The 72,089-nt window shown below is 42.6% G+C and overlaps 1 protein-coding gene across 1 annotated transcript; it reads right to left on the bottom strand.

The window, feature by feature from the left end:
* Window positions 1–44,315: 44,315 nt before the first annotated feature.
* On the bottom strand, window positions 44,316–48,624 carry LOC134285445 (uncharacterized). Its single transcript, XM_062846165.1, has 2 exons — window positions 45,249–48,624; window positions 44,316–45,174 (listed from the first exon to the last, which is right to left on the bottom strand). Exon 1 carries the CDS (start codon window positions 48,622–48,624, stop codon window positions 45,550–45,552), a length of 3,075 nt encoding a protein of 1,024 aa, XP_062702149.1. The 3' UTR covers window positions 44,316–45,174; window positions 45,249–45,549.
* Between the last annotated feature and the right edge of the window lie 23,465 nt (window positions 48,625–72,089).

Here is a 72,089-nt window from a genome sequence, read left to right as displayed (position 1 = left end):
ATAGCCGTAGGTGTTCGACATTAACTGCAATGTATATGAAAGTCCAGTGACAAATAAGGATAGGAATGAACCAAGGATTTAACACATTAGGGGCTGTTCATAAACCACGTAGACCAGAATTTGGCCATCTCAGACCCCCCCTCCCCCCTCGTAGACTTTTGTCCATACAAAAATTTTGAAAATTGTATGGAGCGTAGACTTTGGCCAGACCCCCCCCTCCCCCCAAAAAGTCTACGTGGTTTATGAACCGCCCCTTATATCAGTTTTAATATTTGAACAACACTGATGAACGGGTGATTGTTTGTGTATAGGGATTCATTTGAAAGGTTGATCAACAGTGCCTTGTTATGCGAGGTATTCAAACGGATTCGCTCAAATAATTTTCGTTGAGTGCATTATTTTTCCGTGACCGGAATGGTCAAGAAATTTAACACAGCAAGCCCCATTTGATTTGACATTTCGTTTCAGCTCCGTTCTAGGATCCGGAATAAAGCAACGCTTTATTAGTTCTTGAGCGATTCCTTGCCTGAATTTTCCACGCATCGAGATAGGCCAATAAATTTCTTGCCATATGCGTACTACCCATTAGATGGAATGGTTATCATTTGCTGATAACGAATAAGGGTTCTCAACCGTCAATGGCCTTCGTTGAAATGAGTTATTGGCGGGGGAGTATGTTGAGAATTGTCTGACGTCATGGTTGACGCTCACAGTAAAATGATATTTGCTGTACCTTGTTCATGGTTGCTGTACCATCAGTAAACATTGGAGCTATTGCAATCTAGTAGGCGATGTGGTAACGTCATTCATTCGTATACATTCCTTTCTCTCTTCCTTCGCAACCAGCAACTAAAGCAGACGTGTTAAGTGTATCAGAAACAAAATCTTACAACAGCCAATAGAGCCAAGCTCTCCCACTTCCAAAACTCTGGGAAAACTCCCTTGTCCAGGCATTTATGCATAGCAGACCCCAAGTAACAAAATTAATTTTATAATGCTTTTGAAGTATTCTTCAACACCTGTTCTTTAAAACCATGCATAAACCAAATTGCTCTACAACACGATATCAACTCAACCATAAACCCGCCATAAGATCAAAGAGGCCCATCCTAAGATGCTCTTGGAGAGTTATTTTTAAATTTCTCTTAAAACTTGTTGCACTTCCCAAGTTGTCCTCAAGGCGAATTGCTCTCTCCTTGTAGAATTCTTCAAGTGCACGATAAAACGATAATAAATTTGTCAATGTTGTTGCTGATGCAGCTTTTATGTCGACAGAAAAGTTTGATGAATTAAATTGAGATTAAAAACACAATGAAAATAACACATTATTGTAATCGGAATTAATTTATTACACAAATTGGAAATATTTCCGGGATGTAGCAAGGATGCCCAATGCCAAGCAAAATTCATTGTATATATGTTGCAAGATACTTCCAAAAATAGCAACGTGCTTCCATTATAACGCACTAATAAAATATTTAATAATATTATTCCTGGTCATGCGAACATTGCTCATGAGTTTTCTCAACATGGCTTCCATTGAAATCTAGGCCGGTGGTCGGTCCATCATCGATGGTTTTAATCAACATCACCATAAGATCGTCTTAAATTTCTTTCAACTTATGCCAGAGCTAAAAGTATAACTCAAGAATACTAGGATTCATAACGTTCTCAATGCAGCCTGGTTGGCCTCCATCAAGAACGTCTTAAATTTATTTCATCTTATGCAAGGGTAAGAAGTATTTCTCAAGAGTACTCAGGTTTATAACGTTCTTGATGTAGGTTTATGCAAACTCCGCCGAGATCGTCATAAATCATGTACGCCAAATTGTAAACAAACAATAAATTATCGCACCGCGGTGGATTTTGTGAAATTCGTGCGATAAATTTGATCATCAGCCCGGTACCGTTGCCAACCAGGCAGACCTTTTTCGGGAACCGGCCTAGATGTGGTGCAGCGCCTTATTCCTCCGGTCAACATTTCCAACAGGTAAGTGATTTTGCAGGTCGATTATTTGACTCCCGATTACAAGGGAATCGACGTCCTGGATGACCAAACCAACCTCATTTCGGATGCTGCAACCGGAGGAACTTGGCACTGCGGTTGGGTTGTGTTCTTGATTGGCAGCAATAATGGAACGATGAGAATCAAAATCTGATGCTTGAGTTTTTTCTTGTATTTTTCATGTACCAAACTGTTCTTATGCGAGAACAGTTGCTCTTGATCAAGAACGGATGATTGAAGATAACTACAAGAACCTTATAAAACTGAAAATAAGTTCAACAGTTCTTGTTGTGTTTATGGTTTTATGAACTGAACCTCAAGTATTCTTGGAGGTGTTTTTAAAACTACATATTGATGAAGAATAGTTGTGCTCAGCTGAAACTCCGATAAGATCAACTAGAATATGCAATGTTTCGATAAAACTATCATAAAAACAAATAAAACCAAATAGAATTAGGATTGTTACTTGGGACCAGACATGTCCAAACACTGCACTGCACGAGGAGTCGATGCTCAAACACACCACCGTGGGTGCCAAGCCACCACCTAGCTCTACGTGTTTCAGAACGAACACGCACCGTGTCTGGCTCAACACCGGTGTCGGTGGCGGTGCTCAGGCACTGGGCACGGTGTTTGACGCTTCGGGTAACACGGAGCCCGAGTGTTTCCGAATATGCATAACACTCGTGCGAGTTCAAGCGCTCGGTGCCGCATTCTCCAGCACCAGTTGCAAATGCTGTTGGTCGACGACGAGAGTGAAGTACTTGGCGGCTCCTTTTGTGTCTTTCTCGACCCTTCTGACTCAGTGGCTCTGATGCAGCCAAGCTACCACGCACTGTGGCCGAGCTCACTGCTTTGGTGTTTCATACAATCGGAAACACTCGGCCTCCGTGCCCAACCAAAACTGAAACACGGAGCCGAAACTGAGGCTCGAGTTATAACACCGACACGAGTGTTTCGCCAGTAGCACTGCGTGTTCATCAGTAGAAGCTGAACGAAGGTGGTGATATGAACACACACGGTGGTGTGTTTACGGCCAAACACGCCACCGGTGCGGCACGGTTTGGTGTTTTGCCCATGTCAGGTCCCAAGTGAACCGTGCTCATAGAACACTAAGCTGAGAAGCAGGCTTTGTCCCAATGAGGACGTTACGCCAAGAAGAGAGAGAGAGACCTGAACATCTCGGAAGCTTCTGCAATAGCTGACCTTTAAAGGTTTGGAGCTTCGTTCGGACCTGGGGCCTTACCTACGCTAAGGAGCTTTGGTATACTCGCAAGTTCCACACCGATGACTCTCTCCTCATCTCCAGCCCAAGTCTCCGGCTGTCCTACGAAAGAAGGTCAAGGACTAGGATCATGACGCGGAAAAAGCCCCCCGATGATTCTCTCTAACATTGCTGGAGATTGCTCTGTAGGAACCATTACACTTCTCGTCTTAGCCATCACGATCCTGTAGGCATTTATATTAGCCGTAACGCTTGGTCATTACTCCCTCACTATACAGCCTTACGGAATATGTGGACGGCGCCTTATTTTAAGTAAAGATCAGTGGGCTTTTGTTTCGAACCACTGTGCGATTCCTCGCCGTATCTCGGCCCAGCCATTTGTCTACCCGACTCCAACCGCGCCATATGAAACCACATGCACGGCTCTCCGTTGGACGGTTCAATCTATCCTGCCAGAAAGCGCGCGATTTTCTGTACGAGAAACTCAGGCCTCCCTCTGCCATTATTTACCACCACCCAACCACCCTCCTAACGCCACGCATTCAACCTCGTCCAAGCATCCGCCACTGTGGCTGGCTAGAAGCGAATTGTGAAGTCCACCGCCAAACTAGAAGACACACATCGCGAATAAAATAAAATACGACGACGACGATGCGAGGGGGCATTTCTCCGCCTTTGCCGCCTTTGGCGTGACGACCCACGATGACGACGACGACGACGACAACGGCATCGCTTAACGCGGTATGATGTAGGATATTGCGAACTGGCTTTCACACGTGCACTAGGCAAAGGGGGATGAACTGGACCGAAGACCAGAGGCTAACGGTATGTATTATATGAGTGCGACTGCTGCTCTGTTGCTGCAGGATACCCGAAGGAGTATAGAAATCGCCACTTCAACGACTATCGTCGTCCTTGTACATTGCAATCGCGTATCATCCTTCGCGTTTCGCCACATAACCATGCCATGAGGAGCGCGAACTGGCGATAGAACGGCTATAGAAAACTAGAAAATTCAAAATCCTACTTCAGATCACAAGACCAACATGCAAGAATAAACTCCCACAGTTTACTCCAACACTCCCGCCGTCGCGTCACACCGGTTGACCGCGAGGGGAGATTTAGTCGTTGGCGAACGAATGCACAGATTTTTGCTCAGTCGTTCGGATGGGCCAGAAATAACATGGCACAAATTTAAAATAGTTTTGTTCAATCCGGATTTGAAAGATTTTTTTTTATTTGCATCAGGTTTGACGTGCGACATATTTTAAAAAATGCATAGAAATCACACGAAAAAGCATGAATTATGTATCGCTGACATCTATTTTAAAAACCTGTGATTAATAAGTGTTCACTACTGATACACACCAGGTTTCACTGGTTTACAACTGCACGTATTGATGGAGATCAATACCTTCTCAACTTCATCGGCCAGCATTTGACTTCCTTCTCGAGAACGGAATAGCGCTGACAGGCTGCGCCTTTGGCTACTTGTACTTTCGCTCTCCAAATTGCGACTTAGGCGTACCTTCGCTCTTAATCTATCATCAATTGTATTCATATCCATGTTCAGTCGCTGAATGCCACTACGGACGCTGTTCAAACAACACTTCATTAGTGAATATGCGCTTGTAACGAACTTCCTCAAACTTGCTGATGTCAACTGACCAGATCAACGTTGGACGCTACCTCCAGGTTGTCGGTTAACCATTTTACACATTAAGCCAAGTCATATGATTCTTTCAAAGTAACATGAATACAAATCATTTACTTTTTCAAGTTTCCATATTCTCTCTCTTTTATTGGCGTAACGTCCTCATTGGGACAAAGCCTGCTTCTCAGCTTAGTGTTCTATGAGCACTTCCACAGTTATTAACTGAGAGCTTCCTCTGCCAATGACCATTTTGCATGCGTATATCGTGTGGCAGGCACCAAGATACTCTATGCCCAAGGAAATCAAGGAAATTTCCTTTACGAAAAGATCCTGGACCGACCGGGAATCGAACCCGTCACCCTCAGCATGGTCGTGCTGAATACCCGTGCGTTTACCGCCTCGGCTATATGGGCCCTAAGTTTCCATATTATCCTTCCGAAATCACGAAGTCACTTAAATGAATAATATCATTCCTTCTTATGTCATATTGTCAACCATACTGCAAAGAAAAATACCATTCCCGCAAGCTGTCATCTCAAAGTCAAACCAACACTCAACCCACCAGCCAGCGGAAAAATAATTTCCAGAGCACACCGTCAATAGCCTGGATTATTTGAGCAACCCTCACTCTCCCTCAACCTCCGGAGCCACGTTCCTCCACCCCCTAATACTCGCTTAGATACTCTCTCTCTCCGCTAAAAACTCCTAAAAAGCGGTCACCGGCCATCGTCGTCGTCGTCGTCGTCATCCAACCACTTGGAAGGTACCACCAAACCCAAGCTACTAAATGCGCCACCACGTGAGATCGCCACCGCACCGACGACGACGACGACGAAGACCGAAAGCCAAAGTCGAGAAAACCCTCTCCCAAAAGGACAGTTGTTTTAAGCAACTTTCGGGGCAGTAGTGGCCTTCTTCTTTTCACCGGGCGGCAGCGAAGGCAAAGCAGCATCATCATTTATAATAGTAGTGTAGCGCGCGGCACGGTGCGTCATGGGCAGTGGGAGCGCTAAAATAAGACGAAAAAATGATCCGTGCTCCCCGGTATTGTACCGCTGGGAAACTCGGAGAGTATAGTGGGCATAAGGAGAATATAAAATACTGCCTAAGCTAATGAGCATTAATGCGAGATATTACTATACCTCCAACACTATAACAAAACGTATTTTGTTCCATAAAAGTTACAAAACTAAATCAAATGTTAGAATATATTACGTATTCTGATTTTGACTGTTTATTTGACATACGCTAGAATGACTTAAACTCACTATTATATATAATACATTCTTTGTAATTGCAACTTGGGATTGGCTTTCTCAGTCATTAGGTCAAGATAAATGATTCATACTGTTCCGATATAGTACTGCTAAGAATAGGACTACTAACTCCAATTCAAGGTATCAAGCGACCACGGCATGAGCATGAGTGATCGAGGGGGTGAAAATATACACGATCGTTAACGGAGCCTGTGGGACCTGGACACCCCCCACAGTATTTCGTCTACTTACTTACTTACTTTCAATCCTGGGCACCCACGGTGGTGCAGAGAGCCGAATTGAAAGATTTCCATCCTGAGCAATTGCCAGCCATCGCCTTGACCTTTGGCCAGGTCAAATTTCTGTCGACTTGCTTGATTTCGTTGTTGAGGCTGCACCGCCATGAGCCTCTGGGTCTGCCTCTGCTGCAATGTCCTGCTGGGTTCCAATCTAACGCTTGCTTGCAGATTTCGTTTCTACCCCTGTGTAGAATGTGGCCGACCCACCTCCACTTCCGCTCCCGAATTTCTGTGGCTATCGGTTTTTGATGACATCGACGATGAAGCTCCATGTTGGAGTTCCAATTGTGAGGTCTCCATGCACGAATTATATACCTCAGGCATCTATTGGTGCAGACCTGCAGCCGTTGCGTATTCTCCACTGATACACACCAGGTTTCACTGGCGTACAACAGCACAGATTTCACGTTTGAGTTGAAAATTCGGATTCTGGTGCGTTGACTAATCTGGTTGTTTATCTATACATGTTTGTTCTTGTAGTAAAAAATTCTCTGCAGCATCGCCTTTCGTCAACGCAGCTGAAAATTTATTGGTCTCATTAATAATAGTTTTACCACATTATATAAGTAGCTAAAGGTCTTGCATTTGTTCTTCTCCCAATAACTTGTCGACACTTCTCAAATTCACAAGGGTTTATCGTGCCCCAGTTCCCCTATAAGTTCACAGAGAAGGGATCAAAAATGTAAATAATGATATTCGGGAACAAGTAATAAATACTATATAGATTATAATACCTCCTACTAATCAGCTTAGTACTCTTACGATCGCTACAAGAGCCCCTTCCGAATAAATTACCAATAGTAACCTATGGCCTACAAGAATGTAATATTAGCGCTAGTCATATTCGCTTAACCTTAAAAATAAACTTTGATGCCGAAAACTATCAAAGATTCGTACGGGCCGTTTCTTTTCACAGCGAGAATCGCACGCAGTCAATTGGCAAATGATTCAAATTAATTCAACATATTGGCTGCAGTTGGCCCGAATTCAATTAGAATTATAATAAATTTGGATTTCAATGTCCCACTACTCAAGTCTTTCGTCTTATTGCTAATTTTCCCTGCAGTTTCCAACTCATGACGTTTCTGACAGACCGCTTTGTCTGTCATTCTTCGGGTTGTCATTGTCCTGGCGAAGTTTAGCAGTGGTTCCAGAACAATGTCTTAAACTCGAAAAATCAGCCCTCGTCTTCTTGATCCGTGCACCTATGTCGATTTTGTTGTCGCCATCGGCCGTTATTTGGCTACCAAGATATTGGAAGCTTTCAACATTCTCCACTGATTGCCCAGCTACCGTAAAGGGTTGACCGTGTTTACATCCAACGATTTGTTCTTGTTGACATTGATGGTAAGACCTGCCGCTGAGGAGCGATTACCATGATCATCGAGCTTGCTCTGCTATCAGAGCGCCCCGTTGAGCTAGGAGAGCAAAGTCATCAGCCAGTTCGAAGTCATTTAGGTGCTCCATGGTAATGGGCTGCCACAGCAATCCACGATTTGGTTCACGGTCAATCGCACCTACCAGGATCTTGTTGATTACGATGAGGAACAGTAGCGGTGATAGGATACATCCTTTCCTCACTCCAGCAACGACCCGGATGGGATCGGACAAGACACCGTTGTTCAGTACTCTGCACGAAAATGCTCTGTACTGTGCTTCAATAAGGCCGATGATCTTCTCAGGGATACCCTTGCGCCTGCGGGCTTCCCACATGTTACCGTGATTGAGACGGTCGAAAGCTTTTTTGTAACCAATGAACACCAGGTGGAGATTCTCTTAGAATTTATGATTGGATTTATGAACATAGCAGAGGAGACAGCTGTCGCCGGTGTTTGCGGCTTTCTCTCCTATCTTCTGCTCACCCTCTTTTGTCCCGCCAACATGAGCGTTTCACTTCCTTCTCGAGAGCCGAATAGCGCTGACGGACTACGGCTTTGGCTCCTCATGTTTTCGCTCGCTCTATCGCGGCCTTGGCGTTCCTTCGTTCCACTATCTTCCTCCAGGTATCATCTGCGATCCACTGCTTTCTCTGGGTGCGTAGCTCACCCAAATTATTATCGCCGGGGTCGATGAAGGCGTTTTTGATGATCATCCATTGATCTTCTACGCTACCACCTTCTGGAATATCTGCAGCATCTCTAGCTCCTCGACGAAGGACCTTATCACCGCAGCGTCTTCCAGTCGGCGTGTGTTGGACCGGCACCCGAATTTATTCTCCTGCCGACGGATCCTAGCAATGCGCAGTCGGATGTCGCCGATTACGAGATGATGGTTGGACGCAATGTCGGCGTTACGTTTGTTCCGCACATCAAAAAGCGGCGTGAGCGCTGAGCAGGAAACCCACTTCACGGTGATCAGAGTGTAGCAGAATTTGACCCGACGCCAATCTGAGTTCTCCAAAGTTCGGCCAACGGACTTCGCTCAGTCCTTGGATCTCAAGCTTCATACGGCATACCGCATTGGCTAGTTGTGCCAGTTAACCCTGCTGGGCTAGGGTTAATACATTACAAGTTCCAACTTTTGTCCGTTGTTTCGCGCTAAAAGTCGTTGCCGTTAAATCATTTCGTAATCTTTCATTTTCGGTTTCTGTAACGGTTTTTCGGGTCTCGAAAACAGTAGTTTATTGGCCTAAGATCCCCTATCCACCGTGATGGGGCTGCCACCTTAGGTATAGCTTCCGGTGGAGGAGCATTTCATACTCAGCCGCTAGATGCCTGAACAGACGCTGTTTGAGCCGCTTTTCCTTGGTGAACAGACGCTCGAGACGTACCTCCTCAATCTAGCTGAAGGCAGAAGGATAACAGTGCCCAGGCTGCACTACCAGCTCAGCACACAACTCTTAAATAGCGGTCTTTGTCATCGCTTGACCCGTGGAAGCATGAGGCAGGAACTTGTGAGGACCACAGCTATGTTGGACGCTCTCCTTTTCAGCTCACACCGTTTTGCAGCCCTTGCAGCCACAATGCGTCTCTGAATTTCTCTGCTGGTGTCGTTTTCGGCGGTCACCAGTGAGCCCAAGTACACGAGTTCTTCAACCGCCTCGATTTCATCACCGTTGATAGACAATCAGGGTGGCGGGCATGGTGATTCCTCCCTAGAGCCCTTTACCATCACTTACTTTGTCTTCGACACTTTATAATGACTCCGATTCACCTGGCATCATTCTTTAGTCGGACATACGTTTCCGTCATCGTCTCAAATTTGCGAGCAATAATATCAATACCATCAGCAAAACCAATCAGCTGAACGGACTTCATGAAAATCGTTCCATTCGTGTTTATCCCCGCTCTCCTTATTACACCCTCTAAAGCAATGTTGAACAGCAAGCACGAATTCGTGTTCGTGCATAATCTGCCATAGCTGGTCTCGATCAATTGTATCATACGCCGATTTTAAATCGATGAACATGTGATGTGTGGGTACGTTGTATTCGCGGCATTTCTGCAATACACTAAATTCTTTTTTTACACGATCTTTTTTTACGCGGTTTTATTTTACACGATTTTTTTACACGATTTTCTCGAAATTACGCGATGTGCTTTTGGAAAGATTCTTCTCTCCTGGTCGCTATTTACTTCCGACGGGGCTCAAATTTCTACCGGAGATCTCTCTTATCATCCTTGATACCCTGTCAAAATTTTAGGATGATCCGATAAAAAAAGTTTTGAAAACTTTTTTTACACGATTTTTTTTACGCGGAACAAAAAATCGCGTAAAAACAGAATTTAGTGTAACCGGCGGATGTCGAACATCTAGTCCGTTGTAGTCTGATATTATCCCACGATCTCTCTTGAAATCGGTAACAGAAGACGGCATACAATTAGAGAGAATATTTTGTAGGCAGCGCTCAGTAGTGTAATCGCACGATAGTTCCAGCAATCCAACTTGTAGCCCTTTTTAGAGATGAGACACACGATACCTTACATCCATTCCTCCAGTAATATTTCTTCCACACAAATCTTAATCTAATGACCCAGTGTAGTGCTCTCACCAGTTCTTCTCCACCGTATTTTAGAAGTTCGTTTGGTAATTGATCTGCTCCTGCGGTTTTGCTGTTTTTCAACCGGATAAAAGCAAATAACAACAAAACATCAACCAGACCGATGACTCGATTCCAAAGCAACTGTCCAGCTGTATGCAGGAAACGTAACACGGACGACCATGAAACCTAACAACAGCAAACCAGTCATGTCGCGGGACCCAGGCCATTAGCAAACATGACCTCACGCAAATGGGCTACTCCTGCGAAGAATCTGAAACATTGAAGACAGCCCCACTTCAAAGTATGCTATACATAGATCAACCTCCTATCAGCAACATTTGGACAACAACGACGAACTAGGACTCTTATGGAGGGAGGGGAGTTATCGTAGAGCACTATCGACTGAAATTCTTTATAATCGTCAAAGTTTTTCAGCTTCACAGTTATCTAACGCAATCAAACAACTAAATATCGTTCTTTATCCGACGTTTCGGTGTTTATTACACCTTCTTCAGGGAATTCTACAATTCAAACGAGACATCATAAGCCAATTATAATAATCTTAATTGCATTAGACCTAACAGAACTCGTAATCGTTCTCGTTCTGCAGGCTCGGTCCTAGCATGATCCGTCTAAAATTTCCAAAAAAGTGTTGGTAAAAATCCTACAAAAATTATAAAATTACTTCTTGAGTTATTTATCGATGAATTGGAGCCTTGCATCGAAGCACTGCAAGAAACAAAGCAAGCCGAAACGTCAATCCATCCATCAGACTTCATCGGCAGGAACTACACGCTGCTGCTAGAAGACGGGCTTGGTGGTCTAGTGGCTTTACTTACCTTACCGGTCAGGCTAAGGCCGGGGTGGCCTCTGCTGTACATAGTAGCCGCCTCCATTCCACTCGGTCCATGGCTGTTTGTCTCCAGTTCCGCACTCTGCGTAGGGTCCGCAGATCGTCCTCCACTTGGTCGACCCACCTAGCTCGCTGCGCTCCACGTCGTCTTGTACCGGTCGGATGACTCTCGAGAACCATTTTAGTCGGGTTGCTATCCGACATCCTGATGACGTGACCCGCCCACCGTAGCCTCCCGATTTTCGCGGTATGGACGATGGTTGGTTCTCCCAGCAGCTGATGCAGCTCGTGGTTCATTCGCCTTCTCCAAGTCCCGTCTTCCATCTGCACTCCGCCGTAGATGGTACGCAACACCTTCCGTTCGAAAACTCCAAGGGCGCGTTGGTCCTCTGCACGTAGGGTCCATGTTTCGTGCCCATAGAGGACGACCGGTCTAATCAACGTTTTGTAGATGGTTAACTTCGTGTTACGGCGAACTTTATTCGATCGTAGAGTTCTGCGGAGTCCAAAGTAGGCACGATTTCCTGCCACAATGCGCCTCTGAATGTCTCTGCTGGTGTCGTTGTCGTCGGTCACCAGTGAGCCCAAGTACACGAATTCTTCAACCGCCTCGATTTCATCACCGTCGATATGAATTCGGGGTGGCGGGCGCGGTGATTCCTCCCTGGAGCCCTTTGCCATCATGTACTTTGTCTTCGACACATTAATGACTAATCCGATTCGCCTGGCTTCACTCTTTAGTCGGATGTACGTTTCCGCCATCGTCTCAAATTTACGAGCAATAATATCAATATCATCGGCGAAACCAAGCAGCTGAACGGGCCTCGTGAAAATCGTCCCACTCGTGTTTATCCCCGCTCTTCTTATTACACCCTCCAAAGCAATGTTGAACAGCAAGCACGAAAGACCATCACCTTGCCGTAACCCTCTGCGAGATTCGAAGGGAGTCGAGAGTGTCCCTGATACTCGAACTACGCACATCACTCGATCCATCGTCGCCTTGATCAACCGTATCAGTTTATCCGGGCCGTATTCGTGCATAATCTGCCATAGCTGTTCTCGATCGATTGTATCATACGCCGATTTGAAATCGATGAACAAGTGATGTGTGGGCACGTTGTATTCGCGGCATTTCTGCAACACCTGGCGGATGGCGAACATCTGGTCCGTTGTAGCGCGTTCACCCATAAATCCAGCCTGATATTGCCCCACGAACTCTCTTGCAATCGGTGATAGACGGCGGCATAAAATGTGAGAGAGTATCTTGTAGGCAGCGCTCAGTAGTGTGATCGCGCGGTAGTTCCCGCAATCCAACTTGTCGCCCTTTTTGTAGATGGGACACACGATACCTTCCATCCATTCCTCCGGTAATACTTCCTCCTCCCAAATCTTGGTAATGACCCAGTGTAGTGCTCTCACCAGTGCTTCTCCACCGTATTTTAGAAGCTCGCTTGGTAGTTGATCTGCTCCAGCGGCTTTGTTGTTTTTCAACCGGCCAACCTCCTCCTCAATCTCTTGAAGGTCAGGGGCCGGAAGTCTTTCGTCCTGTGCACATACTCCTAGATCTGTTACCACGCCACCTCCGGTACTTTCAATGTCGCCATTGAGGTGCTCATCGTAATGCTGCCGCCACCTCTCGACCACCTCACGCTCGCTCGTGAGAATATTCCCGTGATTATCTCGGCACATGTCGGCTTGTGGCACAAAGCCTCTGCGCGAACGGTTCAGCTTCTCGTAGAACTTTCGTGTGTCCTTAGCGCGGTACAGCTCTTCCATCGCTTCGCGATCTCGTTCTTCCTGCTGGCGCTTCTTCATCCGGAAGACTGAGTTCTGCCTGTTCCGCGCCTGTTTGTAACGTGCCTCATTCGCTCTCGTACGGTGTTGCAGCATTCTCGCCCATGCTGCATTCTTCTCGTTTTTCAACTGTTCACATTCGCCATCGTACCAGTCGTTTCTGTGATTCGGAGTCGCGAAGCCTAGTGCTGTAGCCGAGGTACTACCTATGGCGGATCGGATGTCCCTCCAGCCATCTTCAAGTGTAGCTGCGCCAAGCTGCTCTTCCGTTGGTAGGGCCACTGCTAACTGCTGCGCGTAGTCTTGAGCCACTTCTACGTTACGCAGCTGCTCGATGTTGAATCGCGGCGTTCGACTTCGACGCGTGGTGATAACTGTCGAAAGTTTTGAGCGCATGCATACAGCGACTAAGTAGTGATCCGAATCTATATTCGCACTGCGGTATGTGCGGACATTGGTTATATCCGAGAAGAATTTACCGTCGATTAGAACGTGGTCGATTTGGTTTTCTGTTTGTTGGTCGGGTGATCTCCAGGTGGCTTTGTGGATATCTTTGCGGGGGAAGAAAGTGCTTCGGACTACCATACCACGGGAGGCTGCAAAGTTTACGCATCGCTGGCCGTTATCATTCGATACGGCGTGCAGGCTGTTTCGCCCGATTACCGGTCTGTACATTTCCTCCCTTCCTACCTGCGCGTTCATGTCGCCGACAACGATTTTCACGTCACGCGGCGAGCAACCATCGTATGTTTGCTCTAACTGCGCGTAGAACGCTTCTTTCTCGTCATCGGGTCTCCCTTCGTGTGGGCAGTGGACGTTGATGATGCTGTAGTTGAAGAAACGGCCCTTAACTCTCAACATGCACATCCTTGCGTTGATCGGCTGCCACCCGATCACACGTTGTCGCATCTTGCCCAACACTATAAATCCTGTTCCCAGTTCATTGGTGGTGCCACAGCTTTGGTAGAAGGTAGCCGCTCGATGCCCGCTTTTCCACACTTTCTGTCCAGTCCAACAAAGTTCCTGCAACGCCACGATGTCGAAGTTGCGGGGATGTAGTTCGTCGTAGATTATCCTGTCACATCCTGCGAAACCTAATGACTTGCAATTCCATGTTCCAAGTTTCCAATCGTAGTCCTTATTTCGTCGCGTGGGTCTTTGCCGATTGTATCGAGTCGTATTTTCTCCTATGTTATTCGCAATGGGGATTTTTACGGGTGGCTTATTGGGCCTACGCCAACACTCCTGTCTCGCCGGAGGGCCATCGTGCCAGTTCTGTTTAACGTCCCAACCAACACTGGGACGACCACGCTGATGGGGCTACCACCTTGGATCTAGCTGGGCGTGGTGCAGCGTTTCTTACTCAGCCGCTGGATGCCAGAACAGACGCTGTTTGAGCCGCACCTCCTTGGTGAACAGACACTCGGATCGTACCTCCTCAATCTAGCTGAAGTCAGAAGGACAACAGTGCCCAGGCTGCACTACCAGCTAAGCACACAACTCTTAGCTGGCGGTCTTTGTCATCGCTTGACCCGTGGAAGCATGAGGTAGGAACTTGTGAGGACCAGAGCTATATTGGATGCTCTCCTTATCGACTCACCGTTTTTTTTTGGTCTAGTGGCTACCGCTTCTGATTCCTATGCAGAAGGTCCTTCGTTCAATCCCTCCCTCATCTCTACATATACAAATCATGTATATTAAAATGTTCATAGCCATCGCTAGAATAGAAACGGGTTGAAAAAGCCGTTTTCTATCCTTCCAACTTTCCTAGCACAGTGACAATCTATCATATAACGCCTACGAGTTATGCAATCAAGCGAACTGTGCCGCATTATCTTCGGAGTAATAAATACTTACACTAATCTATCACCTCACGCCTGGCATCCACGCACTAATGTGTGAACCCATTGCCAATCTATCCCACCAACGCGCCGACACAAGGATGGAAATCTAGTGATCATGATCAAATCTCGAATGTGTCGCGGTTGACAGGCATCGCGCGATCATAGCAACAACGATAACATTTTGTCGTCATGCATCATAACAAACAACGGTCCGAGAAGAATGATTCGCTCGGCATGTGCGGGCGCGATGCGATCGCTATCATGAAGTTAAAATGATAAATTCGCGATTCCATTCACTTTTTGAGCATTCTTACTTATTTAACTTCAATATATGCTTATGAATGTATTATTTCTGATAATGAATGCGGTTTACGGGTACATAAGTGGCCTAAATTGTGATGAATAAAATTTATCACGACTTGTAACACGATCCGATAACGGGTCATCACGCGATAAAGCGTGCAACAGATGCTTTGATTGCTCTGTGATACGAGTACGGTGTGCTGCGTCGGCATCATACTCCTGCAAGAACAAGGCTATCTTGGATTATTCGTATCCTGTATCATTTATCGCTTAAAGTAATTTTCTTCCATCCTTGCTCCGATATTCGCATGACTTTGTGCAGGCGCAGAGGTGGATTTGGTCTGCTGTGGATACAAACGATTGCAATCATCACTTCCTTCCCCTTCCCCACATTGACCTGCAAACTGACGTGGCAGGCGTCATTGTCGCTTAAAAATAAAAGATCACCAACACTAACACACTGAAGATGCCTGTATGCTTAGTCCCCGGCAGATATCTCATTGGTCCTGCATAGCCGATACATACCGAAACGGCTTTGGATTGGACCAACAATTGGTTAACCTAGTGTCGGACATACACAACACTGAGCAGACCACTTATCAATAACAGTGTCCATCCCAGGTAGACTTTTACGCCGAACTGTTCGTCGAAGTGTGGCTTCTCAAGCAATTTCTAGCAGAACGGGAATTCGAAGTGTCCATAGATGGCAAATGTTACATGTCAATTGCCCTGATCATTGCAAAGTTAACCTATAAGGAAAAAGACTTGTGAGCCAAGGTGGCCTGACATACAATAAGATGGTCGCCTTAGCATAAATTAAGATGGTCCGTTTCGCATCCGGTACTTTTGCAACTAGCCCAACGCACTTGGTCATGGCCGAAGCTGGCATTCAAAAAATGTTAAACTTTTCCAGCAGCATCACTATTCTAAGTCGCCAAATTTATGACCAATTAGTCTGAAAAAAAAAGAATAATACACGCATTTCCTGTTGAGATTTCCAACAGGTGCGCCAATTTCGTTGTATTTAGTTCAGAGAAGAGTAAAGTACCCATTGCATTGTTGACAAGCGTATATGCTCGAGGCATGACACGGAAGTATTACTTCAAACCCCAAATCGCATATTCGTTGACACAGTAAGCATATACTGTAAGTAATCAAAAAAATGAAATCCGTGCTGCTGAACGCTAGTCAAACCTGGTGTGCTGAAGGTTTTCATCGACAGACACGAATGGTGGCCTCACAGCTTAATCTACATCGTCGATGTGTTCAAAATCTGACAGCCACAGAAGTTCAGTATTTTTAGAAGTTTCATATGTAGGCAAATTGTATGGGAATTGTCCTACAAGTTCTAATATTCAGCCGCATTTTACCCCGACTTTCCATATCCATACCTTTATGCACACAAGCCGTATACCCATACAAATGTCCAAGGAAAAAGGACGAAATTCTTCTCCATTAGGCACGGGATTGATTTTACACCACCCGGGCGAATGAAAGGCTAGCCGGATGTACGAGCCCGTAGCGAAAGTTGAAGAAATGATGATAGTTTATTTTCACTAACTTGCTTGTCTCCTCCACATGGAAACGGTCGGCCACAGAACGCGTCCACTGGAGAGTGCCGCCCAGAGTTTTCTATTACCTGTCATGCTGCTGAATAACAACAGCGACAACAAAGAAACACATGAGGTGGATGGACAACTCTCATCTCATACACGGGGTGGAATGATGCCCGTCAGAGTTACCGTCGACGAACGGTTGAGATTCCGGTCAGCAGATAAAAGAACTCAATTTTGCGATGCTTGATTAAAAGCAGAGAGAGAGAGGGGAAAACCAAAATACGCTCGAGATATTCAGATTCAGATATCGTCGCTGATATCAGCACTTTTACCGGCACACGAGCTAAAGGTGTAGTAGGTCCGTCCATTCCGTTCGTCCACCTTTGCTTCGTGCTAATCGATAAGAATGGTTTTCCCGCGCCTTTGTTGCGACGAGTTTCTTCCAGTAGTATGAGAAAACTCGCCTCCTCTAGTCAGTCGGTGTATGCTTCCGGCCTTTCTCCTTTATTATTCCTCAGATTGTGTGGCTGGTCATCTTTCGAAGCTACCCCCCTTCCCTGCAACGGTCTCGTGCCACAGACGAACAAGACCAGCCAGCAGCGTACACAAATACGCGGGATATACGCAATGAATGGATAACGAACCGTGCGCGGGAGATGTGAAGGTTGGAGCAGAGTGGGTGGATAGAACTATTGCCGTGGCCACCACCTTATATATGCACTGCAAAAGTTTTCAATTTATCAAACTGCGAATCGCAATTAGGCTAGGTGAAATCAATTTTGTGATGAAAAGAGTATGATAGTAATTTGAATTTTACATTTCTGAAAATACAAAATTTAATTCCCATCTGGTCTATTTTATTATTTTTTAGCGTTCGCACTACTTGTTAGGCCAGATCTACAAAAACTAACGCCAATAATCGACTCCGAACCTTTCCGGTTAAAAGTGCTCTTGGTACCGACATGAGCAAGATCAACATCTAGCATGGCCAGTGCCTCTAGCACAGGGGTTCCCAACCTTTTTGAGGTGGCGGCCCCCTTTAGGAATTGTCAATACATCTGCGGCCCAATGAAAATTTTTAGAAAAAAATATGAATTAAATGAACGAAACCGAGTTTTTTTTGGATACAGTGCCGTAGTCTGAAATTTACTGTGGGAGGGATTTTCGACGATCAATAATGCGTTTTATTTTTTCATTGAACACTCACATTTCGTAAACAACAATGTCATGTACATTCAATTTGAGTAGTAGCTAAAAACAGCGGCGCAGCCGAAATTTTTTTTTCTTCTGAAGGCGTTTAATACTGAAAATTTGTTCCTCAAATTGTGGCCTTTGGGGTTGGCGGTATTCTAAATTAAAAATTGGTATAATATGCACAAAATAGAATAAAAATTTTACTATTGTGTTGGCAACATCGCGGCCCCCCGGGACTGGCTTCACGGCCCCCCAGGGGGCCGCGGACCACCAGTTGGGAACCCGTGCTCTAGCAGCTAACCGAATCTGACCCCACTGATTCGTGAAACGACTTCGTCATTCCATGGCCCAGGCATTGAAGTCATCCGCTATTACAACCGCTCTGTCAGCACGGTCGTCATACAGTCCAGCAAATGCGTGAACTGCTCGATTGACCATCATGGAGGCGCAGAACAGCTACAGAAGAACACCCCGTTTGCTTTGGCGACCACGAAGCTCTTATAGATAGTAAATATATTCTATACAACAATATATCTATAGATAGTAGACACCAACTCCTGGACGGGATATTTACCCGAGACCCAATTGCCGTTGCCGACGCTGTGATAGCGATATCCGTCCCCACTCAGAAACCGCCAGACATAGCAGTTGCTGAACAGCGTCGTAATGACTCAGGTTCAGTTGTGTTACTTGAACTGTGATTTGTTCACTACGGCTACATGACGGCTATCTTGAAGGTGGAGCACCTTGGACCACTCGTTGGGTGCCTGTTGTTCATGGATTTCCCGGAACAAATCAAACACGTGAATGGACTCGTGTAGCCTCGTGTCTTATAGCCCTGGTTCCTGGCACCTGAGGCAAACCTCCGGTGGCTCATGGAAGGGCAGATAGCATACTGACCAGCACACCTTGATCTCCCTACTTTATCGGACTTATTTACGTTCGCCACAGGTAGCTCTACCAAGGCTACCCAAGTGCCTTCCGTAGCCGAACGGCTGCGGTGGCCACCTTAACCTCGCACTGTTGCAGCGGTGCCGTGATGAACTCTTCCGCTTCAGTGAACTCGTCTATGTTTTTCACCTTCAGAGTCGCCGCTGCTGTAAGAGCCCTCACATCGATCCTGCGTCAAGGATCTGTTCCGCCAGACTTTAGTAGCCGATGCCCTTGCGTTCCTTGTCACGCTTGATCTCTAGGATCATTTCACCTGTACGAGAACGTCTAATATTGCGCACATCGAGTCCCAGATTCACGAGCTTGGCGTCACTTTGCATCGTCCTCAAGACGTCCAAGTACTTAGACTGTTCGCGTTCGGACTTAATGACGAGCTTCGCACATACTCTTTTATGTCTTCTTGGTATGACGTCCTTGACCTCCTCAACTGGTGCTTTTTTCTTTTTCCTCTTCTGCTCAACTTCCGTCCAAAGGGGGTCCTCCCCTTGATTCGCCCTACTCTGTGATTACTGAGAGGCTAACAACGGACGCAACTCCCTGTTCCTTTTCATCCCGGACGGGCCAACCTTTTCAGGCCCTTCCCAGCTTTCTGGGACGCCTTGCTGCGGTCCGACTTGCAGGCATTATTGCCGACCTTCGGGGTTAGTATCCGCCTAGCCTTGTGGGCACCCCAGCCAGCTCCTCACCAGACGGCTGCCTCACCGCTTCTGCGAGTGCTTATAAAAAGCAGTCGCATCAGCCACACCTGTTGGGCTTCCTGTGAAAGCAATGGCCTCCGTCTGAGTAGACTACGTAACCTTTGCTTTCGCCAGTTCTGCTGCTGCTGCAGTTTTCACGAGCCTTCCGTGATCTTGCTTGGCATTGTCCATCGACTTACGAAGTCGCAACAGGGCCGTATTAAGGTCCTTGCTTATGTTGAGCTTCGTGGACTCAAAGTAGCTGATCTTGCCAAACTGCTGCTCAGCCATCTCTATTGCAGACAGTCTATCTATTTTTGGTTGATGGCCTTCATCAACCACGCAATCGACTTCGCTTCGTTTCGACTAAAGGTACTTTTGGTACCGACATTAGCCAGATCGTAACCTTTGCTTTCGCCAGTTCTGCTGCTGCTGCAGTTTTCACGAGCCTTTCGTGATCTTGCTTGGCATTGTCTATCGACTAACGAAATCGCAACAGGGCCGTATCAAGGTCCTTGCTTATTGATTGATTGATTTGTCTTTATTAAAGAGACTTTCAGCCATTGGCTGGTTCGTCGCCCTCCTTCCTTGCTTATGTTGAAATTCGTGAACACAAAGTAGACGATCTTGCCAAGCTGCTGCTCAGTCACCTCTATTGCAGACAGTCCATCTCTTTTTGGTTGAAGGCCCTCATCAACCACGCAATCGACTTCGCTTCGTTTCGACTAAAGGTATTTTTGGTACCGACATTAGCCAGATTGAGTTCTAGCATAGCCAGTGCCCCCAGCAGAATCTGATCTTACTGATTCGTAAAACGGCTTCCCCTTTCCACGGCCCAGGCATTTAAGTCACCCGCTATTACCATCAGCATTCACCCGGTTCATCATACAGTCCAGCATCTGAATTAACTGCTCGATCGGCTACCGTGGAGGCACACTGCAGCTACAGAAGAAGACCCCGTTTACTTACTGCCAGCAGTTTGTGAGCTGCTTCACGCAGTGGCTCAAATGCAACTGCTATTTGCACTGCACTGTGATTTGTCAGCTACGGTTCTTCTTGGAACTCCCGTTGTGTGCCTGTTGCTCATGGATTTCCCGGAACAAATCATACAAGTGAATGGACTCGTGCAGCCTTGTGTCTTATGGTCTTCGCTGCCGCATCGCCTCCACAGCTTGCTCCAGTCCTTTGCAGTCCCATGACTTGTGTCCTGGTTCCAGACACCTGACGCAAACCTCCGGTGGCTCGTGCTAGGTCAGTTGACATACTAACCAGCCCACCTTGAGCTTCCTTAGTTTAACGGTCTTATTTACGTCAGCTGTACCAAACCGGCCCCTTCCGTAGCTGAACGGCTGCACCTGCACCTCGTACTGCAGTGCACTGTTGCCGCAGTGCCGTGACTAGCTCTTCTGCGTCAGTGATCTTATCTGGGTTGCCAACCTTCAGAGTTGTCTCCGCTGTAAGAGCCCTCACCTCACTCCATATTGCGCTTGAACTCGAGAATCATAGCACGTCGATTCCCAGATCTACGAGCTTGGCGTCGCTCCTCATCGCCTTCAAGACGTACGATTACCTAGACTGTTTGGTCTTGATGACGAGCGCGTCACCCTTCTCGCGCTTGGTACCTACCCTCCTACGCCTCCCAGGTTTGGTGTGCCTACGCTCTCGCTCATCCAGCGGTTTCTATTTCCTCCTCTTCCACTCAACTGCTGTTCAAGAGCCCACCTTTTCAGGCTCAACTTCTCGGCTTTCCGAGACGTCTGGCTGGGGTCCATCTTACCGGCATTAATGCCGACTTTCCGGGTTAACAACCGCCTAGAATTGCAGGCGCCGCCTGGTAGCTCCTCACCTGCCTCACACGCTTTTGCGAGTGCTTGTCAAAAACAGTCGCATCCGCCGCACTCTTTATTTATTTATTTATTTATTTATTTATTTACACATAAAGTCAAAAGATAAAATGTTTACCCCAATGACACAAAAAACGAAAGGTACATTATTACAACTAAAACTAACAGAAAATACGCTTAAAGCTGCGCTTATTTACTAAACGTGACACATTAAAATCAAATACAAAATAACAAGTATTGAACAAACGGGACATATCACGAACCGGCTCATGTAGGCTGTAATTGGTGTTTGCAGGTGGAAGATTGAGGAACGGGTGAGATCTTAGACTACGGTGGCGTGTGTTTATATGCGGCATTCCTAGAAGATCAGGGCAGTCTATGTTGCCTTGCAGAAGATCTCCCACAAAGCAGACTTTGGTCACATTGCGTCTAGCACTGAGAGGTTCCAAGTTAACAAGTTGACAGCGGCTTTCATAGCTAGGCAAAGTTAGCGGATTCCTCCACCTGAGATGGCGTAGCGCAAAACAAATGAATTTGCGCTGTACTCTTTCTGCCGAGTATTCCAGGATGGGGCGTACAATTGAACAGTATAGCGACTTCAAGCAGTAGATGTCCCTAAATTTTTTGACAAAGCGAAAGAGGAAGCCAAGCTGTGACGATGCCTTGGCGACGACATAAGCGACATGGTCTTTAAATGTCAGTTTAGAGTCAAGCAGTACTCCAAGATCCTTGACTGTCGATTCGCGTTTCAACCGAACCTCTTTCAAAGCGTAGTCGAAGTGGAGAATGGACTTCTTACGGCCGAGTGATATGACGGAGCATTTAGATACATTTAGTGACATTCGATTTGATGAGCACCAAACAGCAAAGGTTTCAAGCTGGTGCTTTAGAAACGCTGCATCGGGACGTTGCTTAATCAAGAAATACAGCTTCAGATCGTCAGCATATGAAAGTTTCATGCATTTAAGGATAATGTTGACGTCGTTCATATACAACAGGAAAAGAAATGGACCAAGATGATTGACTTGGGGAACGCCGGACCATACTGTGAACGGCGAAGAGATGTGGTCACCAATTTTACAGACATACTGCGTCCAGTTAGATAGGATCGAAGCCACATGAGGAGGTTGTTGTTCATACCCAGTTTATCGAAATTGGCCAGAGCGATTTGGTGATTCATTTTATCGAAGGCGGCAGAAAGGTCAGTATAGATGGCGTCTACTTGATGACCACTTTGAAACTGGCGTATCAGGTACGACGTGAAACATGTCAGGTTAGACGTCGTCGATCGTTTTGGAACAAATCCGTGTTGATCCTCAGAAATGTAATGTGTGTAACTTTGAACTAGTTTTTGTAGAACGATCAACTCCAGTAACTTTTGCCCCGTAACGTGGGTAGATCACCTTATAATGGTGCGTTACGGTGTAAGATCTACCATAACAAATTCTGATCTTGTAATTTTTTAGCTTTGTTAATTTAAATTCCAGGATCATAATTCCAAGATCATAATTAGTTCTACTGTTTTTGTATTATGTTTTTCATTGTTAATAAATAGTGGCGATTCCCAAACCTCAAATCTACCTGTTCAACAAACGTATTTTTTTTTTAATTTTCTGAACAAATTAAACTATACTTAGCAGATAATGGCAAGAAAAGCCCATTTTCCATTTGATTTTGATCGTACAATTTTTTAAATAGCAAAATTTAGGATCATTGAACAGGTAAAAAGTAAGGTTACGAGACGCCACTGTTAATAAACCATTTGTTTCAGGAGGATTCAGGTATTCTTTGTCTATGTGTAGAGAGATTTATTTCTGAAAATTGTGTAACTGTTGTGAGCTTATCACCATTTAATACTATTTTCTCTTCCAGATGTATAAGCGGGCAACCCTGTAGTCGGGACGCGAAACGTCCTTCTTTTTTTTTAAGGGTCAAGATTGCCATATCATTCGGTGGCGGATGTTGTTTTATTTTTTCTAGATAAATTAAGATGTTTCTAGTTGTTGTGTAACGCGATTTTTCGTTTATTTTTTTCTTTTATTTTGTTATTTTTCGAGGCCCCGATTTTTTTTTCCTTGCGTTTTTATCGGTTCTGCTTGTGCCTCGCACTGAGTCGAAACATAGCTATTTATACAATAAATAGAAAACAAATATCTGTTAACTGGCACAGTATTTTTCCCGATCCCGAACTCACTAACTGGACTCTGGAGACTCGCGGACCGACCTTCGATTTTAAGCGGATGGAAAACGGCAGCGGCAGACACTGGGAAACCAACACACGCGGGTTTGAACTGGGTTTTCGGAATGCGGTTGAGAGATTTGACGTATCACTGGGTTACAGGTTGAAGAAGACTAACTCTATTCATGGAATGGGGGTTCGGTTTTATAGGGTAGCGTATTCTAGTGTTAGTGTTTATTCTTAAATTAGTGTTACGAGGGTACATAGAGTAGTATATAATAACTTTACAATAGAATTTAGTTTCTCGAGGCCAAAGTGGCTTTCTCTTTTGAAGGCTACATGATTTTACAGTTAGGTGATGAACAATACAATATTTTGCTATGCTACAGTAGAATGGAGTCATTTTGAACTATTTGATATTCAACAATATCTTTTGATTTTATTTCCTTCAACTCGTTTTACGCATTTTTTTTTTTAATAAATTGAGATGTTTTTATTTTCTTTGTTTTCGCGTTTTTATGTAAATTGAGTTTTTTTTTGTTTTTTCTCGGATCGCCAATTTTTTTTTCAAGCGCTTCAAACATTTATTGTAATGTTCCGATGACCCTGGATGGATCGGTTCTCCTGGGACCTCTTACTGAGCAGAAACATAATTATTTAAACAATAAATAGAAAAAAATCTCTTTTGATTGCCGGCTTTCAAAAGATTAAATTTTAACCAACTAAACAACCAATGCCGTGGGTCCATCGCCAGCTTTTCAGGCGAATCCTTAACCTACATAATACATCTCCCAACCACCCACTCCGTAGTACTTATGGGAGTGTCACTAAGTCGGAGGCCTCTTATATAAGTGTTACATGAACATTTCCTTCCCCTATCCCAAGTTACGGTAAAGATGGTCGTGGCCGGGAATAATGACATTTGTGCTTTTGGTATTCTTGCTTAAGATTGGAGCAATGTTAACTCCGAGGCTTGTTCCGAAAAGTAATCCGAGCAAGATTAGCAAAAGGTACATGAATGTTGTTAGTATCCAATCTACGAAGTATACCGTAACTACGCTAACTAACGCTAACGCTAACGCTAACGATCAACTCCAGTAAATTCGACGTAGCGCACAGTGAAGCAATACCTCTGTAGTTTGAGACAGTTCTTTTGCAGCCTTTCTTGAAAACGGGAGAAACGTGCGACTCCTTCCAGCAATTCGGAAAAACGCCGGTTGTCATGGAAAGGTTGAAAACAGTTGTAAGAGGCGCGGCAATAGAATTCAAACAACGTTTAATGGCAGGCGACGGGATACCATCCGGGCCACATCCAGTTGAGGCCTTCAAATTTTTGCCGGCAGGAATTACGACATCGTTGGTGATAGCGAACTGCACTCCAGATGCAGGAAAGCTGGGAACATTCCGTGTGGCTTCGGTGACCTCCTGTGGGTCAAGTTGCTCATTGACGAAGACGATGCGGAATTGTGAACGGAACAAGTCGACTATAGCGGTTGTTGTATCAGCTTCATGGAATCCATCAGTCATCGTAGTCGGCAAACCAGATTCTTTACGTTGGTCGTTGACATGCCGCCAAAAACTCTTGGGATTAGTTTTCAGGCGGCTTTGTAATCGGCTTAAATGGGCGCTGAATATTATTGAGGTGCTTGTATGCGGTATTCGCTTCCAAATAACTCGCTCTCGTGGTGTCCGTACGGTACTTACTGTGACGCCTCAGAGCTGCTTGTTTTGCTATTTTGAGATTTTTGAGGGCGGCATTTGACCAAGCCGGCTTTGGGCTACTAATGAATGCGAAGGCTTCCGTCTGGGTAGACCTCGAAACCTCTGTCTTCGCGAGTTCTGCCGCTGCCGCAGTTTCCAAGGGTTTCTCATGGTCTTGCTTGGTTGCCTTCATTGACTTACGAAGTCTCAGCGGGGCTTGCTTGAGGTCTTTATTGCAAAGTAAGTAATATAGTTAAGCTGCTGCGCAGCCACCTTCATTGCAAAGAGCCCACATCGATTCTTGTTGTAACTTGGGAGGAAATTAGGTTGCCAACGCTGGCACTACATGCACAACTTCCTACTCCACCTTCTCTCCTTAATGATGGCCTTGGCTTAGCCAACCTGCTTCTCAAGAAGTGGTTAATTTTGCCAGTACCGCTACCTCCACTAGATGTTTGATTTTTGTTGGTGTTACTATTCATGTTTAAATCTCACGAGTGCACGGGAAAAAGGTCTTGTAGGTCAGAGCCTTGTAAGGACAAAATACTGTGGGGGTGCCCATAAGTATCCCACAGGCTCCGTGAACGATCGTGTATGTTTTTCACCCCCTCGATCACTCATTCTTCGGCACGGGTCGCTTAACACCTTGAATTGGGGTTAGTAGTCATATTCTTAGCCGACATCTACATGGCTGACTCGCAGAAGGGGGGGGGGCTTGTCAAGCCTCTGTACTACCGTCTCTACAGCCCCAGTAACTGTGCTTCTTCGAGGAAATCTGTTATCCCACGACTACAGAAATGCGTTGTTTCGTAACCATCGAACTAAACTATAAGACTAAGAAACGTCATGCCATATAATTCATCATGTATCTAACTATATTATTTAGACAGTGGTTCTACCCGATTTGTAATAATACCATTTGGCATAAGCATAATGGACAATTGGCATAACAAGTATTACAGTATGACCCATAAAAAATGCGACAGTTTTCAAAGTCATCGTTCCCCTACTTCGAACTCATTAACCTTGCATGTATCTATTGGATAGTATGGTAGAGAAACTAATCTGATAATGGCAAAGGAACATGGACTGATTTCATGCACATACCTTTGGAAATATAACTTTGAACATTTGCTTTCAATCACATTCAATCAAATTTTATTTTCAAAATAGTACTTTTATGGTTGGATAAGGTCTTCAGGAGTTCGTTGGTTCGTCGGACAAGAACGAAAAAAATATTAACTTATAAATTAAGAGACATTTTCTGAAAATTGAATTATTTGACAAATGATAATTTTTGGAAAATATTATGTATTAAGCATGAAATTGTTTTTAAGTACTTAGTATTGGTACCTATCATAAAGGTAGGTTTATATGCCTTCATCGACAAAAAAATGTTTTGAAAAATGTTCAAACAGTGTTAAGTTTTTCATGAAATTTATCTTAAATACGGTTTTTAATATGTAGCACCTTTTTAGTTTTTGTTTCCTATACATTTGAAATTATTTTTAAAATATTTTTCACATGGGCGTATTAAGGAATACATATTTCTTCATTGTTTCCGTGTGTTTAAAACTTTTATCTTAGTTCATTTTGCTCTGAAAATTAGAGGAAAACTTGATTTTATTTAGAAATGGTTAACAATTATAAGGTAACCCATATACGTAACCAATGAATATTTTGACAAAAATTTTAGAGATCCTGTATGACAACGACCTCCCTATTGTATCCTAATCCAAAAAAGTTGATTTCATTAGGATTATTTCATTAAAAATCAGCAAATACCGCAAAAAAATGGAATTTCGCATTTTTTTATGGGTCATACTGTACGCACATTCTTACCATCAAGGCTGATCTATGGCATTATGTCAAATAACCGTTTTGCCAATTGACCTTTACGCCAAACGACGTTATGTCAAAATGGGTAGAGCCCTTGACAATATACCCTAGTGAATTTTTTTAATTATCCAAACATTTATCCCGGGAGCGGTCGCGTCGTGTACTGAGTACACGCACCATGAAAAATGCACGTTTCTGGTACACAGCGTGAGCGCGGCGTCGCTGCAGGTAGTCAAAGACGCGACTGCTCGAGGGTCATTATAAAACTCTACGCCTAGCGAACATTTTTTCTCGGCCTACACCAACCACACATCTGAGAAAAGGATCCCAATTTCCTTTCTTTCCTTTCTCGCGGACTGCTGCACGACGCGGCTCAGCCTAGAAAGCACAAGTGTGCTCCTCTCGGTTGCTATTCACGATCCAAGCAAAAGGATATGCCTAGTGCTCCGGACTGGACATGAACCCCACCACCACGCCACAACCCACCGTTCATCTCCCGTTCACCGCGTTGTCGTCGCCGGACGTTGGCCAGCATCTAGTCCTCGTTTGTGTATATTCAAATTTATTTGTATAAGTAAAGGAGGCAAAAGAAAAATAAGGCATACATAAGAGGATGGCCGGCCAGCCAGTCTTTTCCTCTCATATGTGTGCGCCACACGCTAAGGATGCTGCTTCGGCTGCTCCATGCAGGCAGAAGAAGGCAAGACATGTACGGGGAGTAGAGTACCCCCATCCCTGTAGTCCACCTGCTCTGTGCATTGCTACCGTTGGTTGTCGTTTTCGTCGACGTCCATCCGTTGTGCGAGGACCCAACTGCTCGTCCTAGTCCGAAGAAGAAAAGATGCCTTATGTGTCCCGCATCTCTCCTGGTTTGCCTCCTCACGAACGATGACGACGATGGCGACGACGACGACGATGCTGATGATTCGACGGTGGAGAGTCCATCCGGCCGCAGCAACTTGTCCATGTCGCTACTATTCCGTGTCAGTGGTGCCAGGTTTAGTGGGAAGCCGTTCCGCGGGTGAAAAGTCATGAGAAGAAGGGGGACACCTACTTTTTCCAATTCGTGGAATTTCGAACTTTTCATATATGTACCTACAAACAACTCCAGCAAAACTGGCATCGCTGTCCCTCGGTGCTCCAGCTGTGTGCGCTATGCTAATATCTCGGACTCGAGACACGGACTCGGACTTGGTCTCCGAGACTCTCGTTCCGTTTCTCGGCCAGGCGTGTATGTTCTTATTTTTTGCCTCCCTTCGTTTCTTGCGCGCCATCATTCACCTCACCTACCTAAGAGGACACGCGAAAGGACGACGACGACGACGACGACGGGTGGACCTCGGTCAGCGTTGTCACTTAACCCCTTTTTGCCGGCGGGGGGTTGCCAACCAGACCAAACCGCCCGACCCACTGAAACCCCATACGCAGATAGTGTGTACACATTCATACATATACGCAGTGCACACATACACAGGTTCACGTGGTTTGCTTCGCTCGGACACATACGCCTTGAGTGGATCAGAGTTTGTCGTGTGGTTCTTCTGTGCGATGTTCCTGTTTTTTAGCTTTCTTTGTCGAACGGAGGGGAGAGGGGATAGACATTTCGGGGTAGTCGGAACGGTTGAACCCCTTATCAAATTGGATCCAGATAGGATGCACTTTCCTTCACTATAGGCTAAGATTGGATCTTCTTATGTGGCATTAGGCTGGTTCAGATTAAGGCGAAACTGGAAGCATTTTCTCATTTTTTCGGTTTTTGATTTTTTATTAAATAACGAAGCAATATTTTCAAAATCGGTTTTCGTGCACATGTAGAGTATGGATCAAGGTATCTTCTGAATTTTTTGAGGTGGAAAATGTTTTCCATTTTTGCAGAAACCTTTTTATGTGAAACTAGCTGTCCCGGCAAACGTTGTTTTGCCATTTTTGATTGTGGTGGTTTGACAACTGTTTGCAGCACGGCACACTTGATCGGTTTTATTACGATCGTGTTAATTTTCCTCCGAATTCATGCCAATTCGGTAGTTTCCATTTTCTTTACATTTTTAGGTTATTTTCGTAACTTTTTATCACATATAAACACAGCCATCACGAATCCGAATCGAACCGTGCAAGATTCATGCTGATCAGTTCAGCCGTTCGTAACTTTTGTTGCCTCAAAGGGACTTCAAACTCATTTTTATATATATAGATAGATAGATAGATAGATAGATTATGTTCAAAAATGGTTTCTGCAAAAACGAAAAACATTTTTCACTACAAAAAAAAATCAGAAGATACCTTGATCCATGTGCACGGAAACCGATTTTGAAAATATTGCATCGTTATTTTATAAACAATAAAAAACCAAAAAGTGAGGAAATGCTTCCAGTTTCGCCTTAAACATCTTCATTCATATAAATTGATTCTCTGGAACAAGAGCACCTCGCGTATATATCGGTTAGAATGTATGTACGGGAATCATTGCAGTGGTAGGAACAACTATGTCAAAACTATAAAATCAGCAATAATCCAATTCCCACGATAAGCTCAGAACAGGTTCTATATAGCTCCTATAATGGAGGAAAACATCTACAAGAATGGCAACAAGTAAAAGTCTACAAGGTGCTGCCCCCGGCAAATCCTCAAAAAATCCAGGAATACCAGGTCTCAACGCATCACCTGTCCTTCACCATGTGGACCATACCGAGCCATACAATATCATGCAGTAAGGATTTCAGGCTACCCAAAACTAGTTCGTACGAATATTGCCAGTAACTACAGTAAGGTGCAGGAATCTCACGTCAGGCAATGTGTCTACAGAAGAGGGAATCTGCTTTCATACACATTAAAGCAGTACATACAACGCAGTAGTGTTGCGTTGACATTTACCTGCCGACACACTAAACCTGCCCCTCGGACACAGACCCCAATCCTCCTCGGAGCCACCATCCGTTATTACTCCGCAGTACATGTCACGCGCTCACCACGATTCAGCAATCCACTCGACAGGTTCCCTACGCTACAATATTTATCTGGGCAATCGCTTTCGCCTAAACAGGTTATACGCCTTCTTTAGCACCCATACTCTCACCTGTGATATTTAAAGGCCGCTATCGACTGATTTATCTGGAAACCTGGGATGATTTTCGGCTTGGCAGTCAAATTCTAACACACCTTACCAGCTGTGCCTAACTGGCATTCGGGTATATATGGCGACGGGTTACCCGATGGCTTTCCGGATTTCGGTAGCAAGACCAGTCCTCATTTCCACCATTATATTGGTCAGGTGCGCCTCTTTAAAATCATACATTTCTTTTTTGAACATATCAGAATCAACCTGAACCATAACAGCCGTCTTGATTACTATGTCCGGGATTATGTCAGATCACATCGCCTTAGTCACATTTACAGTTTTGACTTTTTTTAACAAGTTCTCCGTTCGTTTCTATTGCCACTTCGTCTCCTATAACTCGCCGTAAGGTGTTGGCAGGCGAGACTTGCGATTGCGTTCGGAAATAGTGACCCAGGCGTACCATTGGTGACTATCTGTATATCAGCTGAACCCTTTCGTAGGCCTAGATACAGGGTGCGGCAGGAAAAAATGCGAAAAGTTCAAGGCACTATTACACGCTAAATATTGGATATTTATGACTATTTCATCATGACAGTGTATCAGTCAATGTCTATATTCGAGCTGTCCAAAATAAAAATGAACATATTTGAAGTTTAACATGTGATAATGTAAGCCTAATAAGCGGGTATCAATAAACTGTGCGCCCAATGGTCATTCAACAAATTTACTATAACAGTAAAAAAATAGCTTAAATTCGATGAACAACCAGACCACACTGATCCAGAGACATGTAGTTTCACATACTAGATGAAATAAGTACATATATTTAATGATATTGTAGAGAAAATTAAAAGTTTTGTTTTATCAGATACGAAATTTAGCGACCTGTGTGCTTTTCTGCGGTTTGAACATTTTGATTGTCTTCAGATTCAGGCACCGCCCTGAAAAGGTTAGTCACCAAAACCGGAAATTTTTTAATTAACTTTTCAGAAAACTAGCCTATTAGAGATCATGGAACGTTGAAACATAGATTGGTTAACGTCAAATGGACGAAAATGAGGTTTGAAGTTGAAAAACACTTTCGCATTTTTCCTGCCGCATGCTGTACAATGATTTCATGCACCCCTTCGAGGTCAGTGTCAACATTTAGTTGAATAGGAGTTACAGACATATTTCCGGCGCCTTGAGACGGTTGTAGAAAGATTGCAGGGGAACTCAGAGACTTTTGAAACAGCTCCAGGAGGGTTTTAGAGGGGCTTCAATATGTTTCAAAGCGTATTATTGGATTCAGGTGGTTTTATGTGGTTTCAGAAGGCTTCAGAAAGCTTCGGAAGGCTTCAAAGAGTTTTTGAAGGGTTTCAGAGAGGCTGCCGTGGGTCCATCGCCAGCTTTTCAGGCGAATCCTTGACCTACATAATACACCTCCCAACCACCCACTCTATAGTACTTATGGGGTTGTCACTGAGTCGGAGGCCTCTTAAATAAGTGCTACATCAACATTTCCTTCCCCTATCCCAAGTTACGGTAAAGATGGGCGTGCCCGAGAATAATGACATTTGTGCTTTTGGTATTCTTGCATAAGATTGGAGCAAAGTTAACTCCCTGGCCTTGTTCCGAAAAGCAATCCGAGCAAGATTATCAAAAGGTACATGAATGTTGTTAGTATCCAATCTACGAAGTATACCGTAACTACGTTAACGCTAACGCTAACGGTTTCAGAGAGGCTTACGGAGATTTGCGAGAAATTTCTGAGAGTCGATGTGATTTCATATGGGTCTCAATGTGTTTATGGGACTTCAGGGAACTTTCAGATGGATTCAGTCAGGTTGCATCGCGTTTTGGTTGATTTCAGGAGGCTGGAGCTGCAGGGGATTCCCGGGGGCTTGAAAGGGATCTGTGGGAGACTTCAAGACATTGCAAATCATTATAGAAACTGTCAGAGCACTCCGAAGTGTCTGAGGGTTTTCGGATGGGAGGGGGGGTGGTTTCAAGAGAACCTCTCGGAGGTCTTAAAGGGATTTGGAAGGTTTATGGGTTTAAATGAAGTTTCAGGGTACACGGGAACCAAAGAGTCTAAGAAATCTTCGGGGGATAACAGAGAGTTTTTAACGAGTTTCTGAGGATGTCACAGACCTCCGGTGCGGTGGTATCCAGGGAGTTTCCGATAGTTTGATGAAAGTTTCTGGGGGCTTAGGTGGGGTTCAAAGAGGTTTCATTGCATTTCAAACCATTCCAGGGGATTCCGGGTATATTCAAAGGAATTTTTGAGGGTTTCAGGGAAGAAAGAGTTTTAGAGCTTCGAAGATTTTCTTGGCATTCTCAGGAAAGTTTAGACGAATTTCAAGGTTTTCCCTGGCGTTACAGCGAGTATCATGGGAGCTTCGTGTAAATTCAAAAGTAGTTAACGGAGATATTTCGACACCAACATTTGAAAAGGGCGTAACTGCTTTTGGAATCATCACCTTCTTTTAAAGCTGTGGATCATGTGTTATGATTTCCATGTTTTTCACAACAAGTACCAGATGGGAAAAACTCTACTCTTTCCAACAATCACGGTGGTTTGAGTGTAAGGGAGGCAGCACGACCTACAGCTTTGAAAGAAGGTATTACTTCCAAATGCAGTTACGCCCTTTTGAAATGTTGGTGCCGATTTGGGGATTTCAGTACGTTTCAGGAGGCTTTAAGGTACCCTAAATTCTCTTTTTATGCAGGATATTGTATGCACTTTTAATTTATGCAGCTTTTTTATGTCCTGCATAAAAAAGGGGGAGCGATTCTGAACCAATATGGTAATGTTGGTAAATATGGCAACCCGGTAGCCATGGAGCGTTTATGGGGAAGAGCAGAAGGAGGCTACAGGGGTGTTTCAGGGAGTACCAGGTAATCCCAGGGGCATTTCAAAAAAGTTCCAAAGGTTTTCAGAGGGGGGGATGGTTACCAGGAGATCTCGGAGGTGTTTCAGACGGCTCCAGTGGGTTTCAGTGAAGTACCTGTAGATCATACGGGGTGTTTCTGGGGGTTTTAGGGGCCTTTGAGGGGGTGCGACGGGGTTTCAGGAGGAATACCAGGAGATCTCAGAGGTGTTTCAGGCGGACCCAGCGGGTTTCAGAGGGGTACCCTAGGTGCATTCAAGGGGTTTTCAGGCGCCTTCAAAAGGGTTCGATGGGGTTTCAGGGGCGTAGGCGCTTCAAGGGGGTTCAAGAGGGCTCCTGGGGAGTTCCAGTAGGTGCCAGGGGCGTTTCGGGGAGTTTCAGGGGATACCGGAGATCTCAGGGACGTTTCTATCAGGTTTCAAGGGGTTTCATTGAGAGCTACCAGGAGATCTCAGGGGTGTTTCAGGTGGTCCAAGCAGGTTTTAAGAAGGGTATCTGGAGATCTCAGGGGCGTTTCAAGGGGTTTTCAGAGGCCTGCAAAGGAGTCCGATGAGATTTCAAAGGCATTACAGGGGGTCCCAAGAGGGGTTTCAGTTATCCTCTTGGCGCTTCAAGTGGTATCTGGGGTTTCCAGGGAAGTTTTAGCGGCGTTTCAGAAGCATTTCAGGGAGTTTCAAGAATTAGCAGGAGATTTCAGAGGCGTTTCAAGGGGGATGGGGAGTTTCAGGGGTACAAGGAGGTCTCAAGAGCGTTTAAGGTGAACCTGGAGAGCTCGGAGGCACTACAGGGTTTCAGGGGATCTCAGGGAGATTGGGACTTCAAGGACCTAAGAGAGTGCTTCTGGGGGGCTTTCCAAGTAACATTTCTTAAACAAATAGACTAGAAGAGGCTCATAAAGCCTCAATAAAACCAAAATGAAAACTATTAGGTTTTATGACGGTTTTGAAAACCCATTCAAGACTAATTGGCAATCAAAATTTGGCTTGGGTTAGAGGTGTTTCACGAGATTTCAAAGAAGTACCAGATGTTCTCAGAGGCATTTCAAAGGGGTCCTGGTGGTTTTCAGAGGGTACCATGAGGTCTCAAGGGAGTTCAAGGGGGTCTCATCCCAAGTAACCAAAAGTTCAGATAAAAGGGTACTTTATAAGCTAAGCAGCTTGTTCGAGGTTGCTCATTAGTCTTCAAAGCAGCTTCATTTTTAAGTAATTTTGGAACTTGAAAGTTCACATAAGCACGCTGGATAGCCTTCTAAGCAGCCTCTGAGAAAACTTTGACAAAATTCAAGCAGAAACAAAAATGTGTTTTTCAGAATCATAACCCACCCTGTTGGTGGGTTTGTGCTTCATATGTCTGGAAATTGCTTCTGATAATTATACTTTCACACATGTCGCTGCTATGTAGATTCGAACTGGATCCTCTTGCGTGATAGCCTGCCGACTTACCGCTGCGCTGCTGAAGACACATGTCAAAGTCAAGCTAACTTCACTACTGTACAAATGTGCAAAACTAGCTGCCGACAGAAAATCGATTCAAGTTAGACTTTACCTGCTGTTCACTCATTCGCAACTGTAGTACTGTGGTAGATCGTAGGGTTCTCACTCAGCGATTATCGGTTCGAATCCGATGGGCGCCATTTTTTTTTTGCTCATGCCTAGTATTCATAGATTTTTTTTTTTTTTTTTAACCAGTTCATTTATTTGGGGCTCAATCGCGTTTAACGCTTTGCGGAGCCAAAACTCATTTTTTGTATTTTATGTACAAATTTGATTCTTATACAACATAGTTAGTACGGGACGGAGCCAGGATACTCGTGGCAGCTCGAGATTAGTGGGTCACATATGCTTTTAGGATGGGCGTGGTAAGGACTGGGGGTAAGGGTTCTCTGAAGCTCATCCGGGAGGTATAACGTAATGGCGTGTTCGTTGTCTTCATAGTGATTCAGCCCCAGATTGTAGCGGGCTTTTCATCTGCCGGATGGCCAGGAACAACACAAAGACGAAAAACGGAGAAAAAAAAACTGGGGGAGAAAACACAAGAGAATTAAACCTTTATACAAGACAAACGAAGAAAGTCGTAAATGCATAGCATATAAGTGACATCGCGAGTGCCCAACACGTCTCGCACAAGAACAAAGGGTTGTCTACCTCGGGCCTCAAGGGTATCCAAAAGTAGTGCTCTGGAGGCGTCATTATCCGGGCATTGCCAAACTACGTGGTCGATGTCATCATAACCGGAACCGCACTTAGTACAAACATTGCTCAACGCGAGGTTAATCCTGTGTAAATGCGCATCTAGCGAGTAATGGTTGGACATAAGCCTTGACATTACGCGAATGAAATTTCGACTTACATCCAAACCATGCCACCACGCTCGCAAGGAAACATTAGGAATAATGGAATGTAACCACCGTCCCAGCTGGCCATCTCGCCAATCATTTTGCCAACTTTGAAGAGAACTCTGGCGAACAAAATGGAAAAATTCATCATGTGAAATTCTTCTATCATAGATCTCACCTTCCTGTGCGCCCACCTTTGCGAGAGAGTCCGCCTTCTCATTGCCATAAATTGAGCAATGTGAGGGGACCCATACAAAGGTAATCTTGTAGGATCTTTCGACCAGTGCACCCATCTGCTCCCTTATTTTTGTAAGAAAGTAAGATGGATGTTTAACAGGTTTCATCGACCGGAGTGCCTCAATCGAACTAAGGCTATCCGAGAAGATGAAGAAATGGTCTACGGGCATGTTGGAAATCATCCCCAAAGCGAAGTTGATTGCTGCCAGCTCAGCAACATAAACCGAGCAAGGTTCCTGAAGTTTGCGGAAGGCGGCGAAATTTTCATTGAAGACACCGAAACCAGTGGATCCATTTATGCGAGACCCATCAGTGAAGAATCTCTTACAGGAATTGACATTTTGGTACTTTTCGTTAAAAATGCGAGGAATAGATACACATCGAAGTTGATCTGGTATTCCCTGAACAGCTTGTTTCATGGACAGATCGTATTTAACAGAGGAACTGTCATTGGTGAAGTGTACACGAGGAGGATTATAACCTGGGAGGCTAATTTCAGATGACATGTAGAAAAGATAGATTCTCATGAATTTTGACTGAGTGTTCAGACTGAGCATTTCTTCGAAGTTTTCAATAACAAGTTGCTCACTCCACACTTGATAAGTAACCTTAGCGAGAGCTGCCAGAAGCGGTTCTGGAGAGGTTTCACCCCTGCCAGGACCTCTAGGCTCGCATTATGCGTTGAGTGCATGCAGCCGAGGGCAATGCGCAGACAACGATATTGAATTCGTTCCAATTTTATTAGGTGGCATTTTGCTGCTGAGTGGAAACAGAAAGAGCCATACTCGAGAACCGAGAGAATAGTCGTTTTGTAAAGTTTTATGAGGTCTTCCGGGTGAGCACCCCACCATGTTCCGGTAATTGTGCGTAGAAAATTGATCCTTTGCTGACATTTTTGCACCAAATACTTAGTTTGGGTACCTCAAGTGCCTTTTGAATCAAACCAGACCCCAAGGTATTTCGAAGTCAACGATTGGTCGATTTCTATTCCCAAAAGATTGAGTTTCAGTTGGGCTGGGTTCCGCTTTCTGGAAAACACAACCAATTGAGTTTTTTGCGGAGCAAACTCGATCCCCAAATCTCTTGCCCAAATGGACAGATTGTTTAAGGAACTTTGCAATGGTCTTTGCAACATTTCTGCATGAGGGCCTTTTAGAGAAACCACAGCATCATCTGCAAGTTGTCTTAGCGTGCATTGTCCTTCCAGACAACTATCAATGTCTTTCACGTAAAAATTATAAAGCAAGGGACTTAAACATGAGCCTTGGGGTAGGCTCATGTAACTAATTCTGGAAGTTGTCAGTTGTCCGAGATTGAAGCTCATATGTTTTTCTGACAACAAATTATACAAGAAATTGTTTAAAAGTCCGGGTAGTCCACTATTGTGCAGTTTTTCTGACAATATTTCTATGGAAACTGAGTCAAAAGCGCCCTTAATATCCAAGAAAACTGAAGCCAATTGCTCCTTTTCCGCAAAGGCCAGTTGAATATCTGTTGAAAGCAACGCTAGACAATCGTTTGTTCCTTTGCCCTTGCGGAACCCGAATTGTGTATTTGAAAGCAAGTTATTCGATTCAACCCAATGGTCGAGTCGCGATAGGATCATTTTTTCCAACAATTTCCTTAAACATGATAACATAGCAATTGGGCGGTATGAATTATGATCAGACGCTGGTTTACCAGGCTTTTGAATAGCTATTACTTTGACCTGTCTCCATTCATGCGGAACGATGTTGTCCTCCATGAATGAGTTGAACAGGTCTAGTAATCGTCTTTTTGCGATATCTGGGAGATTCTTAAGAAGATTGAACTTTATCATATCGCGTCCCGGAGAAGAATTGTTTGATGAAAGAAGAGCTATAGAAAATTCCAGCATTGAGAATGGTCTGTCCAGAGAACCGTCTCTTGAGATTGATTCCCAAGAAATTGGTCGTGCTGGGACTGAGTCTGGGCAGACTTTTTTCGCGAAACTGAATATCCAACGGTTGGAGTATTCGTCACTCTCATTAGAAGATGAGCGGTTTCGCATGTTGCGAGCCACTCTCCAAAGCGTTGGCATCGAAGTTTCTCTTGAGAGACCCTCAATGAAGTGTCGCCAATAACTACGCTTTTTCGCTTTTAGCAAGTTCCTCAGTTGTCTTTCAAGTTTTTCGTATTCTTGATAAAGATCCGAGGTGCCATGCCTACGAAAAGCTTTGAAGGCATCAGATTTTTTAAGATACAATTGAGTGCAATCATCATCCCAGCCAAGTGTGGCTGGTCTTCTTTTGAAGGTTGCACTTGGAACGCGTCGTTTTTGTGATTCTAATGCACTTCTGTAAATCAGTTCAGACAGGAATCGATACTCATCCAAAGGTGGAAGAGGATTGGATGATTCAACCCCAAAAGATACCGCTTCTGCATACTTTTGCCAATCGATATTCCTAGTGAGGTCAAAAGGAACCTGAATTGGCTCGTCTGACCTTTCGCAATTATGATTTATGGTGGTTATAATGGGCAAGTGATCACTACCATGAGGATCTTCGATCACCTTCCACGAGCAATCGAATGATAGTGAACTTGATCCCAAAGAAAGGTCAAGCCGACTTTCTCTACCGTCGGATGCAATACGTGTCACTTCACCTGTATTCAAAACGTTCAAAGTGAAATCGTCGCACAAATCATAGAAAATAGCCGCTCTGCGATCGTCATATGGCTCGCCCCACCCAGTACCATGTGAATTCATATCACCCAGAATTAAAACTGGATGTGATAGTGCAGAAACTGCATTCCAAAGATGACGGCGGTTAATTGAAATACCTGGAGGAATGTAAACGGAAGCTACGCAAAGATCTTTACCCTTTACGTTTATTTGGCAAGCGACAATTTCTATGCCAGGATGAGTCGGGATTGGAATTTTATAAAATGAGTAACATTTTTTGATCCCCAAGAGTACTCCCCCGTAATGGTCATCTCTATCCTGGCGAATTATGTTGAAATCGTGGAAGTTGAGTTCATCTTCAGAAGAGAGCCATGTTTCACAAAGTGCAAATATATCACAATCTGAGTTGTGAATCAAAAACTTAAACAGGTCTAATTTAGGTTTTAAACTATGACAGTTCCACTGTAGCACAGTGATCATATCTTGCACCTCACTTGATGAATTAGCCATCGAAAGATATGAGCGAAGCAAGGAGGGGCCATGATTGTGTCAAATTCCGAAGATATTCTTCTACTGTTGGGATAAAAATATCAATAATGCCTCGAAGTGTGTCCGGAAGGCCGATGGCATCATATAAGCGATCCACAAGAACCCTGAAAGTTAGCAGTCCTCTTTTGGGTTTGGAAGGTTTAGTTGAAGTTCGAGGAGCTTTCGTAGCCTTTTTCTTGCTACTTTGTCGAATGCTTTTTTTTTTTGAAGTATACTTAACAGTCGGAGGCGGATTCACTGGGTCTTTACTGCAGCATGGAACTGAGTAATCAGGGGCCTGTTTGTTCGGAGTTTTTAAATTTACTCCGCCTCCTTTTGTATTAGGCAAACTTTTGAGGGAAGATTTCAAAAAGACTTTTCGGCGCAATCCCGGGGAAGATGATGACTTCCTTTTTCCAGGTGCGTGTACCTCCGAAGAAGATCCACCCTCATCAGTTTCGTCATCGTCCTGATCATCAGAAGACAACTCGTGAAAGGGATTTTCAACTGGGACAGCTGATTCAGACACGGATTCTGGTGTTTTAAAAGATTTCACCATCTCCGCATATGTCTGTTTGGAGCGCCTTATGATAGAGCGACTCTCATTTTTAATGCGTCTTTTATAGGCCGGCCAATCTTGCAAGTCATGTGGATCTCCGCCACAGTAGCTACACTTTTCAGCTTCCTGTGTGCAAGAGTCCTCTAAATGAGCCTGGTTGCATTTGCCACAACGGGGCTTGTTGTCGCAAAAGCTATCACTGTGACCAAACTGCTTGCATTTGGTACAATTGAATACCTTCGGCCTAAAAAGACGCACTGGGTAAAAAGCACCATCAATGACTACAAATTCTGGGAGGACGGAACCTGGGAAGGTCACTCGAAAAAACGCTGATGGCGAGTACACTTTCTTACTCCCTTCAATGGAAGCCTTAGACAGCCGCTTACAATCTAGGATTGCCACATCGGGGATAGATCTATTCTTAAAGCGTCCGAATCCGCTCTTGATGTCATCGCACGTCAGCATTTCGTCGAGGATCTTCCCCTCCACCTCTACTTCTCGTGCCGGCACATAGATCGTATATTCACAGCTAAACGCTTCGTGCTGAGCAATTTCATTTGCTGCTTTGTAACTAGGTGCAGTTACACGCAGCTTGGTCTGTTTCACTTGGTGAATAACAGTCCCAGGATACTTACGCGTCAGATCTCGAGAGATTGAGAGTACATTCAACGGTTTGTTTTTGCGCCGGAAATAGACAACCCAAGGACCAGGCGAAGATGGTTGGTAAAATCGCGTTCGAGCAATGAGATCTTTAGGAGGCGTTTCGCCTCCATTCGAAACGTCCATGCGGGAAAAGTCTACCGCAGATATATCAGCAAGTGAAGAAGAAAATATATATATATATAAGAAAAAAAAAAGAAAAATGGAAAAAATAAACTTATCTAATGCACCCTACTTGGGTTTAAAACTAAATCGAAAAAAAAACAACTATTTTCAACTTAACCCGGTTTTTATCTTGGCGCACCTTAATGCGCAACTGGGAGAGAGACAGAAGAGTGGACAAAAAAACAACCTTGAAAAATAGGCAGTTGGTTTGCAAGCGCAAAGCAAAGAGGAGATGAATAGGTAATAAAACCGTGCTACTTAGCCGTTATTGTTCAGCCGTTCCTGCTGCTGCAGCTACCAGTCCACGGCCGGGGACAACAATCACCACACTAATTGATGCTTGCGGTGTGCGGTTCAATATGAAGTCGTTCACTTTGATAATTTTAACGACTTATTTCGCGGTGGGACAGTCAAACTAAAAGTTTGCTGCTTCCTTCGGAGAGGCGGTTACCTGGGCACTTTCGGGACTAACGCGTGTCGAAAAAACTACCGTCCGGTAGAGCAAAAAAACGACCGAAATTGCGAATAAAAGCGCCGCGTAACGAGACTGGGAAAACGTCGACCAGCTCACTCAAGCACTCAACAAGGAATGATTCATAGATTTGATAAACTCATTGTTGTCTTTTATTCGTGTATGCTTAAACAGTTGTTTTCTGTAAAAGAAATACATTTAATCTTCATTAAAACACTATGCTACTTAACTGAACTTTTATGAACTTGAAAGTTTCGACAAAGTTCCAAGTAGCATCTTAAGCAGCTTTAAAGTTCCGCGAAGTTCAGATAAAGTTCCAAATGGAACTTTCTGGCTGCTTAAGAGGCTAACAATGAGCCTTGCCGGAACTTGTGACCAAAGTTCCAGCAAGGCTCATCTTTAGCCTCTTAAGCAGCCAGAAAGTTCCATTTGGAACTTAGTCTGAACTTCGCGGAACTAGAATGTGCATTTTGTCATGGGAAGCGGAACTTTTGGTTACTTGGGATGGTCGTCTCAGGGGCATCTAAAGACCGCATGAAACCACCCCTGACTCTCCCTGAAACGCCCCTTGATACCCCTGGTGTAACCCTGTCTCCGATGAGACCTCATGTGACTCATGGGACCTCCTTGAAACATTCCTCAGATCACCGCCACTGAAACTCCATTGAACGTCCCAGAGAGTGCATGAAACGTCCATGAGATTTCATGGTACCCCCTGAAACTCCCAGTAATGCCCCTTGAGACCACATGGAACCCCCTGAGACGCCTTGAAGCACCGCTGAAACTCCATCCGTTCCTCTTGAAGGCCTCGTAAAACTCCCTGAAACGCTCCTGAAAAATTCAGGTACCCCTCTGAAACACATTGGGAGAGCCTAACATGCCATTGCCGTAATCCAACAGAAATGCCAACGAAACCTGTCCTGAAACCCCTTGAAACACCCCAGAAGCGCCTGGGAACCCCCTCCTTTTATGCTCTCTGGGAACTTCCTGGAAATCCCCTTGTCCCCTTCACCAGGAGCAATACCTGTTCTCGCATTGAAGCCCCAATTTAATATATGCACAGAATTTCCTCTTTTATGCCTTTTTTTTTATTTCTGTACATTTTAACCCTTTGGAGCCGGAGGGGTCATATATGACTCCGGCGTTGAAACCGAGCATAACAAACGTGTTCGACACCAGCGAGGTCGCGTCGACAGCGGCGAAAAAAAATCGGCTCCAAAAGGTTAAATCAATGCACCCCTAGTCAAGTGCCCAAAAAGAGGTTCCAGTATATTTCCCGATGGTTTCAGGTGTGCTTAGAGGTGTTACAAAACATTTCAGCAAGGATTACAGGGGGCTTTATATGTTCTCATAAGCGTTTAAGAGATAAGTTTACATAGGTTTTGGTGATATCAGAGGGTTTGCAAGGCATTTCAATGCGTTTCAAGACGTTCCAAGATGATTCAGTGGACTCCAAAAGAATTCCCGGAGGTTTAATTTCGTGGGATTTTAGGGGGTTTCAATGGATTTCAGGAGAGATTAAGAGTAGTTTACGGAGATCTGAATGGGGGGTTCCAGAAGGGTTCTAAGGCATGTCTATAGGGTCTGGATGTTGTTTAATGACATTTCAGGAATGTTTTGGAGGAGTTTCGTGGGCTACAAGGGAGTTCAAGGAGTTCGAAAGAAGTTTGTGGGGATCTGTTCGAGGAGCGTTTCAGAGAGGTTTCAAGTCGTTTCAAGGCGTTTCAGGAGAGCTTCTGGGGATTTCAAAGGAAAATATATAAAACGTGTACGTTTGAACTTGTTCGTAATATATAGCGAGAGAGCGTAACTAGGCTTGATTACCCCTACTCAAAGAAGTTCTGGGAGACCCTAATCACTTAAAATCATTGAATTCGCTGCTTGATCGAACATAATTGCTTGAGATTGTGTGAACATGAACTCTGTACGTAGTTCTTCAAATTATAACTAGCTAAATTTGCTCTGTATTTAACCCGGGAGTAGCTGCGTCCTCGACCATTTCAATTATTTTTCTTAATCAAGTAGTAGCAACAATGAATTGTACGGGCATGCTCACGCACGCTCATACTACATACCCCCACGAACCGGTCTAGTTTTCAAGAAAGCATTTCCATTTTCCCCCGAAAACCGAACTCACCGATTTGAAAACACTGTCGGACTCAAGCGAGATTAGCATGACTAGCAAAGGAGACACGGTCCCAACTCAAGACAGCACGAGCCGAAATCCATTCGTCTGTCCGCCCGTTAGAGTGTGTACACACAACCGTTGGTTGGTTGGTTGCCATGACCGGAGATGGCGATCCCCATTTATTCCTCCGGCTGCAGTCGCCTCCACCTCCATTCACCCGTTTCCTGCAGCATTACCGTGTGCAGCAAGGACCAGTCGCAAACGTAAGAACAAAACCTGGTCGCCTCTTCGCTGGACCCACATATGTACTGCAAATCTCGGAAGAATGTTTCGTAATTCTGCAGGGTAAATAAGTCCAGGAAATTCTGGCTAAGACCGGCGGATCCGACCAACTACGGTAGGCACCTATAGCCGTAGTCGACGTCGTCGTCGTCGTCGTCGTCGCCATCGTCGTCATCGGGTATACCCTACGACCTACACACACAATATTTAAAATGAATTTTCTGACCCTTCTCGTGTCGAACCCGGAGCCGATAATCCTCCTGGAGAACATTCTTCTTAGTCCGCACCTGCAGAGCGCAATTTCTGTATCAATCCTCCCATTCCCCATCGCATCATTTGGAAGAAGCGGCGAAGCATCGCACAGGCAGCAGCAATGGTGGTCGGTGGTATCTACACGAACGAACGGCACCGGTCACTGCTGCTGCTGCTGCTGCTGCTGACCACAGCGCGTTTTCCATACTTTCCACGTACGTGGCGAAGGAGATCTCAACAGCATCCCACTAGGTCGCCCACTGTCTAGCGGCAGCGGTTCCCAACTTCACGAGGCGGTGCACAAAGTTATGATTGCAATAATTGTGATTGAATACAGATGGTTCATAAAAAAATATTAACTTTCAGTTTGTGCTGCTGCATTGATTATGTGCTCAAGCTCTACCTACAGTTTCTTCTATTAAACTTGGGTTTCGAAGATCTAATTAAACCACCAAGAGAAAAAATTAATGAGATTCGTATTGGTTTTGCGAGATTAGTGATTATTCTATTGATATATGGATTCGAGAATCGTAAAAAATGTCAGACCATAGCGTATCTTAGCCAATAGTAAATCCCTCTGATGATGCTATTAAGTTTGTTCTTGAAAACTGCATGGCATTTTTCTCACCAATCGGGTATAAACATGTCTTTAAACATCTTTTATGTTGCCCTTAAAAGCGTACCGTAAAACAGGATAACTTTGACAGTTTTTCAACAAATGTTGGGCGCCGTCCATAAATTCGTAACACTCTAAAGGGGGGGGAGTGTGCCCAAGAGTTACGGTCCACACAAAAAAATTAGGATTTTCATACAAAAAAGCGTTATGGAGGGGAGGGGGGGGGGTTAAAAAATGATACTTAACAGATGGATGCTGCCTTTTACAAAATGGGTTATAAAATTCCTATTAAGTTGGTGATAACACAACATTAGAGTTTCGTTTACTTGTGCATACATTTTGAGATTACAGGGACTTACGTTTAGTGCTCTTGATGTTCACGACGGTATCGTGGGGATTGACGGTAGTTCACCGGTCCCAATTACGGATGTGCCTATTTCATTGGTAGATTAATTCATCATTTTATCTGGCTTTTTGTTAAGATTTTACCGAAATAGCTACTCACCAACAATATAGAACTATTAGTAATAATTTCTGGACTACCGATAGGCATCTGTTACGCACGCTAACCTGGATTGATAGTTAGGTTGATTTTAAGCTGTTATTTTAAGGATTTTTGTTGTATTCTTACCGACAATATATGGTTTAGTGCAACTAACAGTTAGATTACGTAGTTCAATAATTACAGTACAATATTTTACTGGTAGTTCAAATAATTTCGTATAGAATAAACAATATTACGGAATACACGTTTTCTGTGCCTAGAATGATTGTTCTCTCCTTCTATTGTCCTCGTTCATCATCATCGATGGATACAAGCCGGCTACTTACGTGGTGTGTGTACCAAACAAGGTCTTGGGGATGTTCGGGAGGTGCGCGCAGACGATGTAGTGTGCAACAACCTCCCCCGGGTAAGCCAACCCGAATGACTTACTTCTCCTCGCGCCGTACATCCAACACGGCCAAGTTCGCTGTAGATCGTTCATACACACCATTTGAAGTTCGTACCGTTGCTGATCGTATCTGCAAGTCTTTACCAGGGCAGGTGGCAATGACTTTGCCCTTTGGCCAGCAATTCCAGGGAAGTCTTTGATCGACGATGGTTACAATGTCCCCGATGGCGATGGGCTTTGTGGGGCAAAACCATTTCGTCCGTTTGGTAATATCTGGCAAATAATCCGTAATCCACCTCTTCCAGAATATGTTGGCCATTACCTGAGAAAGGCAGAAGTTTTTCCTCAGTGTTGCTCCGTCGAACTCTACCAGCAGCGTCGTCAACGGTTTGGTACCATTTGAGGCCCCCAACAAAAAATGGTTTGGTGTAAGAGCTTCGGCGGATTCGTCGTCCACTGGTACATGAGTTAAAGGTCGGGAGTTTATTGTATTTTCGACTTCCGATAGTAGGTTACGCAGAATTTCTTCGGTTAATCTTTGGGCTGGGCATATTGCTAGTAGGTTGCTCTTCACTGTTCGCACCAACCGCTCCCAGCTCCCACCCATGTGTGGTGAAGCGGGTGGGTTGAAGTACCACATGGTATCTGAGGAGACGAACTCTTTCATGATGTCTTCATGATTCACGACCTCGGAGATTTAGTTCAACGTCCGGTTCGCTCCTACAAAATTTGTTCCTCGGTCGCTATAGAAGGCCCTAGGAACGCCACGTCGAGCCATAAAGTTCCTGATAGCCATGACACAGGAATCAGTCGTAAGGGAACTCACTATTTCGATATGTATGGCGCGTATTGTTAAACATGTGGCGAGCATGCCCCATCGTTTCTCTCGCCTTCTTCCTGTTGCGACCTCAATAGGGCCGAAATAGTCTATACCGGTAAAGGTGAACGGTCTCGAAAATGCAGCTAGTCGGGCTATTGGTAGTTCAGCCATGATCGGTGGTCGAGGAGTGGAACTGTCGTTTTTGCACTTTTGGCAAGATTTCCTAACCGTAAAATAGGCGGATCGAATTCGCGGAATCCGGTATTTTTGTCTTAACTCATTAACCACCGTTTCGTGGTTCTTGTGGTGGAATTTGAGGTGATAGTCGATAATTATTAGGCGTGTGGTATGGTGATGGCGTGGCATAATAATGGGATTTTTGGCGTCATCTCTGGCATATTCACATGAAGATATCCTTCCGCGCATTCTCAGCAATCCGTCAGCGTCCAACCATGGTGTGAGCTTATGAAGTGCACTGGTTTTTGGTAAACTCATACTCTGGTAGTCGAGCTTGCGTAGAATCGCAATTTCATCCGCGTAGGCATCTTGCTGGGCTTGACGTATAAGATACTGTTCTGCTCTCCGGAGTTCGTCCATTTTGAGCGGTCCAGTAACCTTGGATTGTTGGCGATGACGTAACTGACAATTCTTGAAAAAACGATGAACATACGCCACTACACGATGTAGACGCTTCCAGGTAGAAAAACGTTCAACGTTTACCACGGGTTCAGGAGCTGTGTAGTGCACGTGTAGACTTGGCCGCAGTTCCTCTTCGGTTTCACCATCGCACCCAATCGCTGGCCGTATCCATAGATCCTCCGGTTCCCATAGAAATGCTGGTCCTTGGAACCACCTGCTCGTAGCCGACAAGTCAGGAGCACTCTTCCATTTTGTACCCATATCCGCAACGTTCTCCTTTGACTGGACCCAGTGCCACTCGTCCGAAGCTGTTAACTCCGAAATTTCGCTAATGCGGAATCCTACAAATTGCGAGTATCGTCGGTGATCGGCTTTGATCCAGCACATCACGTTCCGACTATCCGTCCAGTAGAAATGTCGTTTGATTGGAATTGACAAACTATTTGTAATGGTCTTAGCCAATCTTGCCCCGATCAGAGCAGCCTGTAACTCCAGTCTTGGAATTGACACGAGCTTCAGGGACGCAACTCTGGTTTTTGCTGCAACTAACGAGCATTCGATGACATTCCCTTGAGAAAATCGAAGGTAGACTGCTGCCGCGAGCGCATTTTCACTAGCATCTACTAAAGTATGCATTTGAATGACCAAATCGTGACTCAGAGTAGTTTGTGTTCTGAAGCATCGAGGTATGCTAACTGTTTCGACCATCGGTAAGGCATCTAACCACGTTCGCCACCGCTCGTGTAGTTCACCGTCGATTTTATCGTCCCATCCTATCTTCGATCTCCAGATATCTTGAAGAATGATCTTCAGATAGATTAAAAAATGGGAAATTAATCCCAAAGAGTCGAAAATTGACATCAGAACTCGTAGAATCTGTCTTTTTGTTGGAATCAATTCACCGCTGAGTAGTCCTGATGAAAATCGGTTCCACCCTATTTTGTAGGTAAACGAGTCCGTAGATGTCCGCCACCACATACCCAGGATCTTCTCAGTTGCCAACTCGTTGTTCAAATCCATATCCTTGTCCGCGGTACTGTTCTCTTTGAGCGCTGCCATGACTCGTTGGAAATTGCTAAGCCAATTTCGAATTTCAAACCCTCCAGCAGCGTGTATTAGCTTCACGTCCTGTGCCAAAGCGATGGCCTCGTCTTCAGCTTCGACGCTCTCCAACATGTCATCCACATAATGCCTTTTCTGTATCGTCTCGACTGCTGCAGGATATTTATCGATGAAACGATCTGCGTTTATATTCTTGACATATTGTGCACAACTCGGTGAGCAGCATGCCCCAAATGTCATTACGCAGAGAACGTAGATGGACAGTTCTCCATCCACATCTGGCCAAAAGATCCTCTGACACTGTTGGTCCACTCGTCGCATGTTCACCTGGTGGAACATCTCCTTTAAATCGCCAGTTAGTCCCACTCGAAATTGTCGAAACTGGATATGTATGGTGAACAAAGAACTCAGTTGATCGGGCCCTTTAACAAGTACTGAGTTTAGGGAAACGCCAAACGCCTTCGCTGCTGCATCCCACACTAGCCTTGTTTTCCCGGGTTTATTGGGGTTTGTTACCGGAAACGTGGGTAAATACCACACTCGTGGAAAAGACATTGCAAGCTCTTCTGAAGGAAGCTTGCGCAGATAACCCTTCTCTAAATAACTTGCAATTTGTTTGTTTAAGGCTTCAGACAGCTGTTGATCATGCTGCAGACGCTTCTGAAGACAGTAATACCGACGCAAAGCCATTTCGCGATTGTTCGGCAAACGGACATCGTCGAATTTCCACAAGAGGCCCGTCTCATATCTTCCATTCTCAAATTTGGTACGGGACTGAAGTAGAGCAATAGCACGGCTATCCTCCTTTGATATAAGGCTGTTTGCTTTAGAAATGCCAATACTTTCAAGATCGAAAAACTCCTTTACAGCGTTGTGCAAGCTCTCATCAGACTGAGGGCCGTCCTCACATATATGGAAGGTGTAATGAACCATATTGAGAGTAGCTGGGTTACTGCAACCACCATATACAGCCCATCCCAACCTTGTTTTGATCGCTATGGGGTCTTCATGATTTCCTTCGCGGCTCTGTTGCACCAGACCGATTCTCGCATGTTTCAGTCGTATTAAAATGCGCGGTCGAGCATCAAAGTAGGAGTCTACAGGCAGACCTTGCAAGTGTGGGTACTTTTGAGTCATGTCCGCCATCTCCAATGTTTGATGAGGCAGCTGAAGTTCACTAACTGTTCGAGCTCCGCCTATCCAGTACGCTTTCGCGTCTTTTCGTATTCCAGCGATGTTCAGATCGACCATTCTAGAATTCTTCTCGAATCGATGATCTCCTCCAGTCCATCGTAGGCACAACGGGCTAGCATCTCCGTCCAGATTTAGTTTGTCGGCTAACTCTTGGTCTATTAGCGTCAGCTAGGATCCTTCGTCGAAGAACGCATACGTGGAAATGGCCTTACTCTTGTGTGAGAGGATTACTGGTAGGTATCGAAAGAACGTAGATCTTGTGTTGGCGCCGTGAACGTTACAATTGTGTGCTTGGCTTGGTTGTTGAACAGTTTTATGAGAGCCCGGAACATTTACCGATTGGGCGACCGAATCCTTGTGCAGCAACTCATGATGCTTGAATGTGCATCCATTCTTCCCACACGGCTTAGCCTTGCAGACACCATGATGACGTCGGAGACATTTTCGGCCGAATTCACGAACTGCTGCCCAACGTGACTCTCGAGACAGATCTTGAAAACTCTTACATTTTTCTGCGGTCCTGCATGTTCCTTTGCAAATCGGACAGCTATCCGAAGATGGTTGAGCTGATTTCGCTGAAATTTTAGCTGACTCGGGGGAACTCATCTCCGAGTGAGAATTCAGGAAGGCATTTCCTTTCTTCTCCATTTTACTTTCAGCTCGAACGTGCTTAGCAGATCTATTCTCGTCGTGTACATCTGGGATAGTTACGGTACTCGCGGCTTCTGCAAGCGAGTAGATCCAGCTACCAAACGTCGCCAAGTTGACGCTCCTTAGAGTGCTGCGGTGTCTAGCCCAATCCAATTTAATCGTAGGAAGTAGTCTGTTCACCAGCTGGTGTAGGAGAGAAATGTTGTAGATGTACTCTTCTAATTCGCAGGCTTCCACCGTTGCAACAAAATTCTCTACATTAACAGCGAAATCCACAATAGTTTGGAGTTTATCCTCTCTGAGCGGTGGCAGAGCATTAATTTTTGCAATGAGCGACTGTATTATTGCTTCAGGTTGTCCAAAAAGCATCCTTAATGTCGCAATTACTCCTGGCATGTTCGCAGGGTGCATCAGCCGACTTCGTACGGCGTCATATGCTCTGCCTTTCAAGCATTTCTGCAATCGCACGACATTTTCTTCATAGGAATAGCCACACATAGACGTAGTGCTATTGAAGAGAGAAAGAAATACTGGCCACTCCTCCGGATTGCCGGAGAATAACGGTAGGTCTCTTAAAACAGATTGCCGAGCTGCCAGCTGTTGCTGCGTTGGCATGGGTCGGACCGTTTCGTTTACGACAGATCGACGTCTCGTATTATCTTGCTAAAAAGTTGAAAAGCAATCTTCCCCGGATGGCGCTACCTGCTGATATCTTCGATTGGGCACTGGTTCTGGATAAACGGGACCTTGGCGTTGGTATTGTGGAGCGGCTTCTGTCGGTCCAAATTGAACGGAAGTGTGTCTGTTTCTCGTAGAACACCGGCGGGGATCAAACTCCCCTTCCGCTTCGATACGGGACTCTCGTTGCTCACCAACACTTCGTGTATGTTGTACCCATGCTCGAACTCGGTCCGACGTGTCACTACCAGCTTCGGACCCTTTCGAACTAGCCATTTCTTTCAGCAGGCTGTACTTCTGTTCGAGGTACAATCTCTCCTTTTCGGCTTCTCTTCGATTGAGCTCACGTTCCTCTTCGAGTTTCTGAAGTTTCAATCTCGCAAGGGACTGGTGGGACATTTTTGATGATGCTACGGATGATGCTTTGCTTGCATTTGGGTAACCTACCGAACTTAGATTGACGGCATCCAAAACAGGAATCCCAGCTGTATGCTCGTGAATGGGACTTGTCTACTAGTTCCACCCGATCGATGCTGGGACTGCTGCTCGGGTACCTTCGCTGCTGAGGTTCGTGTACTGGAGATTGTTATTTGCTGGATTCCGTTAGCAATACTGCATTTGGCGCAACTCCAACTGTCATCTGCAATCCCCGATGTGACCCCGACGCAAACGAAGTGGTATCATTGGTCACATTCGTCGCATTGGACCATGGTTTGAGTGTCCGGTTGATCACACGCTGCACATGCGAATCCTGGAATTGTCTTCTCCAACATCTTAGAATCATCCAATCCCAGATCCCAGCCATCACCACCACTTTTGCCTGTGTTTTGCATATTAGTTGTTCCACCCTGTGCTACACTTTCACCAGAGGACTTATCACCTTTATCACTCGACCGGATCCGATTCGACATCTCACTCGACCGACTTGATTAACCGATTGACATTCGTTGATAAACGAATTTTATAAATTTGTTGACAACACCGTTATATAGAGACAATTTCCGCTTTTATTAACCCGAGGATTTCATTTTACAAAATGGGTTATAAAATTCCTATTAAGTTGGTGATAACACAACATTAGAGTTTCGTTTACTTGTGCGTACATTTTGAGATTACAGGGACTTACGTTTAGTGCTCTTGATGTTCACGACGGTATCGTGGGGATTGACGGTAGTTCACCGGTCCCAATTACGGATGTGCCTATTTCATTGGTAGATTAATTCATCATTTTATCTGGCTTTTTGTTAAGATTTTACCGAAATAGCTACTCACCAACAATATAGAACTATTAGCAATAATTTCTGGACTACCGATAGGCATCTGTTACGCACGCTAACCTGGATTGATAGTTAGGTTGATTTTAAGCTGTTATTTTAAGGATTTTTGTTGTATTCTTACCGACAATATATGGTTTAGTGCAACTAACAGTTAGATTACGTAGCTCAATAATTACAGTACAATATTTTACTGGTAGTTCAAATAATTTCGTATAGAATAAACAATATTACGGAATACACGTTTTCTGTGCCTAGAATGATTGTTCTCTCCTTCTATTGTCCTCGTTCATCATCATCGATGGATACAAGCCGGCTACTTACGTGGTGTGTGTACCAAACAAGGTCTTGGGGATGTTCGGAAGGTGCGCGCATACGATGTAGTGTGCAACAAGTAGGGTAGAAATTTACTTCGTCATATGCGCCATTTTTCGTCATATCAGATAGAAAATAGCCAATAATTAAAGATATTCCAACTTACCTTTGCCAATGACACATTAGATGGAAGCAAAAACATGAAGACTATCAATAACCAGCCCCTATACCACTGAATTCATTTACACTCCACTTACGGCTTTACAATTTTTCTCGTTTTGCGTATGACGAAGGCAACGGCTAGCTTAACTTTTTCATGATTGTTCAATTTTCATTTCTCCAGATTCACTTCTTAAACCAACCTTCAATTCACACCCACAAAATGTCCGTGGCATTTCAACGTTGGATTTCATTTCTGCAGAATGCAGCAAAAGCTGTCCAATTGATCAAATAAATCACTAATTTTCCTGTCGGTAAAAAGTAAACAAGTTGTTTTCGGCTAAAGAGAATGCAAGCAAATGAGTACGTACTATGTCCCTGTTTATGCAAAAATTGAAAATGTTAAAATTTCAATATTGCAAAACGATCGTTTTAGCTAAAAAATAACAATCAGGCCAAAATTTGGAGTCCGTATCTAAAGGTTTAGTGGTTCCCAACGTGGCCTAAAATTCTCAAAAATTGTATAGGATTACAATAAACATGAAATTTTACTAAAATACTAAAATCGACAGTTTTAGAACCCTGAAGAGCCAAAAATTGACTAAGATGGGCTTTCGAATGTACGTTTGATAAGAACTGAGTAATAAACTCAGTGAATTGAGCTCTCTGTATTACAGTGGTTTTGCGGTTTTATCACGGTCAAAAAAATTTTATCGTAATATAAACGAAACTGTGAATTTGGCGAAACGAGATATAAATGTAATTTTTTTATTCAAAATCGTTCAACTTCAAGATATATCAACCGTTGTTCACATTTTTTTTAACAGTTTTGGTGGTTTGGGTAATTCTGTATTGATTTTATATTGATTTCGAAATATTTTAGAACAAGTGTGATAAAAACGAAATGAAAATCGTGAATTTGAGCGAGTAGTGATTAAAACGACTAGTGATAAAACCGAAACGCCACTGTAATATATTTTAACAATACATAACCATTAGTGTGGGTCATCGGAACCGTTTTCTCAGATCAAAGCTTTTTTGGTTCCGTTTCGGGTCCTGAGTATCTGTGCAAAATTTGAGCACGATCGGTAGCTTCTACACTTTGCGCATTGCAATTGAAATTTGTATGGGATTTTGTATGGGAAAACATACTTTTTTGCATTTTAGCCATAAGTTGAAAAAGTTTCTCTGAAACTTTTTAACCGATACCGTAAAATGATAGCCAAGGATGTTCTGAAAAACTTTGTTGAAGACCGCAAAGCGATCCGATGCTTGTGAAAATAGTTATAACCAACGAATCGCATGCATGTGTTTATGTTTTAACATGTAAAGGAATAACAATAGCAACAAAATCATGATGTTTTACCAAGCAATGCCAACGCAATAACTTTTTTCATAAGCATCAGAACACTTCGCGGTCTTTGACAAAGTTTTTCAGGACACCCTTGGCTATGTTTTCACTTTAACACTTAAACTACCGAGGGGGTAAAAACTCCCGCGAACTACCAAGGGTCCAAAAAAAGTCGGAAGTCCAACTTTGACAAGGCATTGCTCGGCCGTTTTTCAACCGATTTCAAAACTTTTTTTTGCGATGGAACCGGACGGGTTTCAAGATCATTATCCATTTAAAAAATATAAAATAGATGCGTCTACCCAAAGTTATTAAGCAAAAGGCACTTCCTAGTTTTTTTTGAGAGCGCATTTTTTGCGCACATTGATCAATAAAACAAAATTTAAAGCGATGACATATGGTTTTTTCGACTCTAAATCATGCGTACAGCTGGAGTGAACACATTTATGCAAAATAAGTGATTTTTCAGTACACTGATAATTTACCTTACTCAAAAAACTGCTAAAATACCCTATTTTTCACATAAAATAAGCAATAAATCAAAATTCAAAGCGATGACATATAGTTTTTTTGGTCTCAAATTGTTCGTAGGATTGTACTCGACATTTTTGATGAACAATGAAAATGTGCTAATTACACTCTTATTTTGTTTTACCCGGAAAACTACGAAAATTCCGTACTTTTTACACAAAGTAGTCAACAAAACTAAATTTAAAACGATAACATGTAGTTTTTTAGCCTTGAAATGTTCGTAGCAGTTTAGGGGACATACTTGAAGAATAATAGTGATGTTTTCATTACACTCAAATTTTGATTCACTCAAAAATCAACGAAAGTACCACATTTTTCACGCAAAGTGGTTAACAAAAATGATGGCTTACAATGCAAAGTAGTATTTTACCTTTAAATTATTCGGAAAAGCGTACTGGACGTTCTTGATAAGTAATAGTGACGTTTTCATGACACACTTAATTTATTTTACTCGAAAAACTACAAAAATACCATAATTTTCATACAAAACAGTCAATAAAACAAAATTTAAAGCCATAACATGTAGTTGTATGGCCTTAAATTTTCCGTTACAATGTTCTGGACCTGTTTTTGATAAAATGTTGATGTTTACATTACACTTATATTTTGTTTTATAAAAAAATGTACGAAAATACCACAAAAAAGCGAATAAGCCAAAATTTAAAGTAATGATATGTGGTTATTCAACTTTGATTTTATCGTAGTAGTTTAGTGGATTTATTTGAACAATCTTAGTGATTTTTTTATTACGCTCATATTTTATTTCACTCGGAATACTAGGGAAATACCATATTTTTCACACAAAGTAGTCATCAAATAAAAATTGGAGTCAATGCATTATAGTTTTTTTGCCATGAAATTATTTGTAAAAAAAGTACTAGACTTGTTTTCTAAATTTGTTTATAAAAAATCAAAAACAACTCAAATAAAGAGAACTTACTATGCGCTGCTTATAGTCATATGTTGATGTACCGTAAAAAATATATTTTTACACAGATAATTATTTTTGACAGCTAAAAGCACTGAGATTTTCACTCAGGTGGAGTACTGACTCAATTTGTTATTTATATGTTTTTTTAAATTCTTCATGTTTTGATGAAACTATCATGTTTCATACGACTTTTCCATCATGCTGATACTCTTTGCGTTGCAATCTGTAATATTTTTTGGGATTTAATATGTTTGTCAGCACTATCAAAGTTTCCCTAAAATGAAAATGTGATTCTCGCTCATATGAAAAAAATATATTGATCACCAAAAACAATTAAAACTGTCCAATCCTTACATTGCAATTATATCTGAGACACCAGTACTTGTTTTAAAATTATTAAATCAGGAAAAATACATGGAATAATATTAGGGAAATTTGCTGAAAAACTATCAAAGCTACCCCGTTTTACGGTAAAGCATCAGAAACTCCTCTATATACATTTGTTTTTCAGAAATTTCCCAAAAGGTGCATTTATATTTAATGATATCTTTCAAAGATTCTTTCAAAATATTTTGTCGTTGGTTCTTTTCGAAAATCTTTCAAAAATATTCCAGAGATTCCTCCAGGGATATTTTCAAAAACATCAAGGATTCATGCGGAATTTATTTAGGGGTTCTATTTCTCGAGGAATTCTTTAAGAAAACTTTTGAAATGTTTCCGTGTATTATTCCTTTGGGTTTTCATCAGAAATTCCTCTAGCGATTGCTTGATAAATTTTTTCAAGGACTCATTTAGAATATTATCATATTTTTTTCAGGAATCTCTTATTTTTTTTCCTGGAGCATTTTTGAAGTTTTTTTTTCTGGCTTTCTGCAGTTCTTTTCCTAGTTTCCATCCTAGTTCCCATGCAAAGTGCTTTTCTTTTATTTACTTACCTTACCGGTCAGGCTAAGGCCGGAGTGGCCTCTGCTGTACATAGTAGCCGCCTCCATTCCACTCGGTCCATGGCTGTTTGCCTCCAGTTCCGCACTCTGCGTAGGGTCCGCAGATCGTCCTCCACTTGGTCGACCCACCTAGCTCGCTGCGCTCCACGTCTTCTTGTACCGGTCGGATGGCTCTCGAGAACCATTTTAGTCGGGTTGCTATCCGACATCCTGATGACGTGACCCGCCCACCGTAGCCTCCCGATTTTCGCGGTATGGACGATGGTTGGTTCTCCCAGCAGCTGATGCAGCTCGTGGTTCATTCGCCTTCTCCAAGTCCCGTCTTCCATCTGCACTCCGCCGTAGATGGTACGCAACACCTTCCGTTCGAAAACTCCAAGGGCGCGTTGGTCCTCTGCACGTAGGGTCCATGTTTCGTGCCCATAGAGGACGACCGGTCTAATCAGCGTTTTGTAGATGGTTAACTTCGTGTTACGGCGAACTTTATTCGATCGTAGAGTTCTGCGGAGTCCAAAGTAAGAACGATTTCCTGCCACAATGCGCCTCTGAATTTCTTTTATTTGCTCCCATTAATAATTTTTTCCGTGATTTTTTCGATATTTTTAGAGATTTCCGATAATTACTTCTGGAATTTCTGCCAAGGAGTTTTCCGATATTTCTCCTAAATTTCTTCGCTGGTTTTCATCCGGCGTTTCTCCCGGGATTTCTCTTAGAAAATTTCAGAGTTCTTTCTTGAATTTTCTAAATATTTCCTACCAGAGCTTTTTTTCCGAGATTTCCCATTTCTTCTCAGGATTTCTTCCGAAGTTTCTCTCGCGTTCCTCATTGCATAATTTCTCGCAAAAATCACGTGAATTCATTCCGACATGTCTCCGGTTATTTAACCCTCGAGTGATCGCGCTGTTGCATTTTGTACAACACGTTGAAAAAGTCTCGCTTTTTGTACTCAGCATTAGCGTGGTGCTGACGCAGGTAGTCAACCGCGCGAGTTACGGAAGGTTAACAATGAATTTTGTAGGTTATCTCAGGCAGGAGGTTTTCCGAGAAACACTTCTAAAAAAGTACAGTACTCGACGCATTGACCGATTTTCTTACAAAATGCTTAAGGCGAAACTTGAAGCATTTCCTCATTTTTTTGGTTTTTGATTTTTTATTAAACAACGAAGCAATGATGATGATTAACCTGGGCTTGTCAGTGAAATTTTGTTCAAAAATGGTTTCTGCAAAAACGAAAAACATTTTTTACCGCGTAAAAAAATCAGAAGGTACCCTGATTCATACTCTACATGTACACGAAAACCGGTTTTGAAACTATTGCTTCGTTATTTAATAAAAAATCTTATACCAAAAAATGAGGAAATGCTTCCAGTTTCGCCTTAAGTTTGGAGCTCTGTATCTCAGCTTCTGGAGCACAAACTCCGAGAGTAATCTCAGGTGAAACTTAAAAAAAAAACTTTCGCAAGAACCTTTATAAAATATCCCGGACGTAACTTTTGTAGAAATCCGGGGAGAAACTCCAGAAAAAAATCATTGAAATTTCTTAAAACTTCGGGAGAAATCCCAGAAGCAATTCCTTCAGAAAACTCGTGAAAAACACCTTTAAAATCCGGGAGGAGCCTCAGTTGAAATCCCAGCAATAGTTTCTGTAAAAACCTTAGAAATCCCGGAAAAATCTCATGGAGATGAAGTACCAAGAGGAATACCGGAAGAAATCGCGGAAAACCTTCATGAGAAATTCCGAGAGAAACTCTAAGAGAAATTCTACGACAACATCTGATGTATATTCCCGGAGAAAAGAGAATAAATTCCACGAAAATTTTTTTTGGGCAAAACGCAGGAGGAAAATCCAACGAGAGACTCTGAGAGCAAATATGGGAAAACCTATAGGATTCTCATAAAAACCTTCAGGAGACAATTTTTGGATTTCAGAAATCCTGGAATATTCTCCAGGATTTTTTCCGGAAAGAACTGTTTGAATCTAGGGTAAAAACGTTGATAGGAATACGAAAGAATCTCCGAGAGGAATTTCAAAAGGAATCCCAAGAAACAGGAATGAAAGAAGGCTGAAAATCTCTCTAATAAAGACACATAACCTAACCTTAGCTTTGGAAACCAGTTAAGTTCGTAACTTTTTTTCATTTTCACGGGATTTCCGTTTATTTTTTGGTGATTGCTACTACAGGAGACGCAAATGGACTCAAATAAAAAAAAATCCCTGGTGAATTTTCGGTTTGCCTTGTATTTTTTTCAGGTATTAGATAACCTGAAACTGGTACAAAAAAGTCAGTAATAGAAATCTGCATGTGTTTGTTTTTAATTTTGTGTTATTGGCTATTTTGTGTGAAAAATATGGCACATTCGTGATTTTTTAGTAAAACAAAACGTGGATGTGATGTGAACATCAAAATTTTATCAAATACATGTCTAGTACATTCCAACAGAAAATTTTAAGCCTAACAACATGTCATTGCTTCAAATATTGTTTTATTGACTTTTTTTAAGAAAATTATGGTATTTTAAAAACTTGTTTGGTAGAAATAAATTAAGAGTGTCATGAAGGCGGTATTATTGTTCAACGTTCATCATTTCACGAAAAAATGCAAGCCAAAAAATCAGAATGCATTGCCTTATATTTTTATTTGTTGACTACTTTGTGTGAAAAATGTGGTATTTTCCTAATATTCCGAGTGAAATAAAATATGAGTGTAATAAAAAATTCACTAGGATTGTTCAAATAAATCCACTAAACTACTACGATAAATTCAAAATTGAATAACTACATATCATTACTTTAAATTTTGGCTTATTCGCTTTTTTGTGGTATTTTTGTACATTTTTTTATAAAACAAAATATAAGTGTAATGTAAACATCAACATTTTATCGAAAACAGGTCCAGAACATTGTAACGGAAAATTTAAGGCCATACAACTACATGTTATGGCTTTAAATTTTGTTTTATTGACTGTTTTGTATGAAAATTATGGTATTTTTGTAGTTTTTCGAGTAAAATAAATTAAGTGTGTCATGAAAACGTCACTATTACTTATCAAGAACGTCCAGTACGCTTTTCCGAATAATTTAAAGGTAAAATACTACTTTGCATTGTAAGCCATCATTTTTGTTAACCACTTTGCGTGAAAAATGTGGTACTTTCGTTGATTTTTGAGTGAATCAAAATTTGAGTGTAATGAAAACATCACTATTATTCTTCAAGTATGTCCCCTAAACTGCTACGAACATTTCAAGGCTAAAAAACTACATGTTATCGTTTTAAATTTAGTTTTGTTGACTACTTTGTGTAAAAAGTACGGAATTTTCGTAGTTTTCCGGGTAAAACAAAATAAGAGTGTAATTAGCACATTTTCATTGTTCATCAAAAATGTCGAGTGCAATCCTACGAACAATTTGAGACCAAAAAAACTATATGTCATCGCTTTGAATTTTGATTTATTGCTTATTTTATGTGAAAAATAGGGTATTTTAGCAGTTTTTTGAGTAAGGTAAATTATCAGTGTACTGAAAAATCACTTATTTTGCATAAACGTGTTCACTCCAGCTGTACGCATGATTTAGAGTCGAAAAAACCATATGTCATCGCTTTAAATTTTGTTTTATTGATAAATGTGCGCAAAAAATGCGCTTTCAAAAAAACTAGGAAGTGCCTTTTGCTTAATAACTTTGGGTAGACGCATCTATTTTATATTTTTTTAAATGGACGATGATCTTGAAACCTGTCCGGTTCCATCGCAAAAAAAAGTTTTGAAATCGGTTGAAAAACGGCCGAGAAATGCCTTGACAAAGTTGGACTTCCGACTTTTTTTGGACCCTTGGTAGTTTAGGAGTTAACGGTTATACGGTTTTATAAAAATTCGAGCTTGTTATGAGAGAAATGCAAAAAAGTGTGTTTTCCCATGTAAAACCCCATACAAACTTCAATCGCGATGCGCAAAACGTAGACATAACCGATCGTGCCCAAATTTTGCACACTTATTTGGGTCCTGAAATGGTATCAAAAAAGCTTTGATCTGATGAGATACCATTGAATTTTTCACTTTTCCATATAAACGATGACCCACTCTAATAACCATGCGGTAAAAATTACTTCTAAACGAGCTGAAATTGCCGTAGACAAAGTACTCAATGATTTGGTTGTTCGCTTAAATGTAAATAAACAAATGTCAAACACAAGAGTTTAAACAACATAAAAAAAACAAACACAAACTCTTATCGGTGTACACTAAATCATGGTAGATGTGAAAAAAAATTATTCCATGGATTATTCATTTCAGGGGCGCTTTTTTGGGCGTTTCGGGGGCGTTTTAGGGGCTACAAATCGTTTCTGGGTGTTCTAGAAGGCGTTTGAGGAGATTTCATGGTGTTCCATGATGTCAGGGGACTTCACGGGCGTTTCAGGGATGTTTTAGAGGCATTTCAGAGGTTTCCAGAATGTTTCAGGAGGGCTTTTAGGGGCATTTCAGGGAGAGTTCAAAAGCGTTTAAGGAGGTTCAGGGTGTTTCAAGGTTACCGGACGTTTCAAGGATGTTTCAAAAACGCTTTAGAGGGTTTCAGGGGGTTTAAGTATACATCAGGTGTGCTTTTAGGTGCTTTTCAGGGCGTTTAAAGGGATTACAGGATGTTTTAAGTGGATTGTGTTTCAGGGTGTTTCAAGGATTTGAAGGCCTACAAAGAGGTTTTATATGCGTTTCAGGGAGCTTCAGAGGTTCAGGGGGTGTTAGGATGTTTAGGACTTTTAGTTACAGGACGTTTCAAAGTGGTTTCAGAGGCGTTTGAGGGGATTTCATGGGATTTCTGTGGATTTCAGGGGTTCCCGGATGTCTCAGGCTTTGGGACATTTTAGTGCGAAACGCACTGAAAATTGTCCAGAACTCCCTGAAATCCCGTCGGACACCCTGTACCGTACCAGATACCCTCATATACCCTAGAAAACACCTCTGTAACGTCTCTGAAATCCGCCAAAAGTCCACTGAAATTTCCTGAAATGTCTCCGAAGTCCTCCTAAAATCCCGTCGAAAACCCTCCGAAAGTCCCGAGAACGCCACATTGACTCCTCGGAAACCCACCGAAAATCCTCTGAAATGCTCTGAAACGCCTAGAAATGCCCCCAAAATCCCACCTGTAACTCCATGAGAGGCACCTGATGTTATATAGCAATTGAACACTATTGGATATCAACGTAGAATAACAAATTGTAGTAGGCTATGATTAGAGTTTAAATAGAATTTCCACTTACACTGTTACCATTATTGACATTTGGATCAGTGGCGTACACTTGGATATCAAAGGAGAAGCGAGACTAGTTGGCGCGCTCCCTTCGCAACTAGAACGTATCAACTGCCCCGCAGAAGTAGTCACGAGGCGCAGCGAACGGGAGCACAGACTCTTCGGTAAGTTTTTAGACTGTATTACCGACTCATGGGCAACAATTGTCGCTGAATGTTTCTCAGGTGCTTCTAATGACCACGACTCAAAAAGGGCGTTAGCGCTAAATACTGAATCGTTCGTAGAGAAGCTGCTGACAACGATTGAAGTGCTACGGCAGTGAGACGACTGGAACCATTGGAAGGAAGCCATAGAGAAACAGCTGGAGTCACAGTGTATAAACGAGACCTGGTAACACGTTCCTAAGCCAGACTATTACAAGGCCCGCCTGGTAACTAAAGGTTATTCCCTGAGGAAGAGATTTGATTACAACGAGACCTTCGTACCAGTAGCAAGAAGAACTACGGTGCTTGTTAAAATCCTAGTAAATATGGATTGAAGCAGGCTTCACGAATCTGGAATTCAGAAGCCGTTCGTCAAGCCGTTTGGAATTGATTGCTGAAATGAAGAAAAAGTTGTCATCAAAATTTTATATTACCGATGTTGGACAGTTGAAAATGTTTTGGGCATGAAAAAAGACCGAGACGAAGCACGAGGATTGTTGAAGATAAGCCATCCAAAATACGTTGGAGATCTGCTGCAACGATTTGGTATGAATGAGTGTAAACAAACACCTACACTGGTGGAAATAAACCTAAAATTGGAACGGCATAAGGAAGAACCGATAACGGCTCAACCGTATCGTGAAATGATTGGGTTTCAGCAAATTCCAGTCAGCACCCATGGACGTACACTGGAGCCACCTCAAGCACATTCTGAAGGGAGTTCCAAAACAATCTGGATGATCCTTCAGAAATACTTTTTAGAGATGCCTTAAGTTCTTCCATAAATTTTCCAAAGTTTCTCTATGGAAAACTTCCTGAAATAGCTTTACACCGAGAAATATGTCTACTCAGTGACTGAGTTGGTCTTACTCAGAAATCGAAAAATCCTTTGTTTTCTTACTCAGTTTCAGCCAAAAGTGGGACAACCCGTTGCCAATGAGTTGTCCCACTTTTAACGGAAACTGAGTAAGAACACACAGGATTTTTCGATTTCTGAGTAAGACCAACTCAGTCATTGAGTAGGAATATTTATCGGTGTATAAATGATTTATAAGAAATTCCATAGATAAGGTTACTCCTCTGAAATAATAACACTTTTTGGAACCCCTCCCTTTTCAAAACGAGGCGTAACTTATGGACGTTCCCCCTTCAGAAATAACTCCAAGAAATAAATTCACATAGTAATTCCAGGCTTCTTTCAGGAATTCCTTCATCGGTTGCTTCGAAAAATCTTTAAGAGCTTCTTTTATAAATTTCTCCATAGAGTGCCTCCAGGAAGCTCTCCAGTAGTTCTTCCATGATTTAGTTAAGTGATTCCAGTAGATATTCTTTCAGGGATTTCTGTTGAAATTCATATAGAGATTCCGTCATTAGGTCCTCCGGGTATTCCTCTATGTATAGCATTAGGAAATTGAAGATATTGCTTCAGTAACAATTCCTAAAGTTTTACTCATATTCCTTTGGATATTTCTAGAAACCTTTACAGAAGTAAAAGTATTTCTTCAGACATTCTTTCAGGGATTCCTTTAAAAATATCTTGGTGAATTCCTCTGGGAAATTTGGTAAGAGATTTCTCTTGGGATTTTACAAAATAGTCATCAATAAATTCTTGTAGATATTCCACCAAGGGTTTCTGATGGAGAGTTTCCATAAATTTCTTCAGCGACTTCTAGAGAGAATTATTTCAGAATATTCCCTGGAATGCTTTCACATAATCCTGCAGGGATTTGTTCAAGAATATCTGCAGGGATTTCTTCAGAAATTAGATAGACAATTTACTCAGTAATTTCTCCAAGGATTCTTTCAGAAACTCCTCCATGGATTCCATCTAAAACTTACTAAGGAATTCCTGCTGAATTATCACTTTACCCTCCTATGATTTTAACCTTCCGTAACTCGCGCGGTTGGCTACCTGCGTCAGCACCACGCTGATGTTGAGTATAAAAAGCGAGATTTTTTCAACGTGTTGTACAAAATTCAACAGCGCGATCGCTCGAGGGTTAACGAGGGCGCACCACGGTGGCGTAGTGCATGCTCAGTGAGCCTGTCTGGGTCATATTGACCTCAACATCCAACTAAGGTTAAGACTCCTTCAGTAGTTTAAGGATTTTTCACGAATGTCAGGAAAGATTATCTTAAACATTTTTCCTCAGGTTTTTGCCTTTCTCGTACACTAAGTGTACTGGAAAGGCTATATGTTCACTCCAAAAATGACTTTTTGATAGAAGGCCCGGAGGGTCGAGTCACATATACCAATCAACTCAGCTCGACGAATTGAGGTGATGTCTGTGTGTGTATGTTTGTGTGTATGTGTGTGTACAAAAAACTCACATCACTTTTTGGCAGTAAATCTCAACCGATTTTAATGACCGACGGTTCATTCGACGCGGCATATAGTCCCATTGTTTCCTATTGAAAATGGTTCGGATCGGTTAGGCCGTTCCGGAGTTATGGCCATTTAGGTGTTCCGGATCGATACCTCTGGGAGGGACCAGACATGAAAATGCAACAAACCCATGCATGCGACATACCCGCCGGATGTCCCGCCGGAAGTTACCAAATATAAAAGAGAACCAAACCCATGCATGCGACACATCAAACCACAGCATTTTCGATAATCTGATGAACGGTAAGCAGGAAAATAGTCTCAGACCATATCAGAACCAGTAGTGTTCCAGAACCGGTACCGGATGCCTCGCCGGAAGTAGCCAAATATAACAGAGAACTAAACCAATGCACGTGACACATCAAACAGCGGCATTTTCGGTAACCTGATGAACAGCTAGCAGGAAAATAGTATCAGATCATATCTGAACCGGTAGTGTTCCGGAACCGGTTCCGGATGTCCCACCGGAAGTGGCCAAATATAAAAGAGAACCAAACCCATGCATGCGACACATCAAACCGTGGCATTTTCGATAACCTGATGATCGGTAAGCAGGAAAATAGTCTCAGACCATATCTGAACCGGTAGTGTTCCGGAACGGGTTCCGGATGTCCCGCCGGAAGTGGCCATACACAAAAGAGAACCATACCCATGCATGCGACACATCAAACCACAGCATTTTCGATAATCTGATGAACGGTAAGCAGGAAAATAGTCTCAGACCATATCAGAACCGGTAGTGCTTCGGAACCGGTTCCGGATGTCCCGCCGGAAGTGGTCAAATATAAAAGAGAACCAAACCCATGCATGCGACAGCGGCATTTTTGATAACGTGATGAACGGTTAGCAGGAAAACAGTATCAGATCATGTATGAACTGGTAGTGTTCCGGAACCGGTTCTGGGTGTTCCGCCGGAAGTGACTACATATAAAATTGAACATAACTCATTCATGCGACACAACAAACAGCGGCATTTTCGATAACCTGATGAACGGTTAGCAGGAAAACACTATCAGTCCATATCTGAACCGGTACTGTTCCGGAACCAGTTCCGGGGGGTCCCGATGGGTGAATGCAAACTTTTTGAGGAGTGATGAGTTCGCATATGGTCAAATCTCAACCGTTACATAGTAATTAACTTTAGATGTTTTTGACTTTGCTTGTCTCAAACTGGCTATAACTTGAAAATGGTCAAACTTATCGTAGCTTTTTAACCCTCATTCGAAAGTTTATTTAATTTTCTATCAAAAACAGATCTTTTAATCTAATGGTTTAGTTAAATATCTTAGTTTTCTACAGAATTTAAGCTCGAAAATATTGTTTTGCCTTTCTCGTGCACCGAAGTGTACTGAAAGGCTATATGTTCACTGCCATATATGGCGTCTCAAAATTCAAGATGACGACAAAAACTTCAAGACGGCAGCTGTTTAATGGAGGTTTACGCTCTAAAACCATTCAATATGGGTGTATCTGATATGGGGAAGAAGTCTGTAGTCCAAAAATAGCGACCAGAATTTCCAAGCTGCTGGACATAAATCCTAAATGGCGGCTCGAAATTCAAGATTGTGGCTGTTGTTTAAGAGTTCAAGGCTCAAAAATCAAAAACTAGATATATGATATGATCTCTGATGCCATGAAATGGATTTCTGTTAAACTTATGAAAATACGATATTCATCAACATGTCACTTGAGTTGTGTTGAAATGTGTTTTCGAAGGCACGAGAAAGGCACCATCACCGCTAGGTGGATTAATTAGGGTTTTTTATTGGTTTTCAGAATTTTCAGAGAATGTTCAGCGATTCCTTCGGAAATTATTCCAAAGGTCCTCCAGGAATCCCTTAGAAAATTTTGGCAGGGGTTACCGAAGCCATGCCTAGAAGGACTCTTTTTGGAATTCCTCCTGCGGTTCTTTCAGAAATATTTCCTGGAACTCCTTCAAAGATTCCTCCGGGAATTCTTTGAAATATGCATCTACAGATATTTACTGAAGTATTTTATGAAAATACATAAAATATGTTGGAGTTATTCCACCTGAAGGAATTTTTATAGAAATGTTATAAAATTTCTAATGAGATTAAATTTCATTGAAACAATCGTTGAAGGAGCTCCTGGAGAAGTCCCTGGGGAATATCTGGAGGAACTCCTGAGATTCGCCACAAAAGCTCACTTAACCCTTTGGAGCCGGACGGGTCATATATGACCCCAACATAGAAACGGCTGCATAAATTCACCCATTCGATAAAACAGAATACTGTTTTCGGCAAATTTGTTGCAAATTGAGTCCTCTATTTGAGAAAAAATGGGGATATTTGTATTTGGGACTTGAATGATAACCTAGAACATCCTGAACACCATGAAATTTGAAAAAACGAAATAATTGACATACCAGTTGTTCTAAAAGCTGAACTTGGATGTGGGTTTCGTTTATATGTATACATTTAGCCTTCATCAAGAATATCAAAAGGTGTTTTATATTCTGGGATGTTCTAGGTGTTCCAAACTGTCCTGTAGTGAAGTGTTCAAATCTACAAGAATAATTTTATGTATTTCCGCCACAACTAATAGCATTGCATAAGATACTGGGATCCGTGAAGCTCTTGACATTTACAATGTCATTTATAGACGCTATAGGGATATTCCAGGTCAGCCAAACTACCTTGGAGTTCAGGACTTCAGGTCTACACTCGTAACAGTATCCATATCTGTTAAACTGAGAAACGCTACATAATCAATCACAGTTACTGCAGCAATCTGAAGTCTATTATGAACCTCTGGGACATCTAGGGTCGTCCAAACTGTTCTATAATAAAGTCTTTCAAATCTACAAGAATAACTTTATGTGTTTTCACCATAAATAATAGTATTTTATAATCTACTGGGGTCCGCGAAGCTCTTGAAATCTCAGATGTCATTCAGAGACACTACAAGGATATTCCAGGTTGGCCAAACTACTTTGGAGTTCAGGACTTCAGGTTTACACTCGTAACAGTATCCATATCTGTTATACTAAGAAACGCTACATAGTCATCTGCAGTTACTGGACCAATCTAAAGTCTATTTTTTATTATAAACCTTTGGGACATTCAGGTTTGTCCAAACTGTTCTATATTGAAGTCCTGCAAATTTACAAGATTAACTTTATGTGTTTTCGCCATAAACAATAGTATTGCATAACCTGCTGGAATTCGCGAAGCCCTTGAAATCTGAAATGACATTTAGAGACACTACAGGGATATTCCAGGTTAGCCAAACTTCCTTGGAGTACAGGACTTCAGGTCTACACTCGTAACAGTATCCATATCTGTTATACTGAGTAACGCTGCATAATCAACCGCAGTTACTGGAGCAATATGAAGTCTACTTTTTTATTATAACCCTTTGGGACATTCACGGTTGTCCAGACTGCTCTATAATGAAGCCCTTCAAATCTACAAGAAAAACTTTGTGTTTTCACCATAAATAATAGCATAGGATCTGCTGAGACCCATGCAGCTCTTGTAATCTGAAATGCAATTTAGAGACACTATGGGAATGTTCCAGGTCAGCCAAACTATCAGTGAGATCAGAACTTCAGGTCAACACTCGTAACATCAGCTATTTCTGGCATACTAAGTAGCGTTTCATAATCAATAGCGATGACTGGACCAACCTAAAGTCTATTATATATTTTTATGAACCTTTGGGACATTGAGGGTCGTCCAAACTATCCTAAAGTTTAACTCTTGTTAGTAACAGTAGTTAGTTTCACAATGAACTTTAGACTGTAATCTGTAATGATAGTTTTGAGATATTCCAGATCAACATCACTACTCCGGAGACCATAGCTTCAGGTCTACACTTGTGATAATAACTTTTGCCCCTACGTTAAGGTGTTACATAATCCACTGTACTTGCCAAAGCAGTTTGAGGAACAATACGCGTTGTTATATATTTTTGGGATATTATGGGCTCCTTACTGTTATGAAGCTTAGTTGATGAAAGCAACAACTGTAACGTTCAGAAGACTTGTTGGACATGATAGATTACAAATCATAACTTTTAATGTAAGAAGTTACCGTTACACTCATAAACTTTAGGATCTAAACTCAAGAACAGTTTGGATGACCTAGGATATCCCGACTGATCTGATATTGTCTATTTACCTTTCAGAAGAGTTACTGGACACGATAGATAACAAATCGCAGCTTGGTATAATGAAATCAGTTACCGTTACACCCGTAGACTTGAGGATCTAAACTCAAGAATAGTTTGGATGACCTAGGATATCCCGAATGATGTGATACTGTCTATTGAATTTTCAAAAGACATACTGGACATGGTAGATTACAAATCGTAGATTTGCATAATGAAAAAAGTTACCGTTACACCCGCAGACTTATGGATTTAAACTCAAGAACAGTTTGTATGACCTAGGATATCCCGACTGACTGTCTATTTACCTTCCAGAAGACATACTGGGCATGATAGATTACAAATCTTAGCTTTGTATAATGAAATCAGTTACCGTTACACCCGCAGACTTTTGGATCTAAACTCAAGAACAGTTTGGATGACCTAGGATATCCGGACTGATGTGATATTGTTTATTTGCCTTTCAAAAGACTTGCTGAACATGATAGTTTACAAATCGCAGCTTTGTATAATGAAATCAGTTACCGTTACACCCGCAGACTTATGGATCTAAACGCAAGAACAGTTTGGATGACCTAAGATATCCTGACTGATTTGATATTGTCTATTTACCTTTCAGAAAACTTACTGGACATGATAGATTACAAATCGCAGCTTTGTATAATGAAATCAGTTACCGTTACACCCATAGACTTTAAGATCTAGACTCAACAACAGTTTGGATGATCTAGGATATCCCGAATGATCTGTTATTGTCTATTGAATTTTCAGAAGACTTACTGGACATGATATATTACAAATTGCAGCTTTGTATAATCAAAGAAGTTACCGTTACAGCCATAGACTTCAGGATCTAAACTCAAGAATAGTTAAGATGACCTAGGATGTCCAGAAAAAATATTCCGCATAATAGTATACCGTTTTTATACTATTGAATACAGGTCGGACTCGATTATCCGGAGTCGGGTTCTGGCGCTTCCTAAAATAATATCTCGAAAACGGAATGCTGTAAGAAGCTGAAATTTTCACTGACTACTAATCAAAGTTGGTTTGACAAAATGTCAAAATTTCAGCTTGATAGAGCATTCCGTTCTCCAGACATTCATTTGAGAAGCATCAGAACCCGACTCCGGATAATCGAGTCCGACCTGTACCAAAACAACAGAAAAACGTAGAAAAAACTCCAGAAGAGCGCTTGGAAAAATTCCGGCTTCAAAGGGTTAATTGGACGCAGTGGCTTAATTTCCCTAACAAAGGGGTAGGAAAAAAAATCTGAGATGGCTTTGAAGGAATTTCCAGAAAAATGTTATCCGAATTTATTGGAAAAATTTGAGAAAAAAATCCTGGAGAAGTTTTTGAGAAAATCCCAGAGGGCATTTCTGAAGTACATCCTATAGGAATTTCTGAATTAAATCACGAAGAAGTTTCTGATTGAATCTTGAAAAATTAAATCTTCTGGAATCCGTACAGAAATTGCAGGCAAAGGTAGTGGGGAAATTCTTGAATAAATCTCTTAATCCAGCTTTTTACGCTCGCCTGCCATAAAATTTGAATCACCCCTCTTAGACAATTCTTGCCGACACTATAAATCATATTATAGTTTGATCAAAGTATACTGAGTAACTTTTTTGTTGATGCTGAAACGTCAACAATTTTCACGTCTGTATAACGTTGTGAAATTTATTTAGTTCTCAAATTAATTCTATATTTTTCTTTCTAGGTTTCAGTAGAAGCTATTGTTTGGTATTACAAGTTTGGATTCAAAAGTCATAAAGAATTTCTACCTGCAGATGAAGCGGGAGACGAACTTTCGAGGGTCTCGGAACAATATTATACTGCGTTTGTTGAAGATATGGAATTATTTCATTATTTTATAGTACCCTGATTGTGTCTCTTGCAACCCAAGCTAATTTTTTTAAAGTACTAATAAAATTGAGCATCGATTCTGGTTGTGACGAATAATTTGCTGGATGTTTGGAGGTTGAAAAGGGTGTTTCTGAGGAAAATCTATTTAAAAATAACTTGGAGGACGAAACGTGGTGAAGTTCATAACAAATCCGGGTAATTCGGGGGGAATGCCGGAAAAGTTCTAATATCCTTAAAAAAAATCTATAGCTCTGTGCATTTCATGAAAAGTTCGAATAAAATACTGTAGAAAGTTTGCTTCAGAATTATCCCAACATTTCTTCAAATTTCCCCCCTAATATTTCCGCCGGGATTGCATCTAAAGCGCTTTCCTAACGATTTCTTCAAATTTTGTTGATGATGAAACTGGACGTGTTAGTGGAATCGAAGAAAATCGGGTTAAGAACTGTTACTTTTGATGATAGGAACAGTACTTAACCCGATTTTCAAAATTTGTTGGAGTTCGTTATAACCCCATATATTTCTAAATGGTTTAAATCCTGCCGAATTTTCTGGATAAATACGATGGCTGAACACTATCTAATTTCCTGGAATATTCCCAATTTCAAACGGTTCCGATGAGGAATATTGCTCGACCTAATATCACGGTTCAAGCACTTCCTGATGCAGAAAAAATCGGCGGAATATTCTCCCTCTAATAGCCGTACGTAGGTCTTTCCAATAACGTCTGGTAGTTTTTCGTTGCTAAAATTAAAATATGTACCATTACTTAAATGCGGAAAATAATAATGATAATACGTAAAGTGAACCAAAACATAGGTGAAAATTTTTGACATTCAAATCAACAATCGCAAATAGTGCCTACTAAGACCAAGCTATAAAATCTGTCGGCAACATATGTCACAATCAAATCACCCCTCGTCATTTTATAGCCAGCGTAAAAAGCTGGATGAATTTTTGAAGGATGATTTGGAACAAACACTGGAAGAACTGCTGGAGATACTTTTGGGTTCTTGAAAGATTTTTTTTCACAATGTTTGCATGGTACTAGTGGGCAAAATTACCTGATACAATTTCCCTACAGGAACTTGTGAAGTATTCTTAAAGTAATCACCAAAAGAAATTTCTAAAAATAAGTTTTTTTTTTTTTCAAGAAGGCGATACCTGGTAAAACTGGAGTATGCTGTGCAGTAATTCCATAAAGAATTTCTTGAGATATAAATAAACCCAGAAGTGATTTCTAAAGGAACTGCTGCAAGAATCTCTGAAGGGATTTTTCAAGGGTAATAGGAAAAAAATGAAGGAATCCCTGAAGAAAGGTTTCTATAAATCTCTAGACAAGTTTAACATCCCACCCGTGAAGGAATATCTGAGGATCTTCTAGGAAGCCCTCTGGAGGAACTTTCAGAAGAATCTATTGTGCATTTTCTGGAGGAATTCCTGAAGAAACGCCTGGAAGAATCCCTGGAGGAATTCCTGAAAAAATCCCTAACAGAACTCTAACAAAAATTTCAGATTTTACCATGACAAAACTGGTATAAAATGAGTTTTAGAAAAGAATATCATATGGAGACACGTCCGGTGTTGTGAATTTCTATCTTGAGGAATCCTTTATAAATTTCTTGGTAAACGTCCTCAAGGATTCTTTTTAACCCTCCTTGTGCATTTGGGTAATTTTTTATCCAAACCGTGTACTACGTTAGCGAGCTACTGTCAACGTTATGCATCAGGAAAATTAAAATGCATAGCGCAATATTTATGGGGATAGTTTTTATTGAAACCTCCGATTTACCAACGTTTACTTTTTTATATCTTTTTATTCGTGAATAATTTACTTACGTATAAACCTTTACTACAAAATAGATGAAAATTATACATAAGGTACGGGATTCAAATTATTCTGTATTGATTTTTCGGGGATTTTTAGAGAATTTTGCCGATATTCCTTTATTGAGTCCGCCCAGGAATATTTCGTTAATTACTCCTAAAGATCCCGAGATACGGAGATTATTTCAAGGATTCTTCTCAGGATTTCTTTACGAATTTTTTTCGGAGATGCTTCATTTCATTCTTCCGCGACCTGCGACTCCTTTAGGGGTTTCTTATAGAATTCTTCCGGTATTCCTTCAAGTTTTTCCCCGGAAATCCATTTGGCGATGCCTTCAGAGATTTCTTCAGCGATTTCTTCATTGATTCTTCACGGAAATCATTTGAGGATTTCGTCCAGGATTCTTTCAGGAAATCCTTCTGAGATTATTTGAATGCTTTATCCAGGGATTTTGTTGGGATTCCATCGTGAATTCCTCTCGGAATTCCTTCCTCGGTGAAGTTTCTGCAGAGATTATTTTAATCGGAATTCTGGTATTCTCTCATTTTATTTGCTTCTGCAAATCAGAGCACAATTAACGATAAACAGTAAGCAAAACTCTACAATGTGGACCTCCGAAACTTCAACAAGAGAATACGAATCGATAAAAACGGTCGAATGTAGGCATAACTACATTTACAGAATTGCTCAAAAGTTGAGAACTACTATTCTGAAAAACTCGTCACACTCTAGCCGAACGCTTTGCTGCAAACAATATCAGCAGCAGCAAAACACACTACAATCAGCCTCCCAAAAACCCCACTACTCGCTGTTCCCGTTCCCCACTCGATAAGTCTAAGCGCGCAAAACGAAGAAGAAACGAGAGAAATTTTCATTTTCTAAAGTCCCCTTAGCATCAATATCATCATCGCAGTCGACGTCCACGACGGCGACGACCAAGACCAAGAACGAAAAAGGGGGATGATTACAAATACAAGCAAATAAATTTTCTTAACTTTACTCACCGGTCAGTTTGTCCACCTCCCTCCGCAC

This window comes from Aedes albopictus, chromosome 1 (assembly GCF_035046485.1).
Source record: "Aedes albopictus strain Foshan chromosome 1, AalbF5, whole genome shotgun sequence".
In the NCBI taxonomy this organism is placed as follows: Eukaryota; Metazoa; Arthropoda; class Insecta; order Diptera; family Culicidae; genus Aedes; species Aedes albopictus.
Note: the sequence above shows the minus strand (reverse complement) of the source record. Positions and strands in the feature narration are given on the sequence as shown.

What these genes read in the sequence shown, in the direction of transcription:
- LOC134285445 (XM_062846165.1), bottom strand. Translation starts at nt 48,624, where the DNA reads ATGGTCGATCTGAACATCGCTGGAATACGAAAAGACGCGAAAGCGTAC.